Below are 54273 nucleotides of genomic sequence, written 5' to 3' on the forward strand. Positions count from 1 at the left end.
TGGATACCCTCAACACAGCCCTGAAAGTTCCAAGTTTTTGTGACATCCTTGTCGTCATCATTTTCAGTGGAATTCCTTCCTGCTCCAGCTGGCGCTCTGCAGTTTGATGCCTCTGAATCAAGTTTTATTTACAGTGAGCTCTTACCTTTCCAATGACAACTGGAGCTGGAAAAAGGCAGTGCAGCTGCCTCCTAACAATAACTTTAACGAATGTTTTCTGATCTAAAGCCCATCCTTATCAGTAGTTCTGTCAATGTTGACCACCTATTTGTTCAAAAAAGTAATATAATGTTTACAGGTTTTAAATGATGTTGACCTGCTCACATCAACCCTCAGGTGTTTGCTCTATTAGATACTTGTTCTGAACATTAAGTGGGTCAGAAAGAACAGTATTTCTTCCAAAATTAACAGAGACTTTATGCCTCTTTGATTTTTGCCTTGGTTTTTTTAAACTCAAAGCCTTCCTCCCATATCCTGAGGACATGCTGTACAGTAGAATTTCTGTCCAGAAACTGCTTATTTTTCCAAGTAGGTGGAGCCTCCAGAATTCACCTTTTTAAGCACTCTTGGCACCCTTCACTGCTGACTCTGTTTTACAGTGGAGATCCCAGCACTGCTGTGATCTACTCTATGCACTCCTATGTTGGCTTTCCTTTGGGTCTGCTCCTTCCACTGAACAGAACTTATTTCAGTTTCCTTTAGCTTTTTGTTACTGTCTTCAACATCAGATTTATCTCAGCCTCCCAAGCCATGATTTGTATCTGTTGTCCCATTATATTCTCTGCCACTATTAAAAAGGGCAGAGAATCATCTTCCATTCTTCATCATCCCTCCAGTTTCCTCTCACCCAGATGCAGGCTGCTGTTAGACCATCCCTGCGTCTCCTCTTGCAGGACAAGCAAGCTCAGCTCCCTAACGTTCTCCTTGAAGATCATCTGCCCTACCTTAACTATCTTTGCAGCCCTTTGCCGAGATTTTATGATTCTTGACATCCTAGGGGGTCCAAAACTGGTCTCACCAGGGATGAATAAAGGAGGTAGTAATTTCCCTGAATCTGCTTCTCCTGATATAACTCCATGTGCTGTTTACACCACCTGTAATGACAACAGACTATTGCCTCCTTGCACATTTTGGCATCCAGATTTCCTTTTATAAAGTCTCAGACATTCAGTTCCCAGCCTGTGCTGATGTGTGGGATTATTCCACCCCAGCACAGAACCTGACACTTCTCCCTGCTGAATTTCAGGAAGTTCTCGGTACAGTTTTCATGTTTCTCAAAGTCCTTGTGGGTTAAAGCTTTGTCACTTGGGATCAACCATTTTCCTTTACTAAGCATCATCTGGAATTTGCTGCAGGGTGCACACCCCTTGTCTCATCATCCAAATCACTGATGAAGACATTGAAAAATCCCAGATATCCTCGATACTCCATTTGTTACTGGCCTTCAGCTGGATGTTAAGCCACTGATTATGACACACTTTAGACTTGGCATCACAACCATTTTTTTAGCACACTCATGCATCCTTCAAAACTTACTCAACTTGAAAATGAGGATGCTTTGGGTGAGAATGTCAAAAATGTTACCTGAGACAGGATATATTCTCAAGTGTCTCTTTATTCACGTAGCCAGTCTTTCCAGCAGCTGTCATTTCTCCAAGGACAAATGTCAGGAACCTCCCCTAAAGAACGTGATGCTGTGCAGATGGTAGACAACAACCTGGCAATCACTCATCTTTGTGGTTTCACTAGCTGGATGGTCTTTCCTTCTTTTGGCCTTAGGCTGAGGAAACCTTTCCTGGAGGAATGATTTGGATTGCAAATTTCTCTATTCTGTGGTATCTTGAGAAATTCTTCATTTTTATTTTATATTTGTTTTCTGATAAAAATACAGCAGTTATGTTTTATTTATGGGAGTGTCTGTATTCTGTTAAAAAAACTTATCAGAGTTGTTCTTGAGTTAACTGAAAGCTGTTAAACATATCAAACATTTCAGTTGCCGGGAGAAATGAGACTACTGCCTTCCTTTTGGCACTCAATTTCAGGCAGATGGAAGTTGAAATACTGCTGAAATTTCTCAGTGTTTTCCACCTATCCAGAGGCTGTCAGCAAAGGTGGTGCTTTACCTGCTGTAATTATTCATTAGCAAGAATATTTTGAGGAGCACTGAGGGTTGAGAGGTTTTCAGGGGCTCTTCTCTGCTCAGTGTTTAACTCCAGGTGGATGCACATGATAATAAAACCCACAGAGGAGCCTGCTCAGTTCCTCTGGATGTATGTAGACTAAAAGGGCCAGGGTGTGAGCTCAATACCCAGACCCTTGCCTGCCCACATGCTGAATTTCTGTTTTGCTGCTTGACTCTGGCCTGTCCTCTTCCCAGGAGCTGCCAGCAGGCAGGGTGTAGATGACCACACTCCAGCCTACACAGCCTCCCAAGGCTGTCCGTCCTCCTGCAGAGCCCCATGCATACCCTGGGGATGCAACACACCCCTTCAGCTTCAGGCCATAAAAACATCACTCTTGTGGGTTGCAACACTGCCCTTAGATTTTTTTTCAGAGCCTTTGTATTCAAAAACACAGCACAGAAATAAAGATAAATCTTAGGACTGAAGGGACACTACTTGCAGCACAGAAGGGAGCCAGGGCCAAAGGCCACACAATTTGTGGGGTCAGTCTGACACAGAGGGCTCACCCAAAGACTGAAGTCAGGCCACGTCACTTGGGGTCAGGGCCAGACACTGGGGTTGGCCATTTCATATTTAGCAGAATGGACACAGCATCTGTTTGAGATGCAGCTTGTACAGGCCAAAACTTAACACCAAAGTGGGATTTTTTTGTAACTCTTTTGCTCTGCTAATCTGAAACAGATTTACCATGCCTTGTTTAATAGGGAACAGCCTCTAAAGCAATTAAATGAATGAATTGCTGTTTTAGAGCTGGTTCTTTGATTCTCAGCAACTGTTTTGAAATGGCTGGCAAAAAGAGCATGTCCAGTGTTGCTGCAAGAGCTGCAGTCAGCTTACCTATTGCTCTCTTCTCCTGTCCCTACTCCCTTCATTTCTTTGTCTTAAGGCTACACCCAGTCTTTGTCAAAAGAAGCCTTTTAAACAGATTGCAATCAGAAACTGCTGCTTGCATCCTATCCGTGTCCTCTCTAGCATCTTCTTCCTTGAAACTTTTGTATGAAGCCATTCAAGTCTTGTCTCCTCTACCTGGACAGAAGTCAAGGAAGAAACCTGAAGTATCTGTTTCATAAGTGTTTGTGTTTTATGCCCAGGAGTCCAAGAACAGGAATGTGGTCCCAGTCCTGTTGGTGTGGTCAGCTCTGAGTATACAATGCTAACCAACAATATTACTTTGTGTTTCCTTGATTATGTGTTCAAAGTTCTAAGACCATCATTTATGACCAACAACTTCAGAAAAAAGAGCAGCCATCTAACTAATCACAAGTGACACAAGTCATTTACTTGAAGGAACAGACTTTCTTTTAGTGAATTGCTCAGCTCTGTACTGCTCTGCTTTGCCTCTGGGCAAAAGGACACACACTTTCCAGTGCACTTTCAAGCAGAGGGCACATGATATTTCTATGTGAGGAAGATTAGACAATGATCAGGCCTTTTACCAGCTTTTCCTTATCAGACATCAGTGAGGATAGTATTCTGACTTGCACTTGCTCAGCTACTCCTCAAACTGATAGGCACCCTTCAGCCTGTTCTGCTTGATTTTGAGCTATCTCAGCCTTGGTGGGTTCAAAAGTTCAGCTGAGATGTGAGTTGGATGTTCCTTCAGTGAGGCTGTGAAAAATGGAATGGGAAGGATTCTGGTACACACAGATGAACCCGTGGCTGCGTGTTTGTGTACAGCAATGCCTCAGCCAGACTAAGTGGGAGGAAGAGGTGAGGGGGGAGGGAAGTACTTTCCAGATCTCTAGCCAGTAGAGGAACTTATTTAAAAATATAGCAGCTAAAGATGGGGACAAAAGGGAGACAGAAGGGCAATTGCACTTCAGTTTTGGTGCAATTTTGCTCAAACAAATAATGACCACAGGGAATCAAAAGAATGCCAAATTGCATTTGGTGCCTTCTGCCCTGGTCAGTATAGGAATTGCAGGCATCTCAGCTAAAGGGATCTGCAGCAAAGTGTTTGAAATCAGATTTCTGATAGCTTCCAAGTTCTGTGATTTCTTGTTTCTAACAGCCTAATTTATCAGAGCACAGACTCATACACAACACCTCCTTGGCCACACTTTCCTGCTAAAGAACAAATTGCTGCAAAGTCTGTTTTACATAAATGGCTTTAAAAGTCCCCTTCAAGTTGCTTGTGCAGCCCCCAAGTGAGCTCTGTTTGAACATCCCTAACACTGTGCTTCCAGGGAGGATGTGAGCAGGGTTCACAATGGTCAAGTATGTAGAACCCCCTTTCTAGTATGTGAAAGTAGCTTTTAAGAAAAGACAATTACAACTTACAGGTACTTCTTTTGAATTTGCTGTTGAATTTGCAGCACAGGACAGTATTTGCAGTGGATGGTCAGTCAGATTCTCACTGAGCAAATCACAGAACCACAGGATATACTGACTTGACAGGACCCACAAGAATCGAATGAATGGGGATGGAGTCCTGGCACCCCAAGGTTTTGGCCAGGCAGACTGAGGGAGGGTTACAGATGCAAGAAGTTGTAGATGACCAATTGTGAGCTTTAGCTGGGCTCTGTTAAAATCTCTGCTCACTCAATCCCTCAAATGTTTAATTAGTGGTGTGTGCAGCTTGTCCTCTTGTGGGCCATTTTGGAAAGAAAAGTTCAAGGGGGAGAAATGCCAAAGGCTAGATGTTAATGCTGAAAGCAGTATTTTCTAATTGGCTTTCTTTAGGCAGAGGAAACGCTGTCTGACAAACACAAACTTTCTCATTGGAGATGGGATAGAGAAGGTCACCCATCTCTGAAAAAGCTGAGAAAAATCCACCCATATTTAAAGCCTTTCAAATTTCCATTTCCCACCTCTGACTGCTGTGTAGGACTAAGGCACTGCCTTTAGCTCACAGTTAAAATAGCTTTCTGTACTTCCTTGCCTGCACATAGTTGACCACAAAATGAATCAACATGAATGAAAAAAAAGTAATATCTCATGCCAACTTGGTAAAGCTACATCTGTAAGGAACTTACTGTGTATGTTTAGTGTAGATCACTAAAGCAACAAGCTCTATACAATTGCCCACACAGGTGTGTACACGTGTGTTTAACAGGTGGACAGGTCTGAAGAGTATGACATTTCTCTAGCACGAGCAAACAAACTTGTGCAAACCCAATTCTCTAATCCCCCAGCAGCCCCAAACAGCTTTATTTTAGACCATTGGCCAAACAAGGTGAGTAGCTGGTCACACACATCCTGCTGGGGCCACCAGGGACCTTCATGGCAGCGTTCAAACTTCTGCACAGTGTCAAGCAGGTGGCAAAGAAGGATACACAAAGAACCCATCTGAGCAGCCAAACTGAGACTGAATCAGTGTGTTACACTTAGATTGTGGTGAATTCACCTGAACCTCACAGAATCCCAGAGTCACAGCATCACAGACTGGGTAAGGCTGGAAGGGGCCACACTGGATCATCTGGTCCAACCTCTCTGCTCAAGCAGGGCCATCCCGTAGCACATGGTACAGGATTGTATCCAGACAGTTCGTGGATATCTCCAGTGAGGAGGCTCCACACCCTCTCTGGGAAATCTGTGCCAGTGCTCAGTCACCCACACATTAAAGAAATTCTTCCTCATGTTCAAGCGGAATTTCCTGTGCCATCAGTTTCTGCCCATTGCCTCTTGTCCTATTGCTGGGCACCACTGAGCAGAGCCTGGTCCATCCTCTGACACCTCCCTGCAGACACTGACAGACACTGATGAGGTCCCCTCTCAGTCATCTCTTCTTAAGGCTGAACAGGCCTAGCTCCCTCAGCCTTTCCTTGGAAGAGAAAAGCTCCAGTCCCTTCATCATCTTTGTTGCCCACCACTGGACCCACTGCAGGAGCTCCACATCCCTCTTGTACAGAGGACTCCTGAAATGCACACAGCACTCCAGGTTTGGCTGCACTGGTCTGAGCAGAGGGGCAGGATCACCTGTCTGACCAGTTGGCAATGCTCTTCCTGATGCACCCCAGGATATCTATGGCTTTCTTGGTTCCAAGGACACTGCTGGCTCATGGACAGCTTGTTGTCCATCAGGAACCCCAGGTCCTTCTTCACAGAGCAACTTTCCAGCAGGTCAGGCCCTGACCTGTACTGATGCCCAGGATTATTCCTCCAGGTTCAGGACCCTGCATTTGCTCCTTTAGTCTGAAACGGGTGCCACTGAGACCTCTAAAACCCCAGATGGGCTGCCAGCAAATCAGGATGTGCACACAACCACTGCCACCCTGGGAAAAGGAGTTGCTCTAGAGCCTACATGAAACCCCAGCTGGGATTTCTTTCCTTTTGTCTTATCCTGCACAAGTTTCAATGAATCCCTGCTGGCTTAAGCTTTGCACAACAGACAGATCCAAAACTGAAGGCTCTCTCTGTGAGTTCATGGTGTGAGAGACAGGTTTTCATCTAGATATTGCAATTGGAGCCTTTTCTGTTTGGAGGAGGAGTGAAAGTATGCAGCAAATCCCAATTCCCCTTCCAACTGTGGCAGGGATATAGAGCTATCTCTCTGCCTTAATAATGACATCTGTGAGCTGCAGAGCCAAATTCTTCCTTTTTCCTGTTTGGCTTGAAGAACTTTCATTATTTTTACAAAATGCATTAACTCCTTCAGGAAGGATTGCAGGCAAAGCATTGTGCAATGGATGTACACCCACCCTGCAGGCTTTGGCTGAGACTTTTTCCTGGTTAGCAGAAGAGCTGTGCTCAAACACAGCTGAGTATGGGATCTGACACGAAGTCCCTGGTTGCCTGCATCCTCTATGGGTTACAGACTGTGAGGCAGTACAGAGAAAACTCTCAGTGACCATAGGTATTCATCTCAGAGGGAACTCACAGTCAAAAACCTTATGTGGAAATAAACATAAAATCTATTTTAGACCTTGTCTCTCTTGGCTTTTTCTCTTGGCTAGCTTTAATATTTGCCAGTCATCATGCTGACTTCTCATAAACCCAGTTCTTAGGCACTTATTTGTCCATGTCATGGGACCAAAAGCCTGAGTGGGGAACGCGGGGCTGCGTCACTCAGCAGCCGAGTCCTGCTGTCAGCGTTGCTCACAGATTCCACACCAGCCAACAGAGCTTCCTACAGAAATGCTCCCCTTGGTAAAACACTCCACCAAAACCTCCTGAAGGCACAAACCTGTTCAAAGAGAAACAGATCAAGTCCCCAGCCCCTCCATTCTTTACAGATAAACACAATCTTCTGAAATATATTGTAAAAAATCCACTTCCTTTGCAAATGGCAGGAAGTTCCTAATGCAAGACCAAATAAATGACTCACCCCCCATCTATGCTTTTGCTGAAGCAGCTAAACCTGCCAAAAGTAGTTTCCAAACTGGAAATAAGTACTTAAGTGGGGATATGAATAATAAGAGGCAAATCTCTGAAAAAGGCATGTGAATCTTCAGTCTGGTGTTATTTATTTACATTTTTAATTGAGGTCAATGCCCTTGGTTCAAAGCTGCATTGAATAATTTTTGGAAGGATAACTGATCTGAATGACTACATGTCAGCATCATCCAGGGATCCAAAGACAACAACAAAAGACTACAGTAGAATAAAATTCCCAGTAGACAGGGTGTGATATTTGATGGGTTACACAGGGAATTCTTTTAACACAAATTAGCAAATATCAAGTATATTTTTCATAAAACATGTAGCTTAATCCAAAAATTATCCCTCCTGTATTGTTAGCAAGAACAAGGGAACACCCAGTTTCTTTCACAGTGACTAATAATATTACCACTGCTTAAATGTAAACAGTGTGCAGAGGTCTTTCTAAACAAATGCATAATATCTTTTGTAAAATATAACGCTGTACTCTAACTTTATTTAACTCTTTTTTCCTTCTTTGCTGCTGCAGCACAACCACTGAATTTTCCTGAATTAATGCTGGCATGGCAAGAAGTATAATCTCAAGGGAAAGAGGAATAGTCTCATAATTAACGTATGTTTCATTGAAATGGATGGAATTGACACCCTTTGGTGGACTTTGGATCAGGTCTCTACTCTGGTGGTTCTTCATTTGCACCATACTCTTTTCCCTGGAGCCTTGTTAGCATTGATTAGTTAATGGCTTTAAAGTGCTATTTAAATGCTGAAATATTGTTACTGCCAGATACTGGAACACATAGGCAGGTTTCTGCTCAGCACACATGATTAGTCTTTCACTAGCATAGAATTATGGCCTTTCATTCTTTGGTTGTGTGGATACCTACAATAATCCAATTCAGTAAAATAAAATAAAACAGTAAATCAAGGACTTGTTGACTTTACTCTTAAATAATGTGAAGACCTATGCTGTGATCTCAAGTGAAAGCACCAGCAGCACAGGAGAGGTTTCAGGTTCATTTGCACAGCCTGTTTGCTGGCATGGGAATGGAGATCTGTGTCAGGGCAGCAGCCTCTCCAGAGATGCTCTTCTCAAAAGGACAAGTGCATGCCAGCTGCACAGAGCTGGTTAATTAAATGAAATTATATTTACAGTAGAAGTACCCATTAGGATTTTGGAGGGCCCACATGGGTGGCAGCTTGTATTGTCTCCCCAGCACAGTGGTTCCTAAAGTACACATCATCTGTACACGTACAGCTGCTGCTACAGGAGCCATTCAGCTGCTGTGGGAATGCAGTGAGAGCAGTCCTGCAGCCCAGCACAGCCTGAAAACTCACTGAGGCTGTGTTGTTGCATTGTCAGCAGTGACACTGTGAAATCAAGCCTGGAAATTCCTGTTTTTCCAACCTGTCTTCTGCGCAGACTTTTTCAAGCAGAGAGGAGTGATGTTCCCCAAGCTTTCAGCTGTGCTCCTTTCTGGCACAGGTCAGAATGTGGATCTCTGAGTACAAACTTTATCAATTACATCTTTACACAGTAAAATACTTCCTAACTTGGATTTTTAGAATTACTTTATTTTCTTTTGCAATTCACCAGTCTTTCAAAAGTGACTGTTAATCACCATGTTAGCCTCAGCCACAGCTAGCAAAATAGCTGGGAAGAGTTCATGAACTACTGACGGCTCTGTTTGATTGTACAGATTACCAGGCTTTCCAAGCAACTACTCCTTGGGACTTCTACCTGCCTGTCTTCAGCATGTTTGAAGGTCCAACACTTCATGTGATCTAAATAACAAACTGCAAGGCCAAAGCAAAAGAAAACACTTAATTTCAGTTTTCCATTCCAGACTCAGTACTTGTTTTTTAACTGCAAAAGTCTGCATCTAGTGAACAGAGAATTGTTCATTTCATCTGAATCTCTGAAGCTTTCAGCCCCTTCCCCAAAAAGCAGCCAAGCACAGCACACTCTAAAACTGCTTGAGGATGGGCCAAATCATACAATTCAGACACTGCCCCAGATCTGTTTTCTGAAGGATTGAATGTTTTTCAGCTAGGATATTGTTTCATGATCAGATGAAGGAAGGTTTAATCTGTTGGAAAATTAGTCAAGCCCATGTTCTCATTCTAGCATTTGCACTTGTTCCGTAACTTGGGTACACTGCGCTAGATAGATCTTCCATAACAAACACAGCATGCCAGTGACGTGATGACATAATTTTGAACATATGACTTCAAAATAGGCTCAGTTACAAATGAAATTATTTTTGATGGTTTCATTGGTTTCCTGGCATCACAGTTTAAAATAATTATGAAAAAGATTAGGCCTTTTATCATTCAAAAAACAAAGAAAGCACATAGAGAACAGTGCTGTCTTAGGATGACAAATGCTAATGCTCTCTTGCGTTGTTCAGAAATACTTTTCATCCTTACGGACATTAATTAATCAGAGGGAAGAAAACAAAACATTTCCTTTATTCCACACTTGGTAATACTTCAGTTATAGCTGCACAACATGATCTCCCATAATTTTTTGGTGAAAAAGGAACCAGACTTCCAGGGTTCTACTTCCAAAGGCAGCTGTTTCTGACTCAGGTACAGAAGCTGACTTAGGAGGAGAGAAGGCTAATATGCATTTAAACAGAAGCAAGCTTTTGTAGACTCAAGTGAATAACCTTATTATATAGCTGAGAAAACAGAGGCTGAGACTTTTAACAGAGTTTCAGAGTTTGAGGAATTTCTGATTTCCGCTTCAGGCCACTTCACAAGGGGCAATGACAACATGTTGTGGATTTCATGTGTTTGGGTCACAGTAACATGCCAGAAAAGTGAAGTTTGTTAAGTGAAATCACACACTTGGGGGAAGAGTGTTTTACAGAAATGTCACAGGAAAAGCAGCTCAGGCTGTGACAGTTTAACCCACCTCTTGGCAGATGGCTACACACAGAACTGTGTATACAGAGATACTCTTTGCTCAGCAGGCCAGGGCCTCTTTTTTGGAATAAACGATTAGCTGCACTTCTTGCCAAAGGGCTGCTCACTGGGAAACTCACCCAGCACTTGCAGCACCGACTGCACCCTTTGAACTTCACCAGAAATGTGCAAAGGCATTATTTCCCTCCTGCAATTACAGTTCCTTCCTAGTGGTCATTTTAAGGTGTGAGCATAAGATTTTGCAACTCTGGTAGATAGATTTTATATCTACATACAAGTATGTCCGCAGGACTTCGCCAAGACCACCTGTGCCAGGACCCCGCTGCTTCCATCCTGGGCTCAGCCTTTCCCAAGGCGTCTGCTCGGTCCTTGGGCAAGCCCTTGTACACATTCCCTTCTCCTCGCCAAACTGGTGGAAGCCTCGGCTAATGGGGGAAGCGGGACGCGGGTCTCCGCCGCTGGCTGCTCTGCAGCCTGCCCGGGTGTGCGGTATCAGCGCTGAGCCTCCTGGGCTGCGCGGCCAGGGAGGAGGCGGCCCGGGCTTGCGGGTGGGTGTCGGGGCTCCCTGCTGATACCGGGGCTCCCTGCTGATACCGGGGCTCCCTGCTGATACCCGGGCTCCCTGCTCATACCCGGGCTCCCTGCCGGGCCGGGCACGGGGCCGCAGCCGGCGCAAACGCCCGCGGGCGGCGAGGCGAGCCCAGCGGCGGGCGGAGCCGTGGCGGGCGGCGGCAGCACCGCCCGGCGGGCGGGGCAGGGGCTATAAATGCACCCGCGGCCGCGGGCGGCCAGCGTAGCGCGGGGCGGCAGCGGCGGCGCGGGGACAGCGGGAGCGCAGCAGGTAAGGGAGCGCCATCCGTCTGTCCTTCCTTCCATCCGTCCTTCCTTCCTTCCTCCCTTCCATCCGTCCGTCCGTCCCTTCACCCACCCCCGCGGACCTCGCAGTCCCCTCCAGGGCGCATCCTTGCATCACCCTCCTCCTTTTTCTTAAAACCAAGTCCCTCTCCCCGTGGACCCGAGCAGGTCTTTGCCGGGGGAGCGGATGGCTCTCAGCCGCTTGGAGGAGCAGCGCACGGCGCGCCCCGAGCGGGACCCCGGCCCTTCCCGGAGCGGGGGCGGCTGCGGGATGCTGCTGCCAAGGTCCGAGCTCCGGGGTAGCAGCGGGGTGGGATGGGCTGGGTTGGAAAACAGCTGGGAAGCCAAGGCACATACTTTGTCTACGGAAGTTGACCACTGGCGATTGCTTGTGTTTGCTCTCGGAGCTCTGTGCTGTCTTTGGAACACCGGACAGCACGGCCCACTGTTGTCTCAGTGGGGTTGTTGTCATCGTGTGTGGCGACAGGCACAGATCGCCACCCGTGCTCCAGGCACTGCTGGCTCAGAGCACTTGAGGGGAGTGTGTGCGGCGGAGGCGCAGCCACGCACTGGGCTTGATGAAATAAGGGATTTCACTTCTGCTAAGGCCGAGGTTTTGGTTAATGCTTTTCATCATGGCTCAGTTTTCCTATGAAACATTTGCAAGTTGGCGTTGCTTGCTGCATAATCCACTATTTCACGAAGATCACAGTGCCCTGTTTAGCACCCCATCCTCACAACGGGACTACAGATAGAAGTATTTCTCGCCTACGCTATTTTGATGATTTTCTTTCTCTGGTTTAAATAGGAGCTGTATTTTGAACCTAGAAAATACAATTGTAATGACATAGAAGAGGTCAAAGACAACCTGAAGCTTTCTGTCTGGGTTCTCTGCATGATGTTTTGATTATTTTCTTACTTCTGGCTTTTTATCAACTTTTTTTTTGTGTGTATCCAAGTGTGTCAAAGATACACAACTACTGCAAAACTCGCTGTTGAGGGCAATGGAAATAACCTGTAAAGAGAAGCTACCAAGTGCCTCAGGTAAACATCTGAGAAGCCTGCCTTGCTGTTTGTACCCTTGGCTGTTACAGGTATAATTTACATCAAAACTTCAGCCAGTGGCATTAAGCAGTGCACTTTGAACTTGCCTCTGGGATCATATTTAGTGGTTGTTTTTTTATGTCTTGGTTTTTTGTTTGCCCTTTTTTTGGGGGATGGGGGAGACTTTTTTGTTTTGGTTTAGTTTTGTTATTTTTGTTAGGCTTTTTTTGTGTCGATTTTTTTTTCCTGTTGTTTATTTTAATTTTGTGGTCTTTTAATCAGAGTCTAATGTAGTTTGACATAGAATGACTGTGTTTTATCACAGGTACTTGAGTAAACAGCAGGCAGCTAATGCTGTATGATGTTCCGTGCACAGCAAGAATTTAATGACTTTGGACGAAATGCTAAAGCTTGGAGTAGATGCAGCACAAACAGTGATTCTCAAAGGCTTGTACAGTTCCCAGGGTACTAATGTGTCCCAGGCCCTCAAAGAAGAGTAACTCATGAATGTGTTCAGGAGGAACTGGTGTGTGTTTTGATATGGAAAACACAGATGCAGTGAAAGCAGGTTTTAATGTAGCAATGATGGACTCCTTAGGGTTTGGCTTTTATACCTAATATCTTTTCAGTAAACACTAAACAGTTGCCACAGTGGTTTAAGGACCTGGAGGCCTCAGCTTCTGAGTCCTAGTTCCTTGCGCAGCAGAAAACTGAATGAGTTTGATTTCAACTTTAAACAGAAATTTCTACAAGTACTGAACTGCAAGATCACAGAATGGCTTTTGTTGAAAGATTATCTATTTCAACTCCCCCGCCATGGACAAGAACACCTTCAACTAGACCGGGTTGCTCAAAGCCCCATCCAGCCTGGCCTTGAGCACTTCCAGGGATGCAGCATCCACAGCTTCTCTGGGCAGCCTGTGCCAGTGCCTCAGCACCCTCACAGTGAAGAGTTTCTTCCCAATATCTACCTAAAATTGATCTTCTTTCAGTTTAATGCCATTCCCCCTTGTCCTGTCATTACACGCTCTTGTAAAAAGATGAGCTCTTCCCCTGAGAATGGGCACTGCAAAGTGACTGACCTTGAACCAGACTGGGGAAGAAGGGTCTAGACAAACTAGGGTTTGCATTTATTTCCCTTAGAAAGAAAGGGTTTGTGTACTTATTTCCTGCATTCATTGGCCTCTTTACCAAGATGACAGCAAGACAGAGATGTCAAAGTGTCAGGTGTCCACAGAATTAGGCAACAGCCAAAGAAGTGTCACCGTCTGCTGAGGGAGGGCTGCAACATGCACTGCCTGTGTTTGGGAACCAGCACCTGGGCTACCAGAAAACAAACTCTTAAGGTTTTCAGTTTGTGCCCTCCGCAATGGCTTTTTTTATTCTTGCCAAAATAATAGGAACACTAAAACTGGGGCAGACCATCTGGGTAGATTGTATGAATGCTTAGTAAAACCAGCAGGATTCCTCTATTGTCTTTCCTCCAGTGGGAGGTACTCTGCTCTTTGGATATGCCTTTTTGGACTATGACAATTACATGGGGAGATTACAGGGCACCTTTTGGAGCACTTTGGCAAGGGAACCTGATCCTTAGAGGTAGTTATAAGGCAATTAAGTCATTTGCTCTTGTAGTTCAGGTGAGATTAGCAGTGAAGTGTTGGGAGAAAAATTCTTTGATTCAGATTTTTAAGCCTAAGTGATTAATTTCTTTGACTGAAGTACAACATAAATCTTCTCATGACCAGCTTAAGAGATTTTGACAAACTTCTAGCTTCCCACAGAAAATACTATTTTTTTCACTTACCTCATTAGAGCACAAAACATAGAGTATATATGTAATGAGACATTTCCTGCTTTTATTGTCTCAAAATAGACAAAGAGTAAAATAAAAGATACAGAAGGGGTAAAGCTGGCCTGAAGCTCTTCAGAATTAACATGAGCAGAAACTGCGAAACTCTCAAAAATAATACAAATTCTAAATGTGGTGGATCAGCAATGTTTACATCATGTGCACAGCTGGAAGCTTAAGGCAGCAAAAGCCTGTTTGTTGTCAGGGAGAGCAGAGCCTGGGGAAGCAATGGCCTGGATCAGTTCAGTCACAGCAATACAAAACACGAGTGACTCTCTCTAACTGCCATGGTTCGATCATTTGGAAGGAAAACCTTCCAATATACAGGAAATGCAACTGCTTAGCATTAACAAGGATGAAATACTGGTTCTGGAGATGAAGTAAGACCTCCAGATGACTTTTTAGATCTAACTTTCAAGTTCAGTCACAGCACCTGGAAATACAGAAGTACAGAATACCCCAATTTTACCTGTCACCGTTTTGCTAAAAAGACGGTGCTGCCCCTGGCTTCAGCTTTAGGTGTGAATTTGAATGTTTGCCTAAAGCAGGATGGAGCTGTCCCTGAAGCTGCCTCTGTGGACAATTTCCCTGGACAGTTAGGCTGATCTCCAGTTTCAGAAGCTCATCTTAAAATCATAAAGGGCTTAGGCTGGAAGGGACCTTAAAAACCCTCTAGTTCCAACCCCTCTGCCATGGGCAGGGATGCCACCCACTAGATCAGATTGCTTAGGTCCAGGAGCAACAGTTACCCCTCTGCCTTCTGCAAAAGCTTTGTCCCAAAAGTACCAAGTAAATTACTTGCTACTACTGGAAAGTTAGGGGAAATACTCTGTCTTTGAAACAGTTGTAGATTAAGGCAAACCCATTTTCAGGTTCAGTGGTGTGTGTTCCTATGGATGACTAAAATCTGGGTTAGACATCTTGGAAATCAATGGCTGTGAATATAATGGCTATTGAACTTGGTGTTTCTCTCAAATGGTGGGGGCTTTTTTCCCTATCTGTGTCACTTGCAGAGCCCTGGGTGCCTTCAGTGAGGGACAGCTAGTGGGAGGTAATCCCTACAGTTAATTTCCTTTTGCTGTGGTCTTTAAGCAGCAGTAAGGAGCCATTTAGAGCTTTCCCTGAATACACGTTCACAGATCATTGAAGTCTAATTATGACATAATTAAACCCAGTACTGAAAGTCCATGTGAATCAGTACCGTTATTTGGCATTTAATCCAGAACAGCAAGTGTAGAGTATAGAAAAAAGTAAAGCCTGAAATTGTCCAAGTGTCAGACTTGAATGTGCAAGCTCCTATGTTGGATGATGAGGGTGATGAGTTAAGTTTTACTTTTGTCTCAGGGCTGCTGCAGGTTCAGGCCTATTTTGTTTCCCAGCTGGCAAGAGAGTGTTGCCTTTGGATAATGCCCAGGAGTTTGTCGTCAGAGGGGGTGTTCTCCATGCAGAGGTGTTCTGTGGTGTGCTTGCTGATGCACAGCTGGACTGCCTGTGCTGAATAAATTTTCCACAGCTGTATCTCTTTGTACTAAGCAGGATGTGTGTCAGTTTTGCTGCTCTTATTTTGTGTGGCTGATCACATTTCCTATGTTTCTTTTGGGTTTGGGGCTGCTTCCTTTCAGTTAGGTGTCAAAATTTTAATTTATCTTTTTAATCTGTCAAGTTTTTTCTCTTGGTGGCTGGAAGTTAGTCAATATGGATCTTCCTTTTCAAGACCTGTTTTTAGAACTGGGTATTCACAACTTTTTGAAGCCATCAACTGGCTGCTTCCTGCCTGACCTAAGTATAACTTCAAAAGTATAGCTTTTTCAGCTTGTTTTCTACCATGGATGTGTAGGCCCAGTCTGCTAAACCTGTACAGAAATTAGTGAAAACACCAAACATTAGGTCTTAGTGCAGCATGAAAACCCAACTCACTGCAAAACAAATATTTCCATTTGCTTTCAGCCATTCCTTGGGTGTTCTGCCTGTGGTTTTTCTATCCTTGCCATTTCACCACTCTTACAACCTGACTTTAAGAAATTCTGAATTTTCGAAAGCACAAACTAAGTAATAAGGATCTTAAACTCTAATGCCCTCATGAAGACTCTGTAGGTGGAAGCAATGTGACAAAAAAGTGGTAACATCTGGTAGTATGTTTACTGGTAGGCATAATCTGTAATGGAAAAGTAATCAGCAAAGTAGGATGCAACTTTCAAAGGAACTTTTATTTGTGAACACAGCAAACAGACATCCAGATGGGAAATGCACTCTTAAAGGAAGGAGCAATTGCTCTTGCTGTGGGGTTTTGGGTTGCTTCCTTCAGGAAGCTCGTGTGCACCTTGTCAAACTCATGATGTCATTTTCCTGCTGCTGTAGTTCTGGAGTGCTCTAAACCTGCTCTGCATGTACTGTAACATATCCCCGCTAAATTTTAAGATGTATTTTTATCCTTTGACAAAGTTGTGGTGTTTTGGGCTATGGGACTAGCAGTAGAAGCACTGCAGAATTTTATGATGACCTTTTATATTTTCTTTTCTAGATGATTCAGTTTAAGAGCATCACATTTTTTCCCATGTGAGACACTATGAATTTTATGAAGTTTTACATAAAATCCCAATGCTATAGAAAAGCATTGTATAACTCCAACCCTTCATGTAAACACAGCCTGGAAAGTGATAAGGAAGTTCTCTGCCTGCGATAGGCACTAATTTGGATTGTAGATGGGTAAGGCTTTGAAATAAGTAGTCAGCTGAGGATGGTGAATTGCCTTTTGCCCACTTTGAAGGATTTTGAAAGGGCTTGTTTTGAGAAGCAAGGAGTAATATGGTGCTGGATGTTGCTGATTTAGACACTTCCTCACCAGTGCCACCTGTTGTGGTACAGGCTGTGTGCTCAGCCCTTGGGAAGATCATATTTGAATATTTGGGTGCTGATGCTTGCAGGCAGGCTTTTGCCCAGATGTAGTCCCACATAATTCAGCATGTGAAAATGCTTAAATTCGGGTAATTTTATAAAAGGACTTGCTTGGGAAGAATGAAAGATATGTCTTAACACAATGGCCATTTGTGCAAAGTTTGAGTTCAGATTAAGCTCTAGAAGGCTAAAGTTCATCCTAGAAAAGGGAACTGGCCATGCATGGGAACAGAATAATATCCATAAATTATACTTTTCTCCTCAACAAACAAGCAAAAACCCTCATGCACTCATGATGGAAAACTTCAGCCCAGGCATTTTGGCAGGGGTTAGAAAGAGAACTTGTAATAGCAATGACCAAGCAATTTTAATAGGTGGTAGATCAAGTCATCTATGTACTCAGAAGCTGCAACCTGTATAGTACAACCTCATGAATAAATGTAAAGTAAGAGACGTCATCAACCTTAGCTGTGATGCTTTGTAACTTAAGTCCTCATCATTGCAACATCGTGACAATGCAAAACATATAAAAAGAATCCACTATGTTCTTGCAAGGGTGCAACCTAGAGAGGCAGACAACATTCCCCATCCGTGAGTATACTGTGAGCCTCTCCCTTCTGGAATAATCTCAGTATGTTTTTGCCTCTAACTTTGACAGAACCACCCACTTGTTGAAGTGGCTGCAGCTGGGCAGCAGCTATGAGCTATTAAAATATGGCAGATTGAGAATAGGAGGGGGCAGGGAGCATGCCCTGACACTCGTGAGCTGCAGGAACAATAGCTTTGTTCTTGTCTGTTTAGACTGCAATCTTTGTGGCAGAAGCTGTGTCTTCCATATTATGAAATATCTAATCTACCCCCTAATAACATCGCTGTTATTTCCTCTGCCCCCAAAGCCCAGCCCAAAACCCCAGTGCAGAGCAGGTGTCAGGTCCTGTTTCAGTGCATCACCTTTAATCTTTGTTTCAGACCCTGTGCGTGGTCAGTGGAAGGAGCAGTGGGATGGATGCAGAGGAGGCTGCTGGGGCAGGGGAAGGAGACAGGTTGGCTGGCAGGGTGGGTGTAAGGAAACAAAGCCTGGGAAAGCAGCTGATTGCTGTTCATCCTTTCCACCCTCCAGTGCTGCCACCCATGGCCTGGAGCCCTTTAAAGCTAAAGCACAACACTGGCACCTGTGTGAATGGGAAAATCTGTCTTTCTAAAGATCATCTAGTCCCAGCCCTTCCTTCCAGGCCAGGTTGCTCAAAGCCCCATCCAGCCTGGCCTTGAACACTGATCTGCATTATCAGACAGAACCTCTTGTCACAGTGGTATGACCCGAGGCAGTTTCAGGTAAGCATGAATTTTTGAGGGTTTGTAATCTGTCCCTCATGGAGCTGTGATGTTATAGTGCAGGTAGCATTAGGGGTTGCTACAATAGGAAAAAGCCCTTTTAAGCCTTAAAAGCCCTAATGAAATCTTTCAATTTCCCTGCCAGCTAGGAAGGGAGAGCTGCTCATTATATTGGGAGTGGGTACACAGCAGGGGTGTCCAGCAAAGCAGTGATGGGGACAGCAGGGTGTCCTTTGGCGAGGTCACCAGCCCTTCCCACAGCCAGCTCCTACTCCTGTGGAACATGGGAGGACCTCAAGCTTTCTAAGGAACATTCTTCATGGCATCCCACAGAGAGGGTTGTGCAAGCTGTATTGCAACAGTTTCTTGCTCAACATCTGAGGGGTAGGCAGAAGGGCTGCTTCCAGCTCGCTGTGTTTTGGTGCTGCTCTCCATGTGCAGCTGCCAGTGGGGTTCATGGATGGTGACCAGCCCCTGGTGTGAGGAGCTGGCAGTTTCAGGGCTGTGTCTGATCCTGGAGTGACCACAGCTGAGCTCTGTCCATCAGGCACTGGGGCCAGTGGCACGGGGGGAGACGAGCCAGGGGAGGTGGGCTGGAGCTGAGCTTGGAGATCTCCTCCCTCACTGCCGGAGAGTGTCCCAGCTGCTGGCAAGTGGGGCTGGGGGAGATGCTGTGGCCCCCCAGCTGTGCCTTAGTGCTGGGTCAGCTGCTGTCTCTGTCTCTGCAGCTGTCTCCCTGCGGCTTCACCCAGCTGTTACTTGGCACAGGGCTCGAGTTCTTGGCTGAAAGGTTTTGGTTTCCTAATCAGATTGATTAGCACATAGCATAAGTGTAAAGTTAAAAATGGTTAAAACTTAAGGGTCTTCTTGTTTTTTTGCCTTGAAAAAAATCACTGTTATGCTACATTATCCTCCTAACAACCTGCATGTTTTATTTTCTTTGATGCCAGCTCTCATTTTCAACTATAGCCATCATGAAAACATGGTGGTCGAGTAACTCACAAAGAGGAGTGAAAGAAAATAAAAGTAAAATGGTTAGAAAAAAGTAATGAAATTGAGTATCAGCAGTGTACTGTGCTTGAAGGGGGCTAGGTGATAGCAGCTCCCAGGACACCTATGAACTGGAGACCACCAGGCAGCATAACTGTTTCAGTTCCCTGATAATATTTGGTTTAATGCTTTGATTTCTGACTTCTCATTTGAAACTTCAGGCTATTTAAGGGTTCTGCTTTCAGACTTCCTTTGTCTCAGATTATTAACTTTTAGTTGCAAATTGAGATAGTGTGTAACCGGAGGCTAAGGAAGGCTGGATAGTCCCAGGTAGTTGAGTGTCTTCAACTTTTGATACTTCCTGCTCAAAATGTTTATTTAGATCCTACTTAAATGTCAAAAGTCATTTGCCTTTTTTAAAGTGGAGAAACTGCCGTAAAACATCTTTCATAATTTATTGTGTGGAATGATGACAGAGAAAAGCAGTAACTGAACACAAAGGACCTCGTGATACCAAGGGCTGTAACAAAGAGTAGTTTAAACAGGGCAGAGTGGGGGCAGATGCTTATGCATGAACTGCTTGGATGCTTGCAAATGAATCATTTGGTTCACAAACAGGAAGATTAAATTTGTGAACTTTGTTATAAAATACCTGAGATGTACACTGCACTTAGAGATGCATTATGGCACATAACCACACATGGATGCTATGAACCACCTTGTCTTGCTGTCTGCTGGTCTCTGTTTAGTTTCTGCTTAGTGGAGACAAAATGTTTTCCAAGATTGCCTCGAGTTTGCAATAACCATGTTTATGTTAGGCCAGTCAGACAAGTTTACAGCATTTACTGTTAATGACTGGAAGAGGTCTAATTGGCCGTGGAAGGCTCAAAGGCTGTTTGAGCCTCGCAGTAACTTTCTTTCATTGTCAGGTGCCTGAGATGCTTGGTTAGGTTTTTTTTGACATGGATTTTTGCCACTGGTGACAGTGCAGAGGACACTAGTAGCTTTCAAGGGATAAAGTGCAGAATGATGTGACTGGCTTAGAAACACCTTTCACCTGTGGTCCTGGAGTACAACTTTCACATAGCCCCTCTCTGTCCAAAGAGAACACCACCACTTCTTGGGAGCTGGGGCCCACAGCTGTTTCCCACTTTACCATTAGATGCTCTTGAGCATTTAATCCCACATGCAAAGTGATTGCTGTCCCTCCTGCTTGCTCAGCCTGCAGAGATGAAAATGCCGTCAAGACGCTCTGGTTACCCTTCTACACCCCAGTACTCAAAAGGAGAATAATCTCTGCTGCCAGTGTTTAAACAAGCAATTTTGTGGAAATTGCCTTCTTTATGAAACTCTCAGGCAGGAGCCTTTTGTTGCTCTGTTTTCTATGTTAACACATAAATAAAAAATGGTTGGGTGTGACGGCAGAGAAATGCTGTAGAGCTGGTAGCAGTGCCCCCAAACCCTTCATGGATGTGATGCCAGTGTGTTTGATCATGCACCCCATGGCACAAGCTCTGACAACCCTGCATGTGCCTTCAGAAATAGGAAGTTTGAAATGGGGGATCTTGGAACATTTTTTGCTTCTGTGCTTGAAATTTGGTCACACATGCGCATAACTAATGTTTGGTATTTGTGATTGCAGCATTGCTGGGGTCTGAGAGTGGCCTCATGGGTGCCTTCTTAGCCTCTTTGCTGGGATCTCTGTTATGCAAAGCCAGACTGCACATTTATCCTGTACCTTCTGCTACCAAAACAAGTCTGCAGCAATGGTTGTCCCTCCAGCAATGATACAGAGGGAGAGGGGAAGTATTCTGAACTTTTAATATCAAAGTAATCAGGCTCCTGATAGAAATTCCTGAGCTACTAGCCAGTCGCTGCAGTGGTTCTGGAGCAGAGGGATTGGGATGGAATGGTTGTATAGAAAAGCCTCTGAATGAAATTAGACAACACAGATTGCTTTACCCTACCCTACACCTTCCTTACTTCCTGAAGTCTGATGCCTTTCCTACTACTTGGCAAAGGTAGATATGCTGTCACTTTTAATGCATTTTGCCACTTCAGAGGTGTTTTAAGCATTTAGTTTTCTCTTAGCAGTATAATTATTTTAAAAGAAGGTACCTGGGTACAGGGTGGTGGGTGGCCACTGGGTGGAAGTGGCTTGTCCTGGAGAGGTGAACTTGGGACCTCTCAGCAGGCTGAATTGGCCAAGCAGAGTGACAAAAAGTTGTTTTTCTCCAAATTGGCAACTTTACACTACTGCTTCCAGATATAAATGAACTTTGTCTTTGGAAAGCATCTGTGAGGGAAGTGCTTTGAGATGTGTATAAAGGGATGCTTGTATGGTTATCTATTTAGGAAAGTTATGCAGATACATTAGCTTTGAGCTGCCCTGTCACAAAACAGAGGGCAGCACAAAGCACCTATTTAGAAAGTCTAAAATTTGTGCTGAACAAGGGTGGTACAAAGCCACTTTCCCATCTTTCTGCTTAGAAAATAAGATGTTTTTTACAGTGCTGTCAGATAGCAGGGCTTTGTTTGCCAGCTCTTGAGAACAAACAGCGTGTTGTTATCCCGCCTTGACGCAAGGTTGCCACTTGGTAGGAATGTTTCAGGTATTCCTGATGCACAGAAGGAAAACCCAGAGCTTGGAAATGTCTGATCTGAAAACACTGTGGCTCCAAGATATGGTATCTTTCCAAAAGTGAGAACTTGGTGAAGGTAGGGCTTTTGTTCAGCGAACTTGGTGGCAGTCATGCAATCTGCTGGTCAGCACTTCCTAATGCCGGCTCTTTCGGAAACACAGAGCAACAACTTTGAACTATTATGAAAACAGGATTGTTTTTAAGGCTATAAAAAGCATCCTTCTTGTTCTTTTTTTGGCACAGTTTTTTCGCTCATTTGTAGTCAATGCTCTGAGTCCCTGAAAATCCAAAACTACCCCATGTAAATGTCTCTATTCCACAAACTGTGGCTGTGGCTTTGTTCCCTGAGCCACTTCTTACTGGAAAGCTGCAGGGGCCTGGCTTCTTACTCTCCTCACCTTTGGGCAAACCATAGAAAAATTTCTTGCATTTCTAATCTCTATTGCAGAATTAGGTGCAATATTAAGGTATTTGTCTTAACAGAACTTGCTGAATTTAAAAAAAAAAAAAGCTCTTAGGTGCAATTGCTTATGAATATTTCAACCCCTAAATATTCCAACAGCATTTCTTTTTCCTCTCTGCCATGCCCAGTGTCTCACTGTGTAGAATGGCAGACTGCATAGATGGCTGTAATCACAAAAACATGAAACATTTGCTAAAATGTCACTTGAATGTTTTCAAAATTTTGCAAAAATTTTTTCCTGCTTATTCTTTATGATTAAAATACAATGGAAAACCTGGAGAAAAGGGTGAATCAGAGTCACTTGGGTCTCCTGATTATTAAAGTACCTCTGATGTCATCTTGTGAATTTGAAATACAAAGCACTGGCAATGGCATTAGTTTTGGTTCTGTCTTCATGCCTCAACTGGTAGTATAAAATATTAATGAAAAATTTCTCTAAACTTAAAATCCACAGACTAATTTTTACCCAAAATCTCCTGAATTACATAGCTAGCAATAAGAGCTCCTAAAATCCAAAGCTGTTTGAATGTGAATGGACACACATATTTCCAGCATTAACTCTTTTAGTCTTGAGTGTGACCATTTGTAGCTTTCTGCAGCATCCAGCTGTCCTGCAAACTGTCACCAGAGCATCTTTGCCCAGGAACATCTGCATCGAGTTAACCCTTGGGGCAGAGTGAAAAATAATGCTGCTGTCACTGCCTGGATGCTCCTGCGGGCTTCACAGCCCTTCCTGAGCCATCAGGTTATTTATGTAGACAGCATGATGGGCTTAAATCAGATTTAAGTCAGGAGACGGGGAATCACGCTTTAAAGAATCGATGTAAATTGTGTTCTGTAGTTCTATGCTTATTTTCAGAAAATAATTAAAATGTGTTCAGTTACACTTAATAATTTCTAAATATGTTTCAGGCTTTTGACTTGCTTTGAGTACACTTACTCATATGCTTTACTTAAGACCATTCTCAAACTTTCTTAAAAAGTAAATATTTGTTTTATAATTGTGTAGATGGACAAAATTGGAAATTTATTAAAGATGCCCAAACCCCACATGATATGTGTTTCTCCAGCAGACTAAAGGATATGTAATAGGAAGACTTTGACTTCTGTATTTGCTGCTGCAGCAGTTCTAGGATCTCTTTTGAGAACTGTTCCTAGTCATTCATTGGAGTGTCACAGGGAATAGCCCTCTGACTCTGGTACCTTATCCTTGTCAAAGGACTGAGAAGTCTGTCCCAGTCTGGACAAATGCAGAAGGTGCTCTGCACCTGAGCCATGACCTATGACTCTGTTTGTTTTGGCAGTCACCTCTCCTGGAGTTTGCTGTGTCTGTCTTCCCAGTTAAGCTTCCTGGATTTGAGGGCTGGACATCACAATGCCAGTCCTGTCAGAGCAGGATACAGCAGTCTTGTTCCTTCCTTTGACAATTCTGAAAAAAGCATTACTGCATGAACCTTGTTGGTGTCCCCTTAAAGGAGTATCTGATTTTTATCTGTCCTGAATGGAGCACATCAAGCTGACAATAAAATGATGCTAATGTGTGTCCAGTTTGATTTTTCTCACTGTAAAAATCTGGGTGATAGTGAGGGAGGCTTGCATACACTGGAAAAAAAAAAAAAGTTTTCAGAAACAACTCTTCAAGCACATTTCAATAGGTAGTCATGCCAATTTGGCTGTCTTCTTTCACCCGTGCAATGACAGTTTCCATGGTTCTCTCTGCTGTCCCTACCCTGTTTTCTTCAGCATTCCCTGCTTTGAAGCTGCCAAACTTCTGTTTGATCTTGCAGCCTTGGTATTTCTTTAATCTCATATTGTGCAGGAGTGTGTATATAAATAAACCAGGGAGGCATTTAACAAGAGATTTATAATCTTATTGCAGAGGTCTTTTAAACTATAACCTGAAAGAGTGGGTCATTGTGGGGGCTGGGTGGAGCAGGATCTTTACTTGTTCCTGTATTTAATCTTTGATGCAAGCTGAGAACAAATCTCTTTTCCTCTTTGCAGATATCAGCTACTGACCATGTCAACAGAGTTCCAGGATGCTCACCTTGCAGAGGTGAAACCTCTGGTGGAGAAGGAGGAGGTAATTAATCTAAAGCTTTTTAGAGCTCTTGTGTTTTCTGTCAGGACTACTTTTGGAACTGCAAGTGTGTGCTTAGATTATTTTGGACATATTGTATGGAAGAAGAAAAGAAAAAACTGGAGATGGAATAAGAATAGTTCATTAGGTTGTTTTTTTTTTTTTTAATAATGCAAAACTGACCCTAATTATTTGTTCTTGTTTGGTTTTGTTCTTTTAGTATGATGGTGCCATTTTTTCTTTGAGAAATGACAGCTCTGGGTGTCTGTAGCTGTATCAAATGATGCCAATTGGGCAGTCTCATGTACATGCCTCAACAGCTACACATTTCTCAGTGTAAAGACAGACTTTGCTCTGTCAGCTGCCTCTCACAGAAAGAGCCCTTACATTTCCTTTGGACACAGCTGAGTCCAAAGGTAGGGCTGAGCCCCTTCTTGTCCTGTGTGCACTGAGCCATGAGTTACAGCCAGCTGGGTGTGTACAACCCACAGCCTGTTGCAGCCACTGGAGTTGCAGCACAGAAACAACCTTGCTTTTTTTTTTTTTTTTCCCTTAACCTTGTTATACTACTTTCCACTCTTTATTGGACTTTTTAAAAAAATAAAACAAACCTATCAACAACATCTGGATTGAGTGGCTATCTGACTCTTCAGTGGTAGCCATACACTGTGCTTTGGTATGTTCATGGCAAAAAATTCACTGTAATATGTGAAGAAACATTCCAACATTTTCTTGAAACAAAACTAAGATTTTCTCTTGTTCCCAATGGCATTTTTTCTGGACAGTCATGTATATAAATGTGCTGAGATTTTCTGGTCTTGTACACTAGAATTCATTGCTCTATCTGCTGCTTTTTTATTCCCTCCCTCTTTTATGTGAACACTTCAGAAAATAATTTCCACTTGTGACTGCAGTGAAATGGCTAGAGAAACTTTAAACACAGCTCCTTTGCCAAGGACATTGCATGAAAGCAGAGTTTGTTTGGATACCACTGAATGCAGCGCTCAAACTTTTCAGAAACTAAAACCCCTTTTTAATGCCCATATTGTTCAGAACTACCAAAGCAAAGGAGATTCTAAGCAGAAGTCCTGTTGGTACTGAAATATCTTTGCTTCAAAGTTCAGAAATATCTTAAAACACTGATTAACTTTGTGGGGTTGGGTAGCACATAGGCCAAAATTTGAAGTCTTGACAAGGAGCCCTATATGCTTTTGTTCATGATGTTACCTTGAATTTTGTCTGCATGAGGAAACTAGGACAGAGTTTGGACAGAGTTTGATTTCCTCTGTGGCCACTTTAATGTAGATGAAGGATGTTAATTTTTTTTGAGAAAGTGGAAAAGGTTGCCCTAAAGGATGCTCAGCACATACTGAGATGAACAGGGGAGCTGGTCTTGAGTGGGTTATTGGGTGAGGCTCTCTGGAGTTGTGTCCTGGCTTGTGCTTGTGTTTCTGCTGCAGCCAAATCTTTGTTCCTGAGCAATGATCACCCTTATTTCATACGCTGTTGGTACAGGTGCCAAATATACTTATTCCTTTTAGCTCTGGGTCCCACAGGAGCAACGGTGGCTGAAATGTTGTGTTTAAAACATCTTGAGACCAGCAATACAGTAAGAGTGAAACGCAGCATATTGTCTAAAGCTAAGGCTGTGCAAAATTATTTCTGCTCAGTCTGATCTTAGGGAGTTGTTTGGATGTCCAAGACTGTGCCTAATTGCCTAAAAGTCACAACTGTGAGAACTGCAGGTTGTGCTGCAGTGCTTTGAGAGTCCCTAAGAACAAAGCTATGGTGCTTTTGACATCTGTCCTTAATTTACCTGGGTTTCTGAGGCTGAGTGACCTCCTTGCCAGGATTCTAAACTTTCCTTTTTATCTCAATATTATTTTTCAAGCTTTGGCCTTTTGCACTTTGCAGCATGAAGTGTTTGCTTTGCTGCTCTTCCCTCTGTTTTCAGCCCTGCAGTGGAAATAAGAGTTTGAGTTCTTTCTTCTCTCTTAAAAAAAAGAGGCAACTCTAAGACATTTCCTCCTTTGAAGCTATAAGCCTCGTAGGCTATTGGAGGTGGGGAGGTTGTCACCTAATTCCTTTCCTGGTGAAGACCCTTGACAGGTGCAGAAGATTGTCAGTAGCAGCCATGGCAGGTGACAGGGTGGATGGACCTCTCTGTGTCCAGCCAGCTTCCCAAATGCTGCAAAGAATAATTTTGGCCAGAATAAGACCCTTCCCACCTTCCACATCATGTAACCAAGCCCCAGTAATGACTGCTTAACTGAGTTTCAAGTGTTCAGTGGATTCTTGAACTGAGACCTCCTATCCTAGGCAGGACTGATGCTGTTGGCTGTCCCATGGCTGCAATAAGTGATGCAGAAAAGTTCAATTTTCCTGCTCCTTGTGAGTGTATTGCTCAGAGATTTAACAATAACTGAGGATGCAACAGCTTTTGGCCTTCATTTTGCTGGTCTGTAATCTAGTATTTTACTGCTTTCATTTCTCCATGAAGATTAGTGGGTTTAAAAGCTCTTGGGTGAATTTTGACACTCGCCAGAAGAGCTTTCATTGAATGGGCAGAGAGCTCTCAGCTGCAGAACTGGGGGGCTGGAACACATCTCCAAGCATAGATTTCCATAGCTGCGAGTTACTTCCATTAATGCTTTCAAATCTCTTCACAGGCTATTACTCGCCTCCTTCCAGACTTCGATGTTCAGGCAAGTAAAGCTATTATTCATTCTTTTTTTCTGCTTTTTTTTTTTTTTTTTTTGATTTTCTCTTTTTCTTTTTGCATGAGGGGAGATTGAATTGACATTTGAGAAGACAGCAAGATGACCAGAAAGGACTGCCTGCTTGCCAAGAACGCTGTTACTGTGGGAGAGGGGTCTGAATGGGGCTGTGCTGTAGCGATGTGAAGGGGACCACAGGGGGCCTTTTCAGACTAGAGCTGAGAAAGTTTCAGTCAAAGGTGGTGGCTGGTTTGCAAGCAGTTCTATTCTTGCTAAGAGAATGAGAATCTTCATCAGTGGTGGTGAAAACAATATATTCCCCTCCCACATGGACACACACTTCCCCCAGTTAATTTGCTTTCATTAGCCGTGTGCGTGCATTTCCTCAGAGGAAACGTTCCTCTGGATCATCCCATTATGCTGTTGAAATTTTCCAAAATATTCCTGAAGCCTGTGGGGTGGTGGAAGGTGCTAAGCAATCAGTATTGTCAGCAAAAGGAGTGATGGTATTTCTATATTTTTATTTAGAGACAGAGCATAGAAGTTTACAGCACAGCACTAGGTCACATGGAGGCTTTTCACTTTCCCTGAGTATCTTGCATTTGAGAGATGACTTGGTCACTCTCCTGGCTCCTCTTATTTTATTGCCATTTGGGCTTTTGACTGAGAAGTTTGTCCTTGCTGATTCTTAGCTGAGACTAAGGAATTGCATGGCTGCAGGAGGCAGGCTGGGATGGAGATCAGGGAGAGTGTAGCTGCCCTGATGATCAGTGTGAGTGATGTTTTCCCACTGCTGAGGATAAGGATTGTGTACTGGGAAAAGAGACTCACTGGGTGTCTCATTTTTATTAAGGTGTGTAGAAATAGAAGCAGGCTGTGCAGAACCAGGGAAAGCTATTAAATTGTTCTAGTCTCTGTTCAGCTCCTTGAAGGAAATAACCCTTCTCTACTTTTTTGCATGTTGTGCTTTATTAGCACCTGTCTATATATTCTTATTCAATGTTGTGCCAGTTGCTTAAAAATACAACACAAATTCAAGATTTTTCCTTGGAAACGAAGTGAGACAGCTATCTTGGACTTTTTTTCATCTTTCAGTGGTTCTTACATCTATAGCAAAGCTGTAGTTTACACTAATCCTGCATCTTCCCTCTCATTTTTTTTTCTAATGAAATCTACTGCCTGAGGTCTTGATAAATGTAAATTAAGACTGTCACCATACAGCTTCTTGCAGGACTGTGCACAGCATGGGAAAAGCTTTCTGTTTGGTTCCAGATTGATCACTTGGTCTAAATAAATTGAATCCCAGATTAAGTCTGCTAACAGGAATACTACAGTCTTTTGATTAAGAATCCAGAAGTGACCCATATTTCATTTCTATTCTTGGAATAAGTTACTTGGTTTGTAAACCATGTGTATATATAGATTTTTTAACTTGCACGATCAAATTCTCTAAGCCTTTTTGCTTTTTTTTCTCTCTCCATGTTTTGGATTAACTGTCGCTAATCCAGAGCAGTGGTTCTTGTCATTTAGCCCTGTTCTGCCAGCTCTTACTTTTTTTAATGATCTATCTTTGTTAAGAGTTTAATCTTTAGTTGTTCTAGTTCAGGAAAAATGTGGAAGAACAGTCTCAATCAATGCATTTTGTTAAGAACTGTGACTGCAAAGGAAACTTAGCTTTGGTCCTTAAAGCCACAAGTACCCTCCCTGTGTTTCTTTAAGTTCTTTTGTGGTTGATTTGTGGGAAAAGTGGTTTGGAACTGCTACGAGAGATTTGATTGCTTAGTTCATTAGAGAAATTCCTCTATGGCCCTAGAGGACCCAGGTCACTCAGGACTGAGGCTGGAGCCTGCTCTTAGGGAGCAACCTCTCCCATGAACTTCTTGGGAAGAGAATGGACCTGGCCAGGGAAGGAAGCTATTGGTGCTTGGCAGGATGGAGCTTCTTATTTAATGCCTGTGCATGGATGTGGGTGTCCCCCATATCCACTGCAATTTCCTCCATCCTTCTGGGAACAAGTTAAGCAGTGTTCAGTTAATGACTTTGTTTCTGCCACTAGTGCAAAGAACTGTCCATGATGTGTTTTCCTTCCAAGAGTAAATTTTACCTAGTTACTCAGATTTGGAAAAAAATAGATTCTTACTTCACATGCAGTTCTAGACAGACTGGAGTTAAACATAGCTTTCCATTTTTAGAGCAAGCCACTGTATAGTGGTATAGCAAGCCACTGTATAGTGGTATATTGCCCTTCTGAAAGCACATGTTGCAAGACATGTATGTGGTTATTCTCTGGAAAAAAAAACCTTTGAAGTTACTAGGGGATAGCCAAGACAAGAGATGAAAGAACTGACAGCTGTGAGCATCCTCCAGTCAGCAATTTGTCTGTTACAATGTCTGTGGCACCCACCTGAAAATTGAAGTAGAGGTCTCCTGTATCTCAAGCAGGGGAATGTTCCTGGCCAAACCTGTTTTAGGATAATTGATAATAAATGATGCAGGGCACTGTGCCCTGGGTAGCTTTGTTGTCTTCATGCCAAGCAGATTTTAATTGCATTTCCAGTTTGATGTATGTGTGTAGTCTCTAGCTCAGTAGCTTTGGAGCCAATGGAGCCCTGGCTCCTCGTCACTGTGCATGTTCATCCTCCCAGCTCTGTTTCAGTCCACCAGGACTCTGCTTTCTTAGTCACTCTGCAAAACTTAGAGCAGTGTGGCAGCTGTAGGGGGCAGAGATGAGTTTGTCCCTTGTACTCGTGGCCGTCTGTATCCATAGACAGGAAAGATCTATTTCTGCTTTACTTCCTCCTCCTCCTGCCTGTTCAGGGAGAAGGGAAGAGCTGCAAGGGGAGATGAATCAGCTGGTGCAGCGGGCAGGAGGGGTGGGATTCCCAGGTTTGGGGCGTTGGAGTATGCTCTGTGGATTTCCTCATCCTTTGGGATGCTGAAGGAAAGGGATGGGGGTGGCTGTGGTTTGCATCACCAGAGTGAGAGCAGAGCAGGGTGACCCAGTGCTAATCGGACTAGGAAGAATCCCCGGGCAGAGCTATCGCAATAACCAGTGTCCGTTCCTGCTGCAAAGTTTTTGTTCTTGGCTTCCACCTTAGCAGGGTCACTTACATTTACATCTGAAGTCATCATCCTTATTAATGTACCAGACTCACAACCTTTTCTTAATATTGTTAATTCAGAATAGAAATGTTAACAAATTAAAAAAAAAAAAAAGAAAATTGGAAATGTGGGCATTGGGGTTTTAGGAAAAAACAAGCATAAGATGAATTGAAATTCTATTTTAGCGTAAAAAAAGCTATTGAGAAAATACTAAAGGACTTCAGGGCAAAGGGGGGTTGAAATTCAACATCGAAATAGCACATTAAAATCTCAAATAATTTTAATCTCCAAGAAACTGAAAAAGAAAAGTGAGAAAATAGCTTATGCAGGTATTACTATAATAAAGTTCTTAAGTAATATTAATCTAAAAGATACTATCTCCTAGACATTTAAAAGCTATTTAAATCTTCTTTAAATCTCTGAAGCCTTCTCTTGCCTCGGTTCTAAGGCAAGAGAAGGGAGGTGTATTTAACAGTCATAATATTATGAATTAAAATAAAAGCATGAGATTGTAATTGAGGATTAAGTATATTTGAGAGCTTTAAAATAATCTTGATGGAATGCAGTATTTTACTTAAAATATAAAACATGATGTATTTAGCAAAATGTGCAGTGTGCGAGAGCAATTTTCCTTTTAGATATCTGAGATATTTTGGTTGTGTATTCTGTACTTCAGAAAACCACTTGTTCATAAACATGTTTCTCAATCCATGTCTTACTTACCCAGGGTGGAGGGGAAGGAATAAATGAGCCCTCCTGTGTGATAACAAATTGTCTTTCCCTTCTAAACTCATGAAAAAATAAAAAGGTCACTTGAAGCAAAAATAAAATCTATTTTAGGATCTACCAGGTCCTCCAAACTGAGACAGCCTCCCTTAAATTGCATGTATTGAAAGTATTTTTATGTGTGGGTTTAGTGCACTGAGATAAGACTGTACCTCTGTTAAAGTGAGAGATGTGAACAGATGGTGTGTTTGTCTTTATCCTTCTATCGGATTAGTGTACCTTGGATTTTTTTTCCAAGATAGTGTTTTAATACAAATCAGTTGGTGAAGAGCCTCTTACTATAATGTTGATGTTGATTGGGATGTGCTGCCATCTGTTTTCAGTGCTCTGCGTTTTGAAAACATCCATCCCTACATCACGTAGACAAATCTCTTGATCTTTAATAGGATCAATAGGGATGTGAAGTTGTTGATGTCACCAAACAAACTGGTTTGAATTGATTGTTTTTTAAAACTTTGTGTGCATTTCCCATTAAGAATTCATACTACAGGAAAACAGCACAACCCTATTGAATTAGGGGAGTCTCACTGTGACAATGATGAGGAATTGAGCCAATTGTTAAACTGACTGTGTTGTGCCACTTATTGGGAGCATGGTCACCTGTTGTCTCTGAACTATTTTTAGTTGACACTGAGTTTGAACTAGATTCAGGTTTCCGGTTCCAGAGGTGTTATCTGTGGCGGTCAGCGGGATGTGCAGGTTCAAGGGTTTGATTTTATCTACCATGAACAGACTTTTCTTTCATGCATGAAGGAGGATGATCCTGAATCTTGAAGGTACTCCCTGCAAAGAAAACAGGTTCTAGATTTTCACTGTTGTTACTGGAAGGCTCTAGCAATAAAATCTGATTATATGACATGCCTATTAGTCTCTAACTGAGGAGAAAATAATTTCAATATTCCACTCAGCAGGAGGTGTGTTACACAATAATGCTTACTCTCATTGCAGTGCTGAGGTTGCCAAATTATTATTTTTTTTAATTAGCTAAGTTTAAGAGAGTAGAATGTGGAAAATATTAATTGCCATCATTATTTATTTCAGCTATTATTAATTGCTATATACTGGCACTGCAAATGTCTTTAGGAGTATTGTATAATGACAGTACCCATATATATATATAGTAATGATGTGGAATGTTACAGGGGCCCTGAGCAATCTGATTTAGTCGGTGGCATCTCTTCCCACAGCAGGGGGTTGGAATTAGATGATCTTTAACATCCCCTCCAACCCAAGCCTATAATTATATTTTAATAGTATATGTTAATGACCTACCCAATGTATAATGTGCAATACTATATTGTACACCAAAAGCTGAACTTGTTGACATTAGTGTGGTGATGTAGGAATCCTTTAAACTAAATGGTGCTTATCTACTTTGGAAATACTACATATCAAACATTTAAAACTCCTTTTTTTTTTTGTTCAGAATCATTGTGACTTACACTAATTTTTCAGTCTTTTGCGTTTACTGGAAACTTTAATCCTGGCTTTTAGGAAGAACTAATTTAACTTAGTGCAAGTTTGGGGTGTTTCAGCATTTCAGGTAACAAAACATGAAATGAAGCCAAACTTCTCAAAATCTGATGGAAATAGCAACAGGAAAGACTGTGCTAAATACCAGGTTTGAAATTTGGCACTTTGTACATTGTGTGGCAAGGACTTAGTTCATCTTTGATGTCTGACCTCTGAGTGCATTCTTCCCCTGGCCAAACCTGGCTCAAATCCTATTTAAGAGTGACATCCTCGTGATTTAGTCTGTTTTGGTTTCCCCAGCTGGGCATTATGGGAGTCATAAGCCTATGTAGGAGAGCAGCTTGTCTATATAACCCAGTTTCCTGCTGGGGCAAAATAAAAGCCTGCCACCCGTCCTCCGTTTGACTCGCTGGATTTGTCACCCTGTTTTGCCTAAGGATGGTCCTAGATGTGGAAGATACAGCTTACCTGATAAGTAATGCAGTGAGTATGCAGAGGAATGAGTCTCTAAGGAGATATAGAGTCTGAAAATTAGATGGAGTATAATTAGAGAGCAGCAATGCTTAACTTGTCCTGTGTGCAAGGGGGGATAGATCTTGACTCACTGCCTCAGTTGCAACTTAGAACTGATGTAATTGTGTAATTTAAAGGAAAATAGATTAAATGTAGAACGATGTTGCCTAGAATCCTTATTTGCAACAAAATGTGCAATGCATTCCTTGTATCAAATTAGGGAGCTGAGATTTAGATTGAATTATTACCCCAGATATTGGAAGCTAACCAATCCTTTTTAACAGAGGATGTACACCTCTGATTTCTACAGCGTAGTTTTTGATAGATTTGAATTTATCTTGGACTTTGCCTCTCAGTGTTACTGCATGGAACAAGTCAAGCAAGCTCTGCAGCAGCAGGCAGTACACTGCACTGAATGACATGGATCATATCTATGTCCTGTGCAGTAAATAAAGGATTCTGGTGAGATGCAAACACTGGCTACTGCCTATGTAATTCTTTCATTGCTACCTGAGTGTAACTGTATTGTAAATAAGTGTCAGAAATAACTGTTGGTTTGTGATACTCTTTATACATGTTGGCAAAATACCAAGTTGTTTATACCCATCTGAAGTTCAAGTGGAAAAGAACCAAAATACTGTTGTATCTTCTGTGTAAGTCACATCTAACTTAGAGATCCAAAAGGTGGTGCTGAGGGGGACTTTGGTTTGTTAATGAAGTTGTCCTTGGCTTTAAGATCAGTAAGCAGTGGAAACCCCTGTTATGCCTAATAATACCAGTTTACTTCTTAATGTTGTTTTTTTCTGATAAGCACCAGAATAATTTTGTAGTTATTTTGTTCTATTAGCAAACTTTAGACAGCTGGGTTTATGCTCAGGTCTGTACATCATAAGCCTTAAAACAAATACATGTGGCTGCTGATTTTATTGGAGAAGACTACTGCAATCACAAAGCTTCACAGTGTAATAAAACCTTATGGCAAATAACCATGTACAACCTGCTTAATGCTGCTTTCTTTGGGGAATAGTGGTTATTTTCTCAGCTAGAGTTTCTTTTCCTAGAAATCAGAAATATTTTATCAGGGTGACTTGTACTTTTGCAAATGTTGAGGGTTGTAGTTGAAAGCTCTTGTGTCATCACAACAAAACTGCTTTCTTTGTTTTGTTATCCTGCCTTTTAATGTAGTTAAAAACTGTTTAACTGCTCCCTCAGCATCTGGTCAGAGTTAGCAGCCTGAGTGCTTCTGTAATTGTCTGTCGACTAGAGGAGGTGACAGTCAAATGTAAAATGTCAGCACAGAGCCCCTACCATGGGGCAGAACAGGGGGTGTCAGGATGGGATTGCAGAGCAGACCCTGGCATGGGGCAGGACCTGTGCTCATGGTCCATCAGGGCCTGCTGCAGCAGCTGTGGAGCACTTGGACCATCCCTGACAGATTCTTGCTGTTCTCTCCCAGGAGCAGGATGTGGAGACTGTGCATGGCTCCGTGCGTGTCACCATGTGTGGCACTGTCCGGGGGAACCGTCCGGCCATCCTCACCTACCACGACATCGGGCTGAACCGTAAGTGGGCTCTGCATTTTCCAGCATGGGTTCTGGGGCAGCACTGCCATAATCAGAGGTGTGAAAGCAGCAGTGGTTAGGGAACCCTTTCAGGGTCCTTGCTTGTTTGTGTGCCTTGGAAGCTGTTAGATGGTACCTAACTTCTTATAGCAAGTGTAATTCTCAGATTTTTTTATCCTTGCTCAGTAAATAATTGGGTTATTTCAGTTAAAGGGGCAAAAGATCTCTGGCATTTCACAGTGACTGTGTATGAATGCTGTAAAAAATCTCAAGGGGAGGCTAAGGTGTAGTGCCAACAGGACTGAGAAAAGAACTCTCCTGTCTGCTTAGCAGCCTTGTGCTGCTTGGGTTTATATGAATTACATGTCTGGTCAGTGTGAAATGAGTGCTGGCTTTATGTCCTTAGCCAGCATTAGGAAAAAAAGACTTCAAGTGCCTTTTATCTTATCTGTCATATAATGAGTTAATAGCCAGACCTGCCCTAGTTTGTTCTTTTGTCAGTACTATTTGTTGCACACAGTTCATGGTTTCTTAGTCAGTTATCAATATTTAAAAACACCTGCTGATCTTTATGGGCTTCCTTGCCTGTGTTTCATGGAAGTGTCTTTAATTTTGATTTTCAGAGAATCAGTATAGAGAAAATCTGGAGCTTAACTTTAATTTACACCTTTTTCTTTCCAGAGTTACAAAGTTGTTCTGGACTTGCATATTCTTCTAAAGTTGATTTGAGCTGAAAGTATTTTATATTCTGCCAAGATTTTGCATGTGTGTTGTGTGAGGACATTCAGAAACACACAGAGTATTGAACCATTTTCTAGGCATCTCAAAGATGGTACTTTCCACACAGGAAGGAAAGTATTCTAATCTTCTCCCTCTTTTAATATTGCTTAAAAATAAAAAATCAGATCATCACAAGCCTTGGAGCCTACAGCACTGAGTAGCTCAAAAAAGGTGCTTTTCTCTTGAGCTGCAGAGTTGATCACATGATGCTTAACTTGTTACATTTGGGCAAAAGCACAAGTCACAATCTTAGCCTTGAATATTTTTCCCTCCATTTGTCTTGACACAATTCAAGAAAAAAAAAAAGAAAATGGACAAAGAATGGATAATTTAATCTAGGACAAAACCTGGGATGAATATGCTTGGCTAAATTTTGTTAGAATTTTAACTTTGCATAAAGAATAATTTTTTGAGGAATTAGGCGTACCAAGTAAATACTGTTAGTAGGTACAAAAATAAGATGGAAAATCTTAGTTGACCTGCTTGATTCAATTTTTTATTAGCCTGCAGGATAGATTAATAAATTATTTTTGTAGCTGCAAACTTAATATTTCCTTCAGCACAGTTATTTCATATTTCCTTTTCCTTCCCAAGATAAAACTTGCTTCAATCCTCTCTTCAACTTCGAGGATATGCAGGAAATCACCCAGCACTTTGCAGTCTGCCATGTGGATGCACCTGGTCAGCAGGATGGAGCACCATCTTTCCAGGCTGGGTGAGTTGTCAGGGAAACAGCCCATGCTTTCATAGTTATCCTCTTTTTGGAAAAAAGAGTCTTGATCTGCATTTTCATTTAAAAGTACTTGCACCAAGCACAGTAGTTGGCTTTTGAACTTAAATCCTGACCCTATTTCTAAGTACTGGATTTTTGGGAGCTGTGCTTTGTTGTGCCAGTTCACAGCAGACTTTGTGGCTGCAATTTTGTGTTTTAGCTCTGCTAACTAGACTGCTTGTAAATCAATTCCTTGACAGATATCTACATTTTTTCAATTTAAATATTGAGTTAGCTTGTTTTGTAATGACATCCTGAAAATAAATACTAAATGAAAACTAAATGATTGCTATAAACAAGACAGGTATTAACCTCTACATAACATCCTCGTAAATGTGTGGTCTTTATGAAATGGCAGCATGGTAGATTAAATTGATAACCTTCCTGGAAAATCCAGATTATTGGGCAGTAACAGGGTGAGGAGCCCCCACAGAAGGTTTTAGAGAGCTGTGTACTCCTGGCTGTGCTGTGTACGATGCTGTAACTCTGGGAAACCTTGTGGGCCATGAGCACTGCCGTTGCCAAAATGCTTTACCTGTTTAGGGCAAGTGAGACAGGTTTACCTTGAGATGCCCCTTGGACAAGAATTAGCTTGGCTGAGGAAGGGAGCAGCCAACATGCCAAGGGGAGGATACAAGGCAAGGAGCAGTTGTTCTGTAAGAACTACGTCTTAAGGAGCTTATAAGTACCCTTATTGCATGAGCCAGTCTATTTCCTAGCTTAATATTTAAGCTGGTCTGATGCTGCTGTTAGATGCAATGGCCCAGTTGTCTGTCAGAGCAGCCTACAAAGCTATTTCAGTCACCCTGTCTTTGCATTTGTTTAAATCATGAGCTTTTAAGTGCCTTAGCCCTCATGTCCTGAGCAAGTGTTGACACTTCGGAGTTGTCAGCTGCAGAGGGCAGCCATCAGGATCTGTGGCTGGCAAAGAATTGATACAAGCATGATGGCCGTGTAAGAAGCTGTGTTATCTCTACCTGCCCTTCAACTGAGAGACCAGCATTCCCAAGTTAAGCCATAGAATCATGGTTTGGTTTAGAAGGGAAACTTGCAGGTTACCTAGTCCAACCCCTCTGCAGTGAGCAGAGACACCTAGATCAGATTGCTCAGAGCCCTGTCCAACCTGATCGTGAATGTTTGCAGGGATGGGGCATCCACCACCTCTCTGGGTAACCTGTTCCAGGGTTTACCACCCTCGTTGTAGAAAAACTTCTTCCTCAGATCTAATTTAAATCTGCCCTCTTTTAGTTTAAACCATTACCCCTTTTCCTATCCCAACTGGCCCTGCTGAAAAGTTCATCCTCCTCTTTCTTATAGGTCTCCTTTAAGTACTGAAAGGCTGCAATAAAGTCTCCCAGACCAAAGCTGTTGCAGTGACAACAGCTTTTGTCATGTTAAGGTTTAATTTCCCAAAAAGAAAAATCTAAAAAAAATAAAATGTTTTGCAGTCCTTGGTGGTTTTTGCTTGGTTATATTTTGGAGACTAAACTAGAGAATAATTAGGTATAACAGAGATTTAAATACATCCTAGGCAGATGTTTTCCAGCTCTTCTCTGGATAGATTTTTTTCCACATGCTACTCAGTTGAGAATTTTCTCTGAATCTCTTTCTCGCAAAGTTTTATTTCTGCTTTTAAGAAGACCAGGAGTATTAACAAACAGCTGTTTTTATTGAGCCTTCTTCATCAGCTTCATAGCCTTTCCTATGCCTTCATTTTTTCCTTCAGTATTAATGGAAAGCTGTTCTCATTTATCCTATGGTAATGTTTGTGTCCCTAAAAACATGCATGCAAGTTTTTTTCCAAATATCTAGAAGTCATTTCTGTAGTCTCTGATTATGCAATACTGGGAAACTTTTTTGTGGTGGACTAGAAATACAAACACAGTGAATGTGGTTGGAAGCTCATCTCCCTTTTTCAAACTTTTTCATAAGTTCTAAGTGTAAACTTTCCTTGGGAAAGATTCACTGTAGTTTGTTTTGTTCTTGGACATCTATCGTCCTCTAACACATAGAATACATATATAGGTTATGCTCATATTCCTGCAAAATTGCTTGTGCTTGCTCCTGATTTAAATTCAGCTCATACACTGTGATCTCATGATGACCACATTTGGTACTAGCTCTGCAGTGATCACTGTGTCTCTAAATATGCCAGTGTGCACTGCTGCACGTGGTGTTGTAACTCCTCAAAAACATGCTTGTTTTAGGTATGTATATCCCTCCATGGATCAGCTGGCTGAAATGATTCCTGGAATCCTGAAACAGTTTGGGTGAGTGCAGAACTGTTTACTTATTTTTCTCATTCTCTCTGTGTGGCTCACTGAAAGAGCAGGCATTTGTTTTAGCTTGGCTGTCTGGTATTTTGTTTGCTAGAAATACACTTGTGGTTCTTTTGGATTCCCCTGTTACAGATGGATTGCTTTTGCCTTGGTTTCTGAAAGAGCTTATTTTTTGGCCCTTTTTGAAATGTCTGGTTATTTTTAAACAGGAAGCAACTTAGGAGAAATCCCACGTGCCTAATTTAGGGGCTTCCTCCAGTATTCACTGTGCGTAGCCCTCACAGGGGCAGGGCACAGACAATCTGTTCTTCCCACTGTAACAACCCACGTTTTCCCGTGTGGTTAAGCAGGAAAAAAAGAGCACAGTCCCATCTGAAGACATTTACTGTTTTGCTTCTGTGGCTTGAGTGTTCTAGGGGGTCAGACTGACCTCCCTAAGCCTCTTCTCCTACCAAGTGCAGGTCAGGTTACCAGTGTAGAAAGACCTAGTGGCAATGTTCCTGGGTTATCTACCTGCACAAGGTTTGGGGATTTTTCCTGCCTTAAAGCTCAGCTTTAGCAGGAGCTGTAGCTGAAAAGGTTCCTTTTCTGTGGAGCTCGTGCGCCTGGTACACGGTGGAGAGAGCAGACAGATGCCTCCAAGGGGTTTTTAGAACAAGCAGAGAAAACTTGGCATTCAGGTTTAGTCAGCTTTGGAAAACACAGGCTGGAGCATCTACATTGCACAGTTATATCCAGCTCTTACAGTACTGTGGACCAGGTTACCTCACTCCTTCCTTAGGAGATGTGTATTTTTTGAACTGCCTAATGTCAGGCACAAGGTCATCAGTTCTGTTGCACTGTACAAAAAAATGTGACCAATAACATCAGTACCTTGAAAATCAATGAAACTGGAGAGTATTTACAAAGTCTTGATTTAATATTGCTAATGAGAATTAAAACTACCCTCAGGTATTTTCCTAAAAGCATTGAATAACCTGTTTTTCTCAGTGGTTTTGTCTAGCCTTCCCTTCCCTGTATTTTTTTACGACCTTGAAGGTGATGCTTTAAATCTGATTTCAGTTAATGCAAATATTTGGTTTGTCTCTGCCCTGTTTGGTTATGAAGTTTAAACTTCATCAGCCCAGTGACTGGACAGCAGGAGATGTTTCCCTGCCAGCCTCCTGTTAGAGAGGAACCAGTGCCCCAGTTGGATAGCTGTGATGGGGAAGTGAGGGGGAGCCTGGGGAGGGGGGAGCTTTGTATTTAGGCTGCAGATTTCAGGTCTGTATCTAGTAAGTTTTTCTGGCAGAGACTAATCATTTCCTCCCAGGATCAGAACAATGCTGTGGTTTCTCAGTATATTTACTTAAAGATAAGTGAGGATAGCTGCTGCCCTGCAATGCAGGAGCACTGGGGTCCTGCAAATATTACTGGGGCCACTGACATTGCTGAGGGTCCACAGCTTGCCCAAGCTGAGCCCTCCCTTCTGTAGGCATGTGAAAGAGGAAGGCTACTGGTGTAATTCTATTTTCAGCACCCTTCCTCATTTGTCTCTTCTGTTTTATTGCTGTGCAGGCTGAAGACCATCATAGGAATGGGAACTGGAGCTGGTGCCTACATTTTAACCAGATTTGCTGTAAGTTTTGTGAAGCTTCCCTTAAGCCTCAAGCCTGATTTCCCTTACACGTTTTTTGTCCCCATAGCGTGCATGGAGAATTCCTGTTCTGCCGTGCCCAGTTAAGTATGCAAGCCAAGCTTTTAAGTGAAATACCACAATCTGCAGGATAGCTAATCCAGAAGACCTAGATTTTCCATTTTAAGGCCTGGGCTCTACCCAGTTAATTTGCAGAAGGTTTTTATAATGGGAGTTCTCTATTTAAACTGAGGGTGGAGAAAAAGTTACATCCTAATGTTCTCCAGCTGCTCAGTTGAATTGCTTTAATAAGTTTTTTTTTTCCATACATATGTTTCTTTTCTGTAAGATAAAACTAGACCTACCACTTTCATCCCCATGACATAATTTGCTAATTTAAATTTTTTGCTTACTGTTGAGCTGTAAAGGATATCTGATGAATCTTAGATCTTCTCTTTTGCAGTTAAACCATGCAGAGATGGTGGAGGGATTAGTTCTCATTAATGTAAACCCTTGTGCTGAAGGTTGGATGGACTGGGCAGCAACTAAGGTAAACATCTTTAAGTTAGAAAAATAAATCTTGCTGTGAGCCTGTGGGACATGAGGAGCTTGGCAGTCTTGTATGTCAAGGCATGGCTGCAGACACTAAACATCCTGGGCTAATTCCTTTTGTGTTTATTCTTCCATTTGCAAAAAAACTTCATACAAGGCTAGTGTTAAAAATAAGTACTTTGAGAAGACAGGTACATGTGTCACAGTGGAGCTACTGGGACAATTCCTAACAGCTCATAACTGCTGGGGAGAACAGTTTACTTGGAGATGGTAGTTTTGGAAACATCTTTCAAGAAAACTTCAAGTGTAGTGCAGCATTCAGTGCTTTCTTGTCCATGGCTTTGTTTACCAACACAGCCCAAAATATGAAGCAGAGTACAGAAAAATGTCCAGAACAGCATCCTTATATTTTAATAATCTGTGAGTCTTAGATGCCAAAAGGACTCAGAAAAGAGCATTGGCTACAGATGGTTTATACAACCAGAAGATGCTGACATAAAAGAAACTCCTAGGAGAAACTTGCAGAGCCAGGATGTAACATTCTTTCAAGGCTTAGTTACTAAATATATTCCTATATCAAACTTACCAAAATAAACTGATAGACAAAGTTATTTAAATGAAATGTAGTAAATTTTCCATGCTGAAATGAACCTGACCCATTTTGATTCTCACCCAATGCCTCAGTGCATTAAATTCTTCCATATCTGTGCCTCTGCCTTCCACCTCTCAAGGTGAGTATTGCTCACCTCGAGAGCACAGCAGTTGCCTTATGTCCTTGTGTCCTTCCAAAGCAGGAGTATTTACTGTGGGTTGTGAGCTTCTGGTACCAGCTCCATTGCATTGTCAGGGAGGAGAGTGGGCAGTGTGGTTCAGTGACAGCCACCAGGCTGGTTTGCTTGGGTTTCCTGCAGGGAGTGATTCCCTATACACCTCTGCCCCTAGCAGTGTGTTCTCTGTATAACTGCATTAGTGAAGACATCTGATGAGAATGACTCAAACCCCTAATGGTGTTCTAGTTGGATTGAGGGGGAAAAATATCAGTTTAGGATATTCTACATGTAGTGAGAGCAGAGAAACATCCATTGGTCTGTTTATGGGTAATTGGAAGGTGTTCAGGGGCTGTGTTAATAGCAGATACTTAGGTAATTTTGCTGTTCAGATTTCAGGTTGGACGAATGCTTTGCCAGACATGGTCATTTCACATCTATTTGGAAAGGTAATGTTCCTCTGATGTATTTAGTCATCTGTATTTACCTCCTGGGGCTGGGAGGAGAGCAGAAGCTTTCAGTTAAACAACAAAAGATGATGTTAAACTGAGATAGGATTCATACTTCTGTCCCCAGCATTTCGGGCAGTATTCTGCCATGGGGTTTTCTGTGTCCTGAGTACTCAAGTGCATCTCAGTTGTGACAACTCTTACAGGGGCAGCTCCCTGTCTAGGCAGCCCACCCTTAAACACGAGTATAAGAGTTGTATATGCTCATGTTCTGAGCTGAAAAACTCCACAGATTTTTTTTTTTTTCTAATATAATATACTTGTAGCTCTGTGACAACTGCTTATTAGTATCAACAGTGCTCTCCAGTGCAACCGTAATGCAACCTGCTGGGCTGTTTTCTGAGGGTACTTCGCTGTGCCTGAAGTTGTTAGTAAATGCAATGGAAAACTCCATTCCAGCAGAACAAGGAACTAATCTATAAAGACTTTAGAACCCAACTGTTTGAAAATGTTACTGATTGAAGTCCTCAAAGCTTAGTTATTTACTATTGTGAAATTGAGTTCCACATTACATGTTTGTAAGCTTTCAACATCTGCTTTGCCCTGGAAAGACTTATTAGGCTTCTTACCCTGAATCTTCTTTTGTTTGCTTTAAAACCTCACACTTGTCTGACTGTAACCATCTGCACTACAACATGTTTTGCAATTGTGAGATTTAAACATTACAACATATTTGTGTTTTCAAGAGAAAATTGTGGTACTGTCATCAGAAGCTAGTATTAATTCTGGGTGACTTCACTGGGTGCAGAAAGCTGTCCCTTCCCTCAAGGTGCACTCCTGCTGTGCATCTCATATGTATGAGTCTCATACAGAGCTACTGTGCCATGTCTTCAGATTCTTTCAGAAAACAGCCCCTGTTCTGAATAATTCTGTCTCCACTTTAGGAAGAGATTCACAGCAACCATGACCTGATCCATACTTACCGTCAGCATATCATTAATGATATGAATCAAACCAACCTTCATCTCTTTGTCAACTCTTACAACAGGTAAATACATTTACCTGATTTCTAACTGGAAACTTTTAGGAGGCTGTCCAGCTCTTTAGAGAGAGTATTTCTTGTGTGGTGGGATTACATGTGTTCCCCCAGTATGAAGTTTTGCTTAATAGTGCCTTTAGGGATCTCAGGTGGTTTGCTTATTGGAGAAGGACCTTGTGCATTTGTGGGGTGAAAGGTTATACACTGGGACTGAACTAAAACATTGATCCTTCAGTCTAAGTGTGGTTCTGTGTCAGTTATGGAGGCCACAACATATGTCAGATTAAATTAACATGAGAGTGTCTGTGCCTTCTCCAAACTAGAAGAATATAGAAGTATCTATAAAATTCCCGTGTATCAAAAGCCTTTGTCCTCTCTATTTTTTTTTAGTCGGCGAGACCTAGAGATTGAGCGCCCTGTTCCTGGAGTGAATGTTGTCACCCTTCAGTAAGTATTTTATTTGAGAGCTTACTGCGAGTCAGGGACTGCCATTAGGAAGAATTCCTCTCTTCAGACCTGGCAAACATTGAAATTGAAAGTTAAGTAGTTCCTGTCACTGTGCATCTAAAAATTTGGGCTTATAAAGTACTTGAAAAGTTAGTGTACTTAGATTCATGCAGAAAAGTGTTATAGCTAAGGGAAAAAATAGCTCTGAAGGCACTTGAGCTGTGCTAATACAACCAAGAAAGCCCAGCCTAAAACCACTTAGAAAACCAACCAAACAACAAAATCTTCCAGGAAGATAGAGCAGGAATGAGAATGACTGACAGATCATCTGGCTTTTGCTTATGCTCCAACTTGTGTAACATAAGCTGTCAACTCCTTCCTAGCTCAGCTGCTGATGGTTATACACAGGGGACTCTGTTCCTCTGACAATCTATTTGGAATTGGATGGACAGAACCGAAAGTTGGAGCTCAGGTGTCTGGGGGGTGGTAGGCATGAGACTTTGATGCTGATACCCACATTAATTTCTTATAAAGCAAGGAAGGAATAAGAGCCCTGGCAAGGGCTGATTTGCTGCTAGCTGGGGAAAGGAACAGGTTCTCAGGCAAGGAATCACAGCATGTCTCTAGATCTGCAGATAATGCAGAATTTGAAGTATCTTTAAGGTTTCTGGACTTCAAACCACATCATTTCCACCTGCTTAACTGTCTCACCCTTCCAGAGACACAGAATGCAGCTCAGGGCAAGTCTGGCCTGGGTGGCAGAGATAACACCACTTGTGTGTTCTTCTTTGCAGGTGTCCTGTCCTCCTGGTGGTCGGTGACAGCTCCCCAGCGGTGGATGCCGTGGTGGGTACCTCGAGCCATCTTTGCCATCCTGCTGAGGATGGGTGGGCGAGCCAAGGGGGCTGCAAGAGGCCAGCAGAGCCCCTGCCACACAGCAGCCCTGCTGGCTATCAGTCCAGCCCAGTGGCTCTCCTCTTGCAGACCACAGGGGAGCTGCCATCAATTCCATGCTGTTTGTCCCTTCTGCCTGTGCACTATTATTTAATAGCTACCACGTTAGGAACAATCACCACAGCAGTTCCAGTGAACCGCAAATATTTTCCTTTAGAGAGGAATCTGCTGCTGGTATTTTAACTTGCTGTGTGGTGCTGGAGCTGTGCCCTGGGTCACTCTGGAAGTGAAGAGCTTCTTTCTGACCATTATAACTCTCCCCAGATGACTGGATGACTTCAAATGTTGTGGCTTAATGGGCATGCCCAGTCTGCTGGCCTGTGGCCACATGGCTACTCACCACTTGGGAGGCTACCAGATGACCCCAATCACAAGATAAACAACACTTGTTGCCATTGAAGTCCCAGAAACAGATGGGGGAAAAAAAAGTCTCCAGTTCGCAAGTATGGGTTTGTACATGGAAAAAATGCAGTTAAAAATGTGAGCTGACTTACTTGGATTTAAAGATGTGTATATGTATACATAGAGTCTTCACACAGAATCCTAAGACACTCCATTTAATCTGAATTCAGCTAGGAAACAAGGTGTTGGATCTGTTTTCATACAAGAGTTCATACTTAAAATCTTGTGTGCAATGCCTTATGCTGCTATTCTTTTCTACAGGTTGAATGCAACTCAAAGCTGGACCCAACAAGGACCACACTTCTGAAGGTAATATCAAAAACTGTGCTTTTCAAAATAAACGTTCCTCTCACATAAAACCAATTGGATTAGCTAAAAAAGCAGAACTAGAGTGATGTGTTGCAATACTGATAATACAGTGAGAATCCAATTCTGATTTAAAAAGACAGATCCTTCAGGGTGAGAGTATTTTAGTGGGATAAACAAGACTAGGGGTTTCTTGTCAGCATTAACAGCAAGGAATTTCTCAGCTCCTCCATTTTAGAGTAGTAGGGATGAGAGTTTAAATGCTCAGTATTTCACATACCCATAATGAATTTGACTAGAGCTGGAAAAGCTGATCTTGAGATATTTTGAAAGGTTTGAAAAGCTGTGAGCAGAGTAGGAGTGCAAAGCAGTTCATTCTGTTCCTGTGCTTGCTTCTCAGCAGTAGTGTCAGGTGAATCAACAGCTAATCTATCAGCCACAGTTTGGTCAACCTGCCTTTTATGAGGGTACAGTCTAGGACATTTTACTGCTAATTTTCAGAAAAATTGATAAAATGCACTTAAAAACAGCAGAACATCATGCAAAGGCTTTGGCTGATATTTGGCATTCAGAGTATGAGTGCAGTCTTCAGCTTGTAATGAAGTAATGATGAAGTAATAGCATGCAAACAGTGAGACAAGTTTGGTCATGCTTTGCCAAGAGCTTCTACTGCATCTCTCTTTATTGAACTAGTCAGTGAAAATTATAATAAATAAAAACTTTTTTTTTCATCCTAACATTGAGGAGTTATACTGCTGTCCTATAATGTGGGTGTGGCAGACACCCCAAGAAATGTTGGCACTGTCTCAGACCTTGTATCAGTGGCCAGCCTTTGCTCAGTCCAGGGATATGGCTGTTGCCAGATCCTGCTGCAGGCCTGTTTTTCTGCTAACTAATCCTAGATAGGATTTGGGGTTTCCTGTAATTTACAGCTCTACTGTTTTCAGCTTGTAGTGTTCTTTGGAACAGGACTGTTTTTGTTGGGTTGACTTTGAGGGGTGGAGTGGCAGGAAAAATGAAATGCTCCAAAAATATTTCATGCACTCAAGATAGCTTTTCTCATTTGGCTTTCCCTGCTTCCCTTGGCAAGTCAGGCTGATGCTTGCCATCAGCAATCTCAGCAAATCGTTTTTCCCCTCTCACCTCTGAGCTTTAGGTGTTTGTTTTCTCTACCCTGTTTGTCATCCAGGTCAATACAGAGTCATGTTATTGTAATTCAGAGCTGAACTTGCAACCGGGACTAATAGGCTGGTTTCTAAGAAACTGGTAATCGCTGCCCAGCAAAAAGCATTTGTAGCTCCAGCTGATGCTTTCCCTGAGCACCAAGAGCTTTTGTGGTTTTCTGGGGTGCAGTTGTATCTTTCATAAACATTTAACAGCTTACTTTGATGTCTTCAGCCACGTGTATGTTACTCACACAACAAAAGGAAGTGGTTTTTTTTTGCCAGATAGCTAAAAAGGTCATTTCAATATATCCTGAGCATAAGTGAGTTCTTCTGGCATTACACTAACTGGCTGTTCTCATCCCATTTCAGATGGCTGACTGTGGTGGGCTCCCCCAAGTTTCCCAGGTAGGATTTGGCTGGCAGAAATCCTACTAATCATGTTCTGCAGCGTGTCAGACTGCAACAAATGGGTGTTTTCCTGTAGGGTACTTGCTGTTCCCAAATGTCAGCCAAAAGGATGGTTATGATTTCATTAATAATGATGTCAGTTGGTCATCTGAGCTTTCTTTTTCTTTAAAGAGCAATGAAGCACAAAATTGAGATTGGGAGGGGATATTATTTTCACTGATAGTCTTAACCAAGTAAAGAACTGAGGTGGGAATGCAGAGGTATTATTTTATGCCTATTTACTAAGATAACGTAGATTAAGGCTTGAGCCACTGACATTTTAACAACATTCTTATTTGGACTATTTATAGTATACATCAGGAAAGTGGGAGACAGGAAATAACAATGCTAGGTTATTGCATACACTGGCTCAGCTTGACTGTGGATGAACTGGAGTTTCTAAAACACATTTAGGCATAAGTTGCAAGCTGCTAATAAAGCCAGACTGGCAAAGTTAAAATTTACCTGTGCCCTTGTGTTGCCTCACTAAAAGAGCTGATTTGTAAATCGGCTCTGGAATGTGATCTAACATTTAAACAGATCCCTAAGCAATATAAAGTGGTGTTTGTGAACTTCAAGAAAAGCTAAATTTGGAATTGCCTGCAGCTGAAGTCCCTATACAGGCAATGTGTGCTCCAACAGTAGGAATTGGGAAAAAGTTTTTTTAAAGCCACATGGTAGTATGTTCATTGCTTCTGTTATGGAGAGTCCATTCTTTGCAGTGGTTGAGAGAGTTACGCAAAAAATATTTTCATGTGAAATAATTGAGACTGTAAAGCTTATGTGGCCACTGTTAGCAGAGGAGAAAAACAGGGAGTGCCTCATTGCAAGAATGTTGGTTGTAGGCGGTTTTGCTGGTATATTCCTGGTGAGCTTTCTTGCCCTATACACATTACTGTCAACTCTGAATAGCTGAATTTGTTCTCTACAGATTAGGAATTACTCAATTACTGGTCTTGTATGAACTGCCTTGTACATTTTGTGGGGCCAGTTGTTTTGCTTTGGTTCAGCTGCCTCAGAAACTCCTCAAGTCAAGTTTTGAGCCAGGTTTAGACTTGTGTTCCCTGGATCTCAAATGCATGTATCCATTTTGTAATATAATGGGGGTACAACTAGGGAGGGAAATGATGTAATTTTCTAATAAATGAAGTTTTCATGCAGTCAGTAGAACCCAGAGAATATTTAATATGTCCCTGTTAAATTGGGCATCTGTGGAATCTGTAACATTGTAATATAATCTACTGAGCACTGCCTACGATAACTCTGTCTCTCTTTTGCAGCCTGCCAAGCTTGCTGAAGCTTTCAAATACTTTGTTCAGGGAATGGGATACAGTAAGTATTTGTTTTATTGAATGACTGATCTTGCTACCAAAGTTAATTGGGCATCTAAACACCCAGAGAGTCTCTGATCCCAGATGTGTCACTTTTTCCCTTTTGGATATGCATTTGCAAGGGGAAAAAACACATGCTGTATCTGGGCAAAGGGTTTTCAGACCAAGTGATGTTATTAAATAGTAGAGAGCTTTGTAAATAGCTTATACCCACAAATACCTCTTCTACTTGATCTCAGTGTTTTTAAGGTTGGCTATTTGTAAGAGTGTCCCCTCGTGGCATCAAAGGATATGGTTCATCTACTGCACACAACATTTAAAACCTCATTGGTTTTAAATGAGGTTTAAAACCTTATTTAAACTTCTTTGAGTTGTAGCTGTTTGTTTATCATGTATTTGCTTCTGACAGCTGCTGTGAGGATGCACTATGAGCCTGGGCTGCCAGCAAAGGTTGGGTATTTAAAAGTAATGGGAGGGCTGATGAGTCTCTTCAGTTTCCCTCTGGATTCTTGCAGCCACAGCAATGTGCCCTAAAGTTTCTTGAATCCCTCAGCCCTGGCCACTAATTCCACAGTAGTAATTTGGTCTCCTTAACTACATGCCTGGAGCAGGGGAGATACTTCTGCATGTAAAGGTACCCTGAAACTTTTCAGGGTGTCTATTCAACCATGAAGGCTCCTGCAAGGATGGTTAAGGCTGAGGGGAAGGCAAGGGCTTCCTTCCATGTCCATGCAGCGAGGCATTAATGAAAGACTCTTCTTCCAGTGCCCTCTGCTAGCATGACCAGGCTGATGAGGTCCCGCACTGCTTCTGGCTCCAGCGTAACCTCTTTGGAAGGACAGAGGAGCCGCTCCCACACTGGGGAGGGAACGAGGAGCCGCTCCCACACTGGGGAGGGAACAAGGAGCCGCTCCCACACCGGGGATGGCTCCAGGAACCGCTCCCACACAGACACACGGATTGAGCTGACGCCCAACTCGGCAAGTAATGCTGAACAATCAAGCCCCAAGTCCATGGAAGTGTCCTGTTAGATGGCTGTGGGAGGTTTAAAACTGGTCACAGTGTGAAAAAGTAATGGATGCCCCCTGTGTATCACAAAAACATAACTGGTATTAATCTCTAGCTATTCTGTAGGATGAACTCTGTTCACCAGGGTCTGAGAGGGACCAAAGAAAAGAAGCATCTCATTTGCTCAGTCGTCATTCTTGTATCTCAGACAGCTGCTGCTATTGTGCCCTCCTTCAGTGGATGCCAAATTCTAAAGGATACTTGCCAAAAGCTGATGTGGTTGTAAACACTTCAGAGTCAAACCAGAATTGCTCAATACCCTCCTTTAAAATCAAAGCTGTTACAGGCCCCTTTATCTCTTATTCTCTTGAAGTAAACTGGCACAATTTGAGATGAGTTTCAAAGCGGGGGAGAAAAAAAATAACTGTTAAGGATGACTTTAAGAAAAGAAAATGAAACAAATGTGTTATGGCCTCATGTTGAAGCTGGAGTTGAATTCATTGTATATAGCTTGACTTCAAATTATAGAAAAGTTAACGTATCGTGCATTTATAGGCCTTCTAATTCATTAGTATTCAAGCCTGTTTTCCTATGTACAATAATATACTACCAAAATAGTCAATTTTAATGTGACTTTGAGATGAACTAAATCTTTAAGGTTTTTCATTTCACTTTTTTGAGATTTAGTTCCAGTCTTCCTTTCCTTCCCCCCTCCTAGACCCTAAAACCTGCTTAGCCAAATGAGGACAGGATTTAAATTTGGTAAGCAAGGTAGGATTTCCTGTTTGGGAACTTGGGCCGAAGGGGTTACCAAATTGCAGAAGCTGGTGTAGTTGTAACAAGTAGGGTAGCTGTACATGCCAGCTAACTGGAAACAGCTTGATATTTCCTTCAGAAAGCTTCTTATCTTTGCAGCTCAAGTTTTTTGTGTCCAGCACAATTGTCATAAATTTGGAATTCTGTAAGCAAAGACAGATCCAGCTGTTCTTTGTCAGGAGAGATTAATAACTGTGGGATGGACATGTAATTAAATACTGTACATTCAACTGCCACTAATTACTAGATTTGAAACTGATGATATTTCACTGGTGCTGAAAAGTGTATTCCATGAAGTGGTGGAGCAGCAACACTGTATCTCTGGAATACAGTGTCTAATGACTTTGTAAATGTCATGACCTGCTGGTTCTGCATCTTTGCATAGCGTCCTTGAGTTGCTTTCTTTGAAGCTAGTGGCTTGATACCTTTCTGCCACTCAGAATGTCACAGTTGGGTGTTCATAAGTTTGTCCTTCCATAGCTAGTGGGACAGGATTTCCACAGCTCCAGTGCATACCTGCTGAATTGCAGTCCTCACACAGACAAAAAGCTCAAATGCTGAGCAGTTACATAGCAAATGTTAATACTTTGGGATTGCTTGTTCAGAAGAACACCATCTAGGTTACTTTATATTGACTAACTTCAGCTCTTGTGTAGAATATCCATAACATTTTGTGGGAAGAACAGACAATTTCCAGAAAGAATAAAGCTATTGTGTAAAGTCTATCAAGAAAAGTTTCTTAATGAAGTATTTGTATTTATTTCAAAACAAATAAATTTGTAACTTTGCAATGTCTGGTGTCTTCATATTTTACCAGGAGTACAATAATCTTTTTCAGTCCAAATATATTCTTGTCATCCCTTTGTATCAAGGAAGTCTTTCTGATTTTACTCAGATCTGTCATTCCCTGCTTTTGTGCTCAGAGCTGTCCCTCCTCCAGCCTAATATTCTAGGAAAACACCACACACTTCATCAGCATTGTGACTGACTATTTTAGCACTAAAGGATATAGAAATACAGAAAAATATTGAGCCATGATACAGAGTACTATTTGCTGTTTGAACTTTTTTCTGTCTCCCTGACTAAAGTACTGTCTAGTGCACAGATCTGGGGTCTGACTTCACTGGAGTTGGTGCCACACTCATTGCATCCTTTCTGATCTCTAAATCCATTGATGTGATGAGTTCTCCATGAATATCTGGAGTTATTCAGACCTCCTAACTGCAATTGCTGAAGCCACTTGGATTTTCTAAAGGTGGTTCTTTTTGGAGCTCTTACAAGAATGTAACTTCAGGAAAAGTAAAGATTAACCTAGTGACTTACTTAACTGGAGTTTTCAGGGAGAGGTGCTTTCATGACTTTGCTGGGACTATTTTGGGCTGCTCATTCCTCCTGTATCTTAAAAAAATCCTGTGATAGAAAGATGCAAAAGCAAATATTTGTCACGTCTGAGCCAAGGCTCTACTGGATGTGATGATTCAGCAGTCAGGACTGGATTGATACCAGCAAAGGGCTTGACAGCCAGTGCCTGTGAAAACAGGAGCAACCTGTGCCAGCTCATCTTACAAAAGAAGGGCAAAGTTAGATTCTTTGCTGAGCTTTTCTGGGAATGGCTAATCATTCCTTCCACAAGGACACCATGGTGTGCCTGTCAAGCCTGGGCAGTTTATTTTGGTTTAATGGGGAGGAATGCATCCAAGCTTTATTGCAGCACAAAGGGATCTGCGAGCACTTCTGAGCTGCAAGGAGTTGCTAGATCACTACAAATAGTGATCTACAGTCAGCTTTGCAATCAGAAGTGTTCATTTGGCAGAGAACACTGTGTTCCTGTGCATAAAAGCTGGAGGGCAGCACAGAGGAGTAGTGTCTTACCTTTTACAAAGAGTTATGACTCCTCTTTCCCGGCAATACTGGTCTCCTGGCAGTTTTAGCTTGTGTTGTAACTGAAGAGATGCAAGTGGCTTGCAGATTTATTAGAAATTTTTATAAAAACTCTTCCCAGAGCTGCAAAAGCTGACTTCTGTGTTAGCCTGAATATTGTAGAGTCATTAACCTGGAAGACAGGAGCTGGGGTCTCACTTTTTTCCAAGTGTGAATGGCCACTAGGGAGCAAGGAGCTAATGTGGCACAGAGAAAATTCTGATTGGGTAACAGGAGGTTTCCAGAAAATAACCAGTTCTCCCCTTATAGTGCCTTTGGGGCTATAAAGAAAGAAAGCAGGATGGGCTCCCAGGGACCACGAGGCTTCCTGATTGCATCAGTGTATCTCAATGCCAAATCTTTGCTGCAGTGGTACTCTTCAAAACCACTAATAGAAATGATGGCATTGCTGAAATCAAAGTTATTTCCACCTCTGCCTAGACCTTGACATCTGCTGTATAAAAATCTGGCTAAACTTCCTGCTATCCTTCCCCCTCCCTGTCCTTGCAGAGGGGGAGTGGGAGAGGATGTGCCAATACCATGTCGTGGCAGCAGGACTTTTGTGCTGAAGGATGCTGCTGCTTTCCTCTTTAAAAGTCTCTACTGACTGAACAGCTGGAAACTTTAACCTAGATGTGTTTTTGAGGTTTATGATTAATGTCATGTGTTGTGAGTGATGGACTGAGCTGGGGTGAAAACTGTTTATAGCAAAGCTGCTTATTTTATCTCTCCAGTGCTGGAATCCTCTCTCTGTCTGCTTTTGCATCTTGGGCAGAGTATCTGCTGCAATCCTCAATGTGCCTGTAATGGGGTCTGTTGCATCCACCAATGCAACACTTGGAGCTTGGCCCTCCCCCTTCCTACATGCTGTATGCTTCTTTTTTACTTTGCACTATTTTGCACTGGTTTACTTTCACAGGCACAGAAAGCCTCTCCCTGTCTGTGTACATGAACAGCTGTTTTGATGTGTGGATTTAGCATTTCCACTGAGCCAAATATAGACTTTATGATGGTAGCTGATCACTGCTATGCCTAGTGTTTAAATAAGTGACAGAAAGGATGTCAGGGTATTTTAAGAGCTCAACCCTTCCCCCTCAGCCCTTTGTAGCAGAGAGACACAGCCTCTCACTGTTGCTATCCATTGCTTCATTAAGGGTTCCATTCATTTTATAAACAACACAGCTGCTGACCAGTGTTAGGGGGGAAGAAAAAGGGAAAAAAAAGGCTTCTGATTGCAACTGCCAGACAGTTCAATGTCTGTTCTCTGCAACTCAACGTGGGGATCATCCGCTTACCCAGCACTCCTATGGGCTGGAGGAGAGTCATTGTTTTGATGGCATTAAAGAGGCAGCCCCACATCCCATAGACCCTTATATACTTTGGCACTGGTGGGATGTGCGTCAAACACTGGATGCAGACATCACTGGGCATGTCCAGAAGAGCCCAAGGGTTGGGAAGGGATGGCAGGCTGTTTTCCTCCACAAGCAGCTGCACCATAGCGAGCTGTGACCTGCAGTAGAGCTGCAAAAAGTGTCTTTGGGTGAGCTGCCACTCTCTGCAATTGCTTGTGGCTGGAGTGGATTATGGTATTCAGGTCAAGGGCAGTGCGTGGAGGGGGTTGGGGGAGGGCTGGGTTGTTTGCTGGGCAGCAGTACTGGAGAAGGGCTGGGGCAGCTCCAGGCAAAGCCTGAACGAGCCAGGGCACTTGGAAAAGAGCAGGAGATGCCACCAGCCTGAGCTTCTCATGCCCTGGCTCTGTGTGTGTATGTTCTCTGTGTGTGCACAAGTCCCCACGAGGCTCAGCAGCACGATGGGCAGGGAAGATGGGGCTGCTGAGCTGTGGATCTGCCCCTCCCGTTGGACCTGGCACTGGTCCAGGGAATGGCCAGTCTGCCTGTAGGCTTTGGCAAGCCCACCCCATGCAAAGGTGCCACCCAGCCCCACACACGGCAGTGAGATGCACACTGTCCCACCGGCCTGCTGGACCTCACACAGACCTCTCCAGCTAGGAAATTGTCATTTACTGAATTACTACAACATGTTTTCATTTATTTTTAATGATAATATGACCAAATAAAAAAAATCTTAGTTCTTTATCCTCAGCTGCCAATGTTAAACATTGCTCTGATCCTGTGGTAATTTCCCTCTCTGCTGCTCATGTGTGTTTGGGGCAGAGGAGATTCTACAGAAGCAGAGCCTCTCAAAGGATCAGCACTTCATTTGGAAGGTGCAAAGTACTGAGGAGATGATGGTATTCCCAGACTAGTGAAAGCAGCCAGGAAGTCCTTCATGCAAGATCCTGTGCTGGGGAGCTGCCACATGGGTGAGCAGAGGTTGCAGAGGCCAGATGGGACTTCTGGTGCCTGTAGAGACAGCAGGGAAATACGGTACCTTTGCTGAAAGCTATTGCCAGAGGCACAGTTGGCTGGAAAATGCTTAAAAATATAGAGGACTGCCCTTCCTGGGAAAAAAAAACCACCAAAAAAAAAA

General features: G+C 42.6%; 1 protein-coding gene across 2 annotated transcripts; it reads left to right on the plus strand.

Annotated features, from left to right (window-relative positions):
• The first annotated feature begins 11247 nt into the window (after positions 1-11247).
• Positions 11248-50654, plus strand: NDRG1 (N-myc downstream regulated 1). 2 transcript variants are annotated; one of them, XM_068180615.1, is made up of 16 exons: positions 11248-11271; positions 24505-24583; positions 27250-27285; positions 34628-34733; positions 36108-36228; positions 38493-38555; positions 40122-40182; positions 40643-40729; positions 41891-41947; positions 42892-42995; positions 43377-43433; positions 44228-44279; positions 45051-45098; positions 46631-46666; positions 47989-48040; positions 48805-50654. In XM_068180615.1, the coding sequence occupies exons 2-16, from the start codon at positions 24521-24523 to the stop codon at positions 49068-49070; spliced, it is 1209 nt and encodes a 402-aa protein (XP_068036716.1). In that variant the 5' UTR covers positions 11248-11271; positions 24505-24520; the 3' UTR covers positions 49071-50654. The 2 variants fall into 2 exon arrangements, with proteins under 2 accessions (XP_068036716.1, XP_068036705.1); XM_068180604.1 differs by lacking the exon at positions 11248-11271 and adding an exon at positions 15583-15628.
• Positions 50655-54273: the final 3619 nt, after the last annotated feature.

Source organism: Anomalospiza imberbis, chromosome 1, assembly GCF_031753505.1.
Source record: "Anomalospiza imberbis isolate Cuckoo-Finch-1a 21T00152 chromosome 1, ASM3175350v1, whole genome shotgun sequence".
Lineage (NCBI taxonomy): Eukaryota > Metazoa > Chordata > Aves > Passeriformes > Viduidae > Anomalospiza > Anomalospiza imberbis.

Bases quoted from the DNA above. Each gene is read 5' to 3' on its own strand.
- NDRG1 (XM_068180604.1), top strand. From the start codon at position 15,585: ATGCCCAGGAGTTTGTCGTCAGAGGGGGTGTTCTCCATGCAGAG. The intron at 38,556-40,121 runs GTGAGTGCAGAA...ATTGCTGTGCAG, and splicing joins GGAATCCTGAAACAGTTTGG to GCTGAAGACCATCATAGGAA. The intron at 45,099-46,630 runs GTAATATCAAAA...ATCCCATTTCAG, and splicing joins CAAGGACCACACTTCTGAAG to ATGGCTGACTGTGGTGGGCT.